Source organism: Nuphar pumila, chromosome 3 (genome assembly GCF_984573655.1).
Source record: "Nuphar pumila chromosome 3, dmNupPumi1.hap1.1, whole genome shotgun sequence".
Classification (NCBI taxonomy): Eukaryota; Viridiplantae; Streptophyta; class Magnoliopsida; order Nymphaeales; family Nymphaeaceae; genus Nuphar; species Nuphar pumila.
The window spans coordinates 145,332,244-145,393,191 of record NC_143251.1 but is presented as its reverse complement, the minus strand read 5'-3'; the positions used below and the strand labels follow the sequence as shown (position 1 = coordinate 145,393,191).

The 60,948-nt window shown below is 39.9% G+C and overlaps 1 protein-coding gene and 1 pseudogene across 1 annotated transcript; both read left to right on the top strand.

Moving 5' to 3' along the window:
• The first annotated feature begins 494 nt into the window (after positions 1-494).
• LOC149844279 (cellulose synthase-like protein D5) lies at positions 495-22,404 on the top strand (annotated as a pseudogene).
• Positions 22,405-36,694: 14,290 nt separating this feature from the next.
• LOC149844278 (putative galacturonosyltransferase-like 7) lies at positions 36,695-39,492 on the top strand. The gene has a single exon (XM_090002116.1). It carries the CDS (start codon positions 36,983-36,985, stop codon positions 38,216-38,218), a length of 1,236 nt encoding a protein of 411 aa, XP_089858242.1. The 5' UTR covers positions 36,695-36,982; the 3' UTR covers positions 38,219-39,492.
• Positions 39,493-60,948: the final 21,456 nt, after the last annotated feature.

Sequence of the window (60,948 nt, the reverse complement as noted above, 5' to 3'; positions counted from 1 at the left end):
TTTGTTGTGAATGTCCCAATCTGCTTGTACGTAGGGTTGCAAACGGATCGGGTATGATCAGATATTCGATTTGAGTCCAACATGTTTTTTGGGACGTGGATCCTTTAAGTAAAATCCTAATGTACATTATGATATGATTCAAGTATGTTCAATTATTCAGATCAGTATTTTCAGTTGGAGCTGGAATTGGTCCGACCGACCTGATTACCTTTTTTTTTTTTACATGTAAATAGCTTATTTTTGTTCAATATTTTTAATATCTAATAATACAACATGCATTTTCCCTGCCGGGGTTCAGATTTTGGATCTGGCAAGTTCCGACCCGAGCCCAACCCGTTTGCACCCCTACTTGTAAGTGCTTGCCGGGTGGTAAGAATTTGGGATATCCGTACAACACACAAAATATAAGAAAAGGAAGTTCAATTCATCAATGAGGAGTCGATAAGGTAAATGAAAATTTGAACACAACTAACTAATCTTCTAACCATGTAGGAATGGCAGTGGTCCGGGGTGGGGGACAAGGTCTCCACCCCCACTCCCTATCAAAATCCTACCCTCTATCCCCGCCTCCATCCCAACTTCGGTTTTGATTTTAACCTTCATCCCCGTTTCGTGTCTTCCATCCCCTGTTCAAACGGAACGAGTTGGGGCGGGTCCCGTTTCCCTTCGGTCCACTGCCATCTCTAAAGAAGAATTAGGGGCGGGGCGGGGGCAAGACAGGAATCAAGGACTGGGTGGAGTGGCAAAGGCAGGGATCGAGGATGAGGACAGAGCGGGGTGAGGGAAAGCGTAAGTCCATCCTTGCCTCCATCCTCGCACAGGTTTTGATTTTAACCTCCATCCCCGCCTCATGTCCTTGATCCCCAATCCAAACAAGGCAAGGCGGGGGGGGGGGTGTGGGGTGGCTGCCATCCATATAAAAATGTCCCCATCTATAGACAATTGGGCACCATAGTACTACTTCTTTGTGCATGTGTGAAGTGCTCACTTATGAATGTGGAAACATACATTGAAATCGTAGGTGGCTACAGTTGATTACCAAATGTCCCTTATATGTCCTACTCATTTTTTGATATGTATATTAGTTTATGGCATTTATTTTTCTTTGGCTTAATATTTGGTGCTGTTGAAGGCACTTGTTTTTTCATATTTTTTTATATTACAAGCAGGTTTTTTAAAGGCTTCAAAAATCAATGGCTTACAATGTACTAAAATTTCATGACTCAAAAAATCATACTTTTAGATCGAAATAACACCCTACAAAGTTTGATCCTTAGCGCGGACAAACCATCTTGGTGGATTGAGTCGATAAAGCTTGAACCTTTCAGCTCAACCTTGGATATCACCAGGTATTAAGCCTTTGATCAAGAGGCATTTTCATGAGTTTGACATAGTATCACCACTCTATTGAATGATTCTTGGCTTGCTTTTCTGTTCATATAATGCATACGGCTCTTGTGTCTAGTTGAGACGGTTCTGTGGCTCTGTACAAATGGTATTGATACATTCTTAATGAAAATGCCATATCCACTGCAGTCAGTTTGGGGCTTTGGTGCTTTTTTTTTTTACTCGCCGCGCTAGCTCAGTCTGCCATACTTACGGTCGTTGTCTTGTCAGCGTAAAACTCCGAAGGCTTACCCGTTGACCCCCAAGGAGTCACCAAGCTTCGGCTTAAGCATGGGGAGATGACCATGGGATTTGAACCTAGACTGCTAGTCAAACAGTCTAGGACTCTAGGCCCCATCCCACTACACCAAACCCCTTGGGTCTGGGCTTTGGTGCTTTTGAGAGAAGTGCATACCTTCAGGTTTAGAATTTGTACTTCCATGATGATAGTTCCATAAACTTACCAGATCCGACTAATTGAATTTTGGTTAACCGGAGATAGATTTTGGATTTTTGACGGAAAAAGGCATGGAATCCAATTAAATACATGTAATTGGATTCAAATATTTGCCATAATCGCCTATCCATTGGATGTGGCCAAAAATCCTAAACGAATCAAAATGTGATTATTAATCTGAACCCAGTTTTCTTTACCAAATCCGAATCAAATGTCAGATAACACCCGATCCGTTAACATCCCTACATGTGAAAATCATGCAAAATTGATATCGAAATTGGAAAGACTCAAAAGGTTAGCAAGAGATGATGTAAATGGGTTAGATCCAAGATAGAGGTTTTGCAATTTTTTGCTGTTTTGGATCCAATTCGGATCAGAATCTTCAATGTATTTAGTTGTTTAGGATCTTTCTTTTCTCTTTTTCACCGCCGCACCACTTGTCTGGCAGAAGCAGTTAGTGCACGTTACCTTGAGTTGGGGACGTTGCAAGTTCGAATCCCAGTAGGGGTCTGCCTAACCCCAGCTTCTCTGTCCAACAAAAAAAAAAGATGATATTTTTTTTTAGGAAAAGAAAAATTTATTAAATGACAATATCATAAGAGACTGACATGACCCCATTTCAAAGACGTTAGAATTCCTTCTGCAGTGAGAAACATCCAAAAGAATCCGGCCGTTGATCCCAACAGTAACGGTAGACGTTGATTTCAATATTTTAAAACTAACCGTTGCAAAATTTCAAAAGGAGAAAAGACCAGTCCCTACCCAACGGAAACACGAGTACCTAGAGAGAGCTATAAAAGCCACATAAAAAAAAAACAAATGACCGTTGGCGGAGACCCCTCCCAGAGCGTTGATCCCACAAGGCGACAGTCAAGATCATTCGACCGTTGGGATTTCGAAATTTCATCCAGCTATGCACCCCTCATACTTTTCACAAGGTGTTACCTTAAACCGCCCTGAATTCCCCCCCCCCCCCCCCGCCCCTCTTCAACTATACAATAGTCCCTTTTCTGAGTATTGTTCTGCTTTTCCTATCGTCCCTTCGTTCTTCACTGTAGGTGCCTTTTTTTTTTGCTTCATTTCAGTAGTTAGAGAGAGAGAGAGAGAAGAAGAAGAAGGATGGTTAAGATGCTTCCCCTTCTTCTCCTGTGACCATAACTGTCTCATCAACCGGAATAGGAGGCTTCAGATCCATGGGCATAACCAGCCCTGTTCAGAGATCGTCGATATCGAACAGCCCCAATTCTCACCTGATCAGCAGAGCAAAGAGATTATCGGGTGGGCGGAGATACTGTTCAGAGGTGAAAGACGAGACTGAGTTCGTGACTTTACACTGTTCAGATACCTCCGACTCCAGAACACCAGTTTGTGTCGGGTTTGCGGTGAAAGACGAGACTGAGTTCGTGACTTTACACTGTTCAGATACCTTCGACTCCAGAACACCAGTTTGTGTCGGGTTTGCTATCCAGCCTTCTCGGTGAACCCGATGGAAAAAATGCCGGAAAAAACACAGAGCAGTTTCATGTCAGGGAACATCGGTTGGATGTAAGAAGAGATGAAAATATAATTCAAAGAAGAAAACAATTTGGGGATCACTTCCTTTATCAAGTACCTTTTTGGACTAGTCCCATATTGATGAATCACAAAATGGTGGTGGAGTTTATATCTTATTTGGTGATTCAATCATTTGTTCCAAGAACCAGAGGGATGGTATGGTAACCACACACGTGCGCCCGTTCACCACACTGAGCCGAGTTGAGTTTGCGTTTGGGTAATTGGCCCTTTAGGGCCATATCCATTAATCCAAGTCCAATGTTTTTTTTGTCCCACATTAATTATTTTATTTAGATTAAATAAAAGAAAAAGAGAAAATGGATAACAAATCTTTTCGTTGATGGGTCACGTCGCTTTATAATAGGTAACAGATCTCTTTCACATTTTTAGTTTATAAAACGTGGTTAGAGGGCGGCTGGTGATTCTTACGATTTATCCTATAGTATTTTTCCCTCTCTTTCTGCTTTTTCTTACTTCTCTCAAGGGCGTTTTTCGGAAAAGAGAGTTCTGCAGCAGTTGTTCACAGAGGTTGTTTTCGAAGGGTGATCTACCATCGGAGTGCACCGATGTAAATCGCCGAGGCTATTGTATTTTGAGGAAAGGACGCTTGACCCTTTTTGCACCGTATGTGAAGGCGAATCTTCTTTAAGAAAAGTATTTTTATACGCCTTAGCCTATTACAAAATATTAACAGGTTGTCTTTGTTATTCTTATTCTGTTCTATGCGTTTGTTTGATCTGTTGTCATCGTCTGGATTTTGGTATAAAACAGTACTTGACATGATTGAACCCTGTTACGATTTGAATCTATTGTTAAACATGCATATCATGTTGTTTTGTAATCTGATTTACATCATGATAATGTTTCTGAATTAACAATTTTAGAGAAGATCCTAAGCATGTCAATTTTATCTAATTTTATACCGAAAGTAGACATGTCTGGTAATGCCTAAAAAGTTTGTCGGTCAGAATTTCATGCTAACAATACATGAAAATCTGATTCACGGCTATAAGCTTGATTTCTATTTTGGAGTTCGAAGGCCATACGATTTCTGATACTGATCCTAATCCCGCCACCGTTACAATGGCTATAGAGTAAAAAGAGAAGGATGATATATATCATGGTTGCATTCTGTTGGCTCTGTTCAATACTTTGTTCGACGTATACAGTTCTTCCTCTACCACTGCTAAAGACCTATGAGATCAACTTGACAAAAAATACAATACCGAAGACCAAGGTCTTGAGAAGTACTCTGTTGCCAAGTTTCTGAAGTATCAAATGGTTGAGGGCAAGTCGGTTATTAAACAAGCACAGGAGTTTCTGCTATTGCTTCATAGTTTGCTTGAGGCTGATATGAAACTTCCTGAGAAGTTTCAAGTCATGGCCATTGTGAAAAAAATTTCTAAGTCATGGGTAGACTTCGGCATGTCTCTCAAGCACCGTAGAAGAAAGCTTTTCCTGGATGATTTAATGGTAGTCATAGCCATTGATGAAGAGCATATGAGTAAAAAACAAATTGTGATGCCAACTGAATAGCCTAAAGTTAATGTAATGATCAGATCATTTAAAGGCAAGGGCTAAAAAGTTAAACCTACAATGAAAAACCAATTCAAACTCAAGGCCAAAATCCAGAAAAAGACAAAGAACAAACATTGCTAGAACTGTAGACAGGTTGGGCACTGGGCCAAGGAATATCCTTCCAAGAAGGCCAAGGCTCATGGGACCACAAATGGTATTTCTCGAGTCAATATGGTAACTGAGGTCGTTGGGACTAGTGTTGGGTATGTTTCTGTTAATTCTCAAATCTATCATGTTTATGAGCCAATTGAGTGGTTGGTTGACACTGAGGCTAATGTGCACATTTATGTTAATAAGTATCTCTTTGTCTCTTACCAGGCTGTTGCAAGTAGATCCGTGACTATAGGCAACTCCACGACTGCAAAGGTGTTGGGGATTGGATGCGTAGACTTGAAGTTTCCTTCAGGACGAGTTCTATCTCTACATAGAATGCACCATGTGCCTGTAGTTAAAAGGGATATTTTAAGTGGTTTATGTCTAGTTAGAGAGGGTTATGAGTTTAACTTTAAATGTAATAAAATTATTATTTTGCATTCTGAAACATTTATTGGCAAGGGGTATTTAGATGATGGTTTGTTTAAACTTCGTATTGAACATATTTGCAGTAATAAATTAAATAATGATATTTCTTTTGATTCATTGTCTAATGTTACAATATAGAATAATCTGATTTTTGGCATAATAGATTGGGTCATATGAATTTTAATTCTGTAAAATACATAATGAACTTGAAGATGATTCCTGCACATTCCATAGATAAAACTAAAAAATGTGAAATTTGTATACAAGCAAAACAATGTAGGAAATCATTCCATACCATTGTTAGAGATTATGAAATAATGGATTTGGTGCACACAGATATCTGTGAGTTTAATGGAATGTTAACTAGAAATCATAAAAAGTACTTTATCACTTTTATAGATGATGGCACTAAATACTGTTATGTGTATCTGCTAAAATCAAAACTTAAAAGATTGAGGGTTATGAGTTTAATGACTTTTGTTAAGTTTTTTATTTTTAAGAATGAAGCAGAACCACAAACTGGTAGAAAACTTAAAAGATTAAGGTCTGATAGAGGCGAAGAATATACGTCTAACAAACTTGATGAATATTGCCAATCTGTTGGCATAATTCATGAGTTTACTGCTTCATATTCTCCTCAGTCTAATGAGATTGTAGAAAGAAAGAATAGAACCTTAACTAACATGATAAATTCTCTACTTGAGAGTTCTAGATTACCTACCTATATGTGGGGGGATGCTTTGAATACGGCTTGTCATATTCTGAATAAAAATTTCCAGAAGCATAAGGATAGTAGCCCATTTAAACTCTTGAGAAATATGAAATCTAGCTTAAAATACCTCAAAGTGTGGGGGTGCCTTATAAAGGTACTTGTCCCAGTGCACAACAGGAAGAAGCTAGGTCCTAAAACCGTAGATGTTGTCTTTTTGGGTTATGTAGAGAACAACTATACCTATAAGTTTTTAGTAAGTAAGTTTGAAATATCTGACATACATGTAAACTCTATTGTTGAGCTTCAAGAAGCTACATTCTTTAAGAATGTATTTCTCATAAAAGTTGGTGTACTTCAAAATCTTTCTTCTTTAAATATACCTTCAACTTCTGGTTCCATTTTCGAACATATGAAAAGGATGACAGATGTGGGAGTTGAGCCATCTTGTTCTCACTCTAGACCAAATGAGTCCGAGGAAGTGGTTGAACCAAGAAGGAGCAAGAGACTATGGATTACCAAGGATTTGAAAAATGATTATATCACTTACCTTATCGAGGATGATCCTCCCACCTTCCGAGATGCAATGGTTTCACCTGAAGCAAGGCATTGGAAAGAAGTCACAAAGAGTGAAATGAACTCCATTGTCTCTAATGACACTTGAGAACTGGTTGACCTCCCTCATGGTAGCTCTATCATTGGGTACAAATGGATCTTTAAGAAGAAGTTAAAACCAGATGGATCTATTGATAAGTACAAGGTTAGAGTGGTTGCCAAGGGGTTCAAACAAAATGAAGGAATAAATTATTTTGACACCTATTCTTCAGTTACATAGATGACCATAATTAGGGTGCTTATTGCACTGACTTCTATTTATGATCTCTTGGTCCATCAAATAGACGTGAAGACAACCTTTTTGCATGATGATCTTGAAGAAGAGATCTATTTGGATCAACCTGAGGGTTTTATGACTCATGGTAATGAAAATAAAGTTTGTAGACTTGTTAAGTTATTATATGAAATAAAACAAGCCCCTAAACAATGACATGAGAAATTTGATAAAGTTATTTTATCATTTGACTTTGTTGTCAATGAATCTGATAAATATGTTTATTGCAAAGTTAAAGGTGATACATGTATCATTTTATGCCTGTATGTAGATGATATTCTTTTGTTTGGTTCCAATATAAAAATTGTGAATGAGACAAAGTCGTTTCTTAGTAGTAAATTTGAGATAAAGGATATGGGTATTGTAACTGTGATTTTAGGCTTAAAGCTGACTCGGTCAGCTGATGATATAGTTATTTCTCAATCTCATTATGTTGAAAAAGTACTTGAGAAGTTTGGCTATGACAAAGGAAGATCTATAGCAACTCCATATGACCCTTCTACTCCTCTTTATAAGAATACGACTGGTGTTCCTGTATCTCAATTAAGGTATTCCCAGATTATTGGAAGTTTGATGTATCTTGTAAATTGTATTAGACCAGATATTGCGTTCTCTATGACAAAATTAAGTAGATACACAAGTTATCCAAATCGCACTCATTGAAAGGCATTGAACATGGTACTTAGGTACCTGAAAGAAACTATTTTCTTGAGTTTGCATTACAAGAGATTTCCTGTCGTACTTGAGGGATATAGTGATGCAAGCTGGATAACTATGAACTCTAGGAGTTATGGCGTAATAGGGTATGTATTTATCTTGGGTGGCGGCGCAGTCGCCTGGAGGTTAGTAAAACATACCATCTTATCATAGTCTACTTTTAAAGTTGAGCTCTATGTTTTAGATATCACATAAATGGAAGCTGAATGGTTAAAGGGACTTCTAGAGAAACTTCCTTTAATGAGAAAACCAATTTCTGCTATATCTGTGCATTGTGACAATATTGCCATAATTGTAAAGATTAAAAGCACAAAATATAATAAAAAACAGAGAAGACACATCCAAGTCAAAATAAAATCTATAAGGGAACTGGTGTCTCAGTTAGTGGTTGTTGTGGACTATGTTGGATCCAAAGAGAACACAATTGATCCATTAACGAAAGAACTAGATAAGTCATTAGTCCTAAAATATAGAGAGGGGATGAGACTGAAACCCATCAGTAGTTCATCTACAGTGGCAACCCAACCTATCTAAGTAGAGATCCCACAAAGTAGGTTCAATGAGGTAATAACAAGCTGTAGGGTGAACTGGTTAGTACATTCTTAATGTGATACTATATATATGTCTTTTTCTCTGATTACTTTGAAAATGTGCTGTAGCTGCAAGTAAAGGAAGAGTGAAAACTCTGAATGGGTTCAAAGCCTTCTAGGCGAGATGTTAGCAGTGCATCTCTGGAGAAGCCCACCAATATGAGTGTGACTGTGTAGCCACAGTTTAAGAAATTGGGTTATTTCTAAAGTCACTCATGAAACAGGATTCAGACGCAAGGCCTTTAACACGTCGCCCCTAAAGATTACAACTAGAACCTTTATCATGTTGTTGCTAATGGATACTTCTACACCAAAGGTTTAAGTTCAAGACTTTAGTTCACTTCGTTCCTGTGGGGGTAAAGTTAGCCAACTAAGGTAGTGGTTCAAACCGAAAGGTACCATTACTGAAAGCATGATATGTCCTGCTTCAGATTACTCCATCTTGTATCTTTGTGTTCTCCTGTTTTCATTCTTTGAATTTGTGGGGGAATGTTGGATGTAAGAAGAGATAAGAATATAATTCAAAGAAGAAAACAATTTGGGGACCACTCCTTTTATGGAGTACCTTTTTGGACTTTGATGATGTGGAATAGTCCCATATTGATGAATCACAAAATGGTGGTGGGGTTTATATCTTACTTGGTGATTCAATCATTTGTTCTAAAAACCAGAGGGATGGTATGGTAACCACACACACACGCGCGCGCCGCTCACCGCACCGTGCCGTGCCGAGCTGGGTTGGGTTTAGGTAATTGGCCCTTTAAGGTCATATCCATTAATCTAAATTCAATGTTCTTTTTGTCCTGCATTAATTGTTTTATTTGGGTTAAATAAAGGAAAAAGAAAAAATGGATAACAAATCTTTTCGTTGACGGGTCACGTCACTTCGTAACAGGTAACATATCTCTTCCATATTTTTAGTATCCATTCAGGGATTATAAAATGTGGTTAGAGAGCTGCAGTTACGCAGACGCTGGTGACTCTTACGATTTATCCTACAGTATTTTCTCACTCTTTCTGCTTTTTCTTGCTTCTCTAAAGGGCGTTTCCCGAAAAGGGGAGTTCTGCAACAGTCGTTCACCGAGATTATTTTTGAAGGGTGATCTACCATCAGAGTGCACCGATCCAGATCGCCGAGGCTATTGTATCCTGGGGGAAGGACGCTGGACCCTTTTTTGCACCGTATGTGGGGGCGAATCTTCTCTAATGAGAGTATTTTTATATGCCTTAGCCTATTACAAAATATTAACATGTTGTCTTTGTTGTTCTTATTCTATTCTATGCATCTGTTTGATCTGTTGTCATTGTCTAGATTTTGGTATAAAACAGTACTTGACATGATTGAACCCTGTTACAGTTTGAATCTATTGTTAGACATGCATATTGTATTGTTTTATAATCTGATTTGCATCATGATAATGTCTCTGAATCTAACAACATCTTCGCTGGCGGATTCAATTGCATGACCAGAGCTCACATGATGGATACCATGAAAAGCCAGGGGGGTTGATGGCGACGGTCTGCGGAATGCCAGGATGTGAAGAGGGTAGTTTTCCCTGCCATTGAGGTTTCTCAAGATCCGCAGGGAGTGCTATTTGGGCCGTATCAAGAACGATGAGAAGTGCCCTGGATGCAAAGAAGAGTTTAGGGAAGTGGAAGAGGATGTGGAGTAGGAGACATTGTCTGAAGCAGGAGGATAAAGCTCTTCCCTTGCCTACAAAGATGGAATCAAAACTCAAAAGAAAGCTTTCTGTTGTAAAATCATTCAAAGCTCCTAATCATCCGACGGAATTCCACCATGCTAGATGGCTCTATGAACCAAGGGAACCTATAGATACGGAAATGCTGTATGGCCTAAAGAAGCATATGGTGGTGGCTCATTTCAGAAGCTTCCTGATTTTGGCTAAAAGAGCAGGCAACAGTTAACGAGAAAGATGGGTGTTTCTATTGCAGTTCTTAGTCCATACATGTACCCAATCATCGAGAAATTTGTGTGACTCTCAGTGAACGAAGCTTTGACCTACAGATGGATTGAAGAAACAATCATTAAAAAACAAAAGGAGAAAAATGGTTAACCATAAAGATTGGTGTTTCTACTGCAGTTCTTAGTCCATACAGGTACCCAATCATTGAAAAATTTGCCCAACTGTTAAAGAATGAACCTAAGACCGATGAATCTACGAAACAATTATGAAAAAACAAAAGGAGAAAAATAAAGATTTACATGGTTAAACAAGAATTGACTACGTCTACGACCACAATATGCCTTCTTTATTGAGAATGGAGGATGCACTCTACTAATTTTACAAAGTGACTACTATTGTAGTTGAATATAACAAGTCTAAGGTAAAATTACAGAACTACCTTAAAAAAATTTACAAAGCTAACGTCTATGCTCCCTCCAACTTACCGCAAAGTTGAATATGCGAAAATTAAGAATTTATATCTAGATAAGAAACAAAGTTCACACTCCTCCAGCAACAACATATCAATTTTTTTGTACTTTGTTGTATCACTGATATCACTTTTAAAACTAGCAATTTTAATTTTGATCGATCTGTGATGTTAACATGATTTCAATCACACAATTACCAATCTTAGCATTTTGAATTGATGCAGATTGTTAATCATGATCTGCCTAGTCGTGCTTGGGCTCTTTCTTGCTTGGAGAATTCAACATCCAAATCATAAAGCAATGGCTATGCGGGATGTCGATGATCCGTGAGCTTTGGTTTGCCATATCATGGCCCTTAGACCAACTCCCTAAGCTTTGTTCGGTAAACAGAGCAAAACTCACAGTTTTAAAGGAAAGGTTCGAATCTCAGAGCCTTGGAAGCCCAAAAGAAATATTAGATCTTTCTGGAATTGATGTCCTTGTATCTACAGTTGATCCTGAGACAGAGCCTCCTCTGGTTAATGCTAATACATGTGAAGATAACAGGTCCAGGTCCAGATCTAGACCCATAATTCAACGTCAATCCAAAACATTTTCCGAAGAAGCTTACTTTGGCAAGGAGTCTCATTTTAGTGAGAAGTCCCTTACAATGCCTAATGAGAGTCCTTAATCAACTTGTATATGATTTTATAAATAAACAAGGAACAACTCCTTCTCTCATCGTGTATGAGAGAGAGAGAGAGAGAGAGAGCCGAAAGTAATTCAACATTACCACTCATGAAGATCAACAAAATGTTGAACCCATGAACTGAACAAGAACAAAATCCAAAACAAATAAAGAAAGCACAAGAGAAAAGAACATTAGACAGATAAAATGGGCTCACGCCATAGCCGCGTGCCCAGATTGTGACAAAGGATAGGTAGCATCAGCAGGAGGGAGTGGAAGATCACTAAGATGCATACGCAAGATCGCATAAACATCTACCAAAATTTTATGCACCAGGTTTTGAATGTTAACTCGAATATGACGAAAATGAGCATCGTTACGCGCCATCCAAACAAACCACCAAGAGGTAAGCAACCACGTCCGCCAGATGAACCTCCACCTCTTGCTGCGCCTAATACAAACCGGCCCCAATATCAGATCTAGTGCAAATGACTCCTCCTTAACAAATACTTCCGGATGCCTCCAGGTTCTACTAAAGATTTCCATAAATATTGGGCAAGACCAGAACAAGTGAAACGTAGATTCTTCTGCAGCTTGACAAAGCACGCACCAACTCGGCAGTTGAATGCCCCACTTCTTTAAATTACTGTGGGTCTGGATCCTATCGTGCAAAATTAACCAAGCCAGGACTCGCGAACGGGGGGAAGGACCCTTCGCCCAATGCACATCCTCGGGCAACCAATCAGCCCCTGGCGGTAGCAACGATCTATAGACTTTCTTGGTGAGAAACTCTCCACTTGGAGCCAACGCCCACTGCAACCACTGACCAAAATTTTCGGAGACCTCAAAATGGTCTCTAAAGCAGGCTAAAGCCCTCAACCACGATTTACGCAAGTGCGAGAGCGCCAAACCTCGGGTTCCCAGACGAACCGGAATAAGAGTTGGATCCCCATATTTAGCAAGAAGAAAACTAGCACAAGGGTTATCCGGTTGGTGGGCCAACCAACATTGCTTGGCGACAAGAACAATGCTTCGCAGTCTGGGCACCGGGATGCCTAAACCACCCATACGCCGAGGTAGAACCACCGAACGCCAACCAATCAAGTGACGCTTACCTGTGAGTTTACACCCAGACCAAAGAAAGTCTGCCAGCAAGCGCGTCAGCTGCTTCTCTACTCCCACAGGCATCACAAACAGAGACATGAAAAATTCTGGAATAGTTGAAAGAACATGTCTGACTAAGGTTAGACGTCCAACGCTAGAGAGATAAGACGACTGCCACGAAAGCAATTTGCGCTTCACTTTTTGAAGCGTCGGAGCCCAAGCCGCTGAAGATAGAGGCTTCACTTGTAACGGCAAGCCAAGGTACATAATAGGCAAGTTAGAAGTAGTGCAATTAAAAATTCTCTTTCCAGCTGCAAGCATATTGGCATTAACATTGAACATGGTAATAGAGCATTTGGTCTCATTTAGAGAAAGCCCAGACATGGAGAGAAAGAACTGAATGATAAGCTTGAACCTGAGCATCTGTTGAATATTTGCACGACCAAAAATGATCATATCATCAGCATAAGTAAGAATATGACCCGGGAAGTCGGAAACCTGCAAAGGATCAATGAAACCCGATACAACAGCCCGCTTAAGCAAGACCACAAGACCCTCAGCAACTGCATTGAACAACAAAGGTGATAGGGGGCACCCTTGCCGCAAACCCCGCCCTAGCTTGAACCGGTCTCCTCTAATACCATTGATATTTAACATGGCCTGGGCATTTGAGACCAACTCTCTCACCCAACCAGAAAAACGACGACCAATACCGAAATTTGCTAACATTTGAAATAAGAATGGCCAATGCACAGAGTCAAAAGCTTTATGAAAGTCTAATTTAAGGACAAAGTAAGGTTGACCGCTATGCTGCAAGGAATAGACCACCTCGGACGCCATGATGAACGAGTGCTGGACCCTCTTATTATGGATAAAGGCGAACTGAGAGTCTGAAAAAATCTGGTTAGCCACCGATTTCAACCTATTCGCCAAAACTTTGGCAAACATCCGATAGAGAGCACTCATAACTGAGATAGGTCGGAATCGAGAAATATCATTGGCCTCATCATCTTTCGGAATGAGCGAAATAATAGCAACATGCAAATGATAAGGCAGTCTGGAGTTACGATGAAACTCATCGAACATACTCACCACGTCTGATTTAACACAGTCCCAAAAGATTCTAAAAAAGTCGACATGAAACCCGTCAATGCCAGGCGCTTTCCAACCCGACAGATCCTTAATGGCCGAAAAAATCTCATCTTCAGAGAACCTTCTTTGCATATATCTGGCTTGCTCAAGCTGAATTGAGCCAACTAGGAAATTACCAAAGACACCCTCCGCAGTTAACGAAGCAGAATATAAGTCCTTAAAGTATAGCGAGACTGCCGGATTAACGTACTGATTGAGATAAGAAACACCCTCAATGGAGATAGAAGGAACAACCTTCCTCCTATGACGATGGGAAGCATATGAGTGAAAAAATTTAGTGTTGCCATCACCAGCCGCAAGCCATTTCACCCTAGACCTTTGCTTCCAACGAATTTCCTCTTTGATCCTCCAGTTTTTCAAGAGCATGGTTAATTCTAAGGACCTGGCCTGAAGATTGAGAAGTTGCAAATCAGAAAGAGAGTCAGGAGAAGACATAGACTGATACAACTGAGAAATCTCTTGATCCCATGCGGCTATTTGCTGAAATTTCTCCACCTTACGACTATGAAGCCAAGCTTTGATATCCTTAGCTAGACGAGAAAGCTTATTTTGAACACGTAGCGCGGCCCAATGCACATCAACAGTTTTGTTCCAAGAATTAGTAACAACCGTGAGAAAATCTGGCTCCTGAAGCCACCATTCTTCAAACGCAAAGCTCCTAGTGGGTTGAAAGCTATCTCCCCAATGAGTGATGATCTGCCCATGATCCGAGATAGAGGGAGCAAACAACACACACTTAACGTCGGGAATGAGGTCCAAAAAATTAGGTGTGACAAAGACCCTATCAAGGACCCTACAGCACGGATGGGACCGCATATTCGACCAAGAGAAGCGCTCCCCGGTTAAAGGAATAGGGTAGAGAGAATGACGGTGAACAAAGTCTTGGAAACCTCGCATAGAGGGATTGGGAATTACGAGGTTATTAGAGTCATGGATAGATAACAAACAATTGAAATCCCCCATAAGAAGGTGACAATCCGCGCTGGAAACGACAACCCTATCCAAATCATCCCAAAAAGCGGGCCTCATGGCGGCGAGATTAGGACCATAAACAACAGAAACCACTACTCTTCTATCAACTGCCTGCAAATTGAAAGCAACAGACAAAGAGAAAAGACCCACATCCAACTGTGATAAATTTAAAGACTGCTTTCCCAAGATAAGGATACCGCCTGCATGATTTACCGCTGGCTTATAGAAATAGTCAGCTCCCTGCCAGATGCTAGAAACGACCACGAGCGAGATGACCTCCATTTTAGTTTCACATAAAGCAAGAAGGTCGGGCTTTTGCTCCCTAACCCAATTAGCCAGAAACAGGCGTTTAGTGGGACAATTTAAGCCCCTAACATTCCAACAAACAGTCTTCATGGAACAAAATCTGGAAAAACCCGTGGTTGGTGGCACCGAGATGACCTTCTTGGGGACCTAGCATCGGTAGCCGAAACAATTAATGAAGGCCTCCTTCTTCGCTGACCACCAGCACTGACAGACGACCTCAAGTGACCATCGAAAATGCCCAACTGCTCGCAATCTGCTCCACCAAAGTTGCAGAGAGAGTCCCCAATAATCGCAGAAATATCTGAAATCATAGAATCCATATCAACAGCTATCGCTTGCAGCTGTGAAGATGAGAGAGAGATATCCAGCAACTTAGCTGCATCGACAACTGTGACACCCAGGGGTTGTGGACTAGGATGCTGCTGACCCTGTGCTGGACTAATGAAGGAGACCGCGTCTGGCGGAATACCAAAAGATTTGATAGAAGAAAAAACCTCAGAGACATAATGCGATACAGGGAAAGGACGAGGAACCGAGGAGCCAAGCACCATGCATCTGATTGCCATGTTGGTTCTAACATTAAACGCAATAAGATTGATAACCAGATAGTCATAGCGTCTGGAGGGAAAAATAATAAGGGACGATAGCAAATTCGTCCTTTGTCCATCACGCGCAAGCCTGCCCAACCGCGCCTCCAAGCTGAAATGGCAATTGGTACAAAGAGAAGCAGATACCAGGCCTCGAGCTTGAGAAAAAGCTGACGACTGAACTCCATTAGAGAAAGCATTGCTATCATGGTCAAATATTTGTGGGCTCACCCTAGACAAAGCTCGTGATGACGAGGATGGCAAAAAATTTCTCTGCTTCCCACGAGCATACCTACCCAACCGCGCCATCAGTCCGCCACGAGAATTAGCGCTAAAAGAATCAGACGTCGAGCTCTGAGCATTATAAATAGTGAGCGGCAAATCTCCAAGAGATGAAGCATTGATGGCAGACCCAAATGCTTTGGGGCCCACCCCTGGCAGAACTTGCAAAGGTTGGGAGATGCCATCAAAAGCTGGCGAAGAGTCTAACATAGATGGAGCAATAGACGGAAAAGATAGCCCAAAGTGCTGCTGCTCGACTGGGACCCAGATAGACCCAATCTTGACAGCATTAAATGAAATCGCCGGGTTGTGGAGATTGCCAATCTGCACCCATGGCGAGAAGCATAATTTTTGGGAAGGCCGTTCAGGATTCCGATTTGCCGGATGACGCACCACCCCAGAAAAATCTTTAGAGACTAGATTCATCCCCGATGAATGAGAATGAGAGGGGTTAGATCGTCTTCGCTTCCAGACTGGGTGCCGACGAGAGAGAAAAGATAAGCCGCACTTATGACAATCACAACGTTTATGAAAATTCAAAGAAAAACAATTAGCACACCACCAATCCCCCGGCCTGGCACGACTCAACTGAGATCTATAACGAATAGCATGGAAGGAGCTTTGCCAAGTAGATGAGACCTGCTTCCATCCTCGATCAGCAACCCATTCTGGAAGCTCACGAATGAAGAAAGGAGAAACAAGCAAAGCCTTAACAGAGCACGCTTCGAGAGGCTCCCGTCTAATAGCTCGCAGGAAAAACCTAATGTCTGAAATACGAAGAGAGCCCACATCTAGGCATGATCGGAGGGACTCCGAAAGCTTAGAGAAGAACCAACGATTGAGTCTGAAAGGCAAGACGACATCCAATCCCCATCGGCGAAGCACAAAAGCTGCACCCCAATCGTTCACTGCTTCCTTGATGAAAAGAGTCTTTAAATGCTATATCCTAAGTCTTTCCAGCAGCCAGACATTTTGACCACTGCTTTCTTCTCTTGAAGAGAGCGTGGATGTGGTCATGGTGGTTAAAGTGGTAAAGGAAGAGAGGGGCTGGACGTTTTAATTCCTTCCAAAATTTTCAAAATCTTGGTTCTTGAGATAATCAAGGACAGACTAGACCATCTCAACATGAGGGAAGTCAGCGAGCTAGTCCAATTATCTATAAATTATGTGGACGTAAAAACCATAATACTTGCACATTCTACCATATTCCCAAAGTGTTCATAGCTATGACACTCAGTAACATGCAAGACTCTGCATGGTATCTAGATACAAGAGCCACCCATCATGTCACCTCTAAATATCAAGGTTTGACCAACATAAGTGAATATTAGGGATCAAATGGTGTTATGGTTGGAAACCAGACCCATCTACCTATCTCTACCATATGTAATCTTTCTTTGAATCTTGGAAATAAGAAATTTGTGTTAAAAGAAGTTCTTTATGTGCCTTCTATTAAATGAAACCTCTTGTTAGCATCCAAGTTTATAAGAGATAATCACTAATTATTTCAGTTTGATGGTAATGGTTTTTATGTGAAAGATCTACGGAGTATGGCTACTCTCTTAAAATGATTGAGTAGAGGACGACTCTATCCATGGCCTATCATCAGAAAATGCAGATAAATGAAGAGAGGACTTCTTAATATGTAGGCCCTTGTTAATGGTTCCCTTCAAATAAAGCAAGAACCACTTTACATGAGCCCAATGGTCCTGACTTGGTTCGTGCATTAGCTGAGAAGATCTGTTAACTGAGTATGCAATATCTGGTGAAGGTAACATACTACAATGCCCTAACGACACTTCTATATTGTATGACGTCTTCTAATAGTTGTTCCCATGTTTTGACAAGACCACGTTTGGAGCTGCAGGAGTTACAACTATTTTGCAATCGATTATACCTATCTTAACCAAGAGGTCTAGGATGTACTTTCTTTGAAAAAGTATAATACCTGAAGCCTTATGAATGACTTATACCCCAAGAAAATAATGCAGGGTACCATGATCCTTAATGAAAAACTTATGCCTAAAGTCTTAAATAAGATTTTTGATATTTTTATGTGAGTTTCCTGTAATAATGATATCATTAATGTAAATAAAGACAAAAATATGTAACCCTTGGTTGTGAGACATAAACAATGATGGATCGACCTTTGAACAAGTGAATCCCAATTTCTCTAGACAAGTACATAACCTTTCGAATCACATCCTGGGAGCTTGCTTTAAGCCATAGAGAACACGATTAAGTTTGTATATAAAGTTAGGGCAAGTCATGTCTTCAAATCCCAGATGTTGACTCATATATATTTCTTTTAGAACACCATAAAGAAAAATATTATTTACATCCAACTAATGGATCGATCAACTCAAACCAACTATAGAAAGAACCATTCTATCAGATATGTGTTGACAATAGGACTAAAAGTTTCAAGGTAATCTGTAATACCATATATTTTCTTAGTCATTTTTTGGTTTTTCAAAAATTTGGCTAAGTTTGGGAGAAAAATTGTTTGAACCTCAATTTTTAACCAATGCTTTTGAGTTCAGGCTTGGCCCAGGTTTCACCAACTAGGTCTAAACGAGCCACTTAAAATATGAGAAAAAGTTTAATTTTTGACTTTTAAATTCAAGCGAAATTAGCGTGGACGACCTCTGGGTTAGTTAGAGACACAAAACTAGGTGGATGGTGCTTTTCTAAAATTTCAAGAATAGTGGGACTATTGGGTTGGTTAGCTCTTTGATTCTAAATCCAGACACTCATTGAGATGTGATAGGTTATTTCTTTTTGTCATAAAAGAATTATCCTTCATAAAAAACATATCTTAAGATAGAAGTTTTCTTGGTTATGAGATCATATCATAAGTAACTTTTATAATTGGTACCGTAACCTAAGAAAATACAGGGTTTGAATCTTGGATGAAGCTTAGACTTGTTGTAGAGAATCAGAAAGGGTAGCATTACATCCAAAAAGTTCTTAAATGCTCATAACCATGATAGGTTTAAGAAAGAACTCATATGAGGACTTTTGGCTAAGGTTTGGTACAGGAAGATGAATAATGAGATAAATAGTTATGAAAGCATCTACCCAAAATTTATGATCCAAAGAGGTATAAAATAACAAAGCTAGACCTGATTTAATAACATGTCAGTGTTTCTTTTCTACCACACCATTTTGTTTGGGGTTGTGAGGACATGACAACCAACGCTTGATCCCACATTGATTTAGACATTTTGTAAAATTATCACTGACAAACTCTCTACCATCATTATGGAAGATCTTGATTTGGCTACCAATTTCCTTTTCAAACATGTTTTTGAAGTTTACAAAGCAAGAGAAAGCATCAAATTTCTTGACTAAATGAAGCAACCATGAAAACTTTAAAAAATCGTCTACAAGATGCAAATTGATAGCTAAATTAATATCTTCCATATATGGGAACCAACCTGCTGTCATGGAGCACTACCAAACAACGAACTATTGATAGGTCTAGCAAAGAGGCTGAATGTAAAGTCATTGCAGGTATCATGTTTGAGTTTGCCTAATTTAAACATTTCTTAGCAGAGTTAAATGTCCTCTCTCGTTTAGTCCTCACCTTGTGGTGCGACAACCTTGGTGCCATATGCCTTGCACCAAACCCATTTTTTCATGCACAAACCAAGGACATTGAAAATGACTATCACTTCGTGCGAGAAAAGGTTTACAAAGCCGAAATTAATGTTCAGTTAATCTCTTCTCAAGAGCAAGTCGCTGATATTTTGATCAAGCTACTTTCAAGACCTAAATTCAGTTACTTCAAGAAGAAGCTCAACCTGATAGAGGTAGGCTTGAGGGCATGTGAAGATAACAGGTCAAGATTTAGTCCCACAATCCACCATCAATCCAGAAGGAACCCACGACCTTTCAGAAGGAATCCAAAAGACTGACGTTTTCTGAAGAAGCTCACATTGGCAAGGAGTCTAATTTTTCTCATACAAATAAGATACTTCTTGTAACTCCTAAAAAAGCATCATTCATAAATAGGACTCCCAACGTTGTATGGACTCTAAAAAGATCAAGAACTGTAGACTCCTTAATCAACTTGTATATGATTCTATAAATAAATATGGAGCAACTCCTTCTCTCATCATGTATTAGAGAGAGAGAGCTTTCATCATGGACATAGGTCAGTCACGACCAAACCACGTTAAACATGTGTGTGCCTGTGTTTGCGTGTTTGTATTACTGTGTTTCCAACATTTTTAAATGATACTATCGATTGTCGCCATTGATTATCTAGTGGAAGAGATTATGTATTATCTTTTGGATGATGGTGGGTCTCTTTTAACATTTTAAGCTCTTAGTGAAACTGCAAGCTTTACACACATATGGGTTTCATTTTGCAGAAAACGCAATATCAATTCCAGAAACCCGAAATCTTATTTTGGGCAGAAGCATGATTTCCTAAAAAACAAAGTCAAGCTTTATTTTGTAAAGGAGAGAAGGGTGAAGAGAGAATATGATGAGTTCAAGGTGTGGATGAATTCCTTACCAGAATAAATTAGAAGAAGATCATATGCTTACAATGCGCACAAAGAACTTCGAGCCAAGAAAAAATAGTTTTAGATGGGAGGGAATCCTTCAGAGCCCATCAAAGTTCCATAGGCAACATGGATGTCTGATGGTGCACATTGGCCAGGAACTTGGCCATCTGCAGAAGTTGATCACTCTAGGGGAGATCAGAGGCATAATTTAGGTGAGCTATTTCAGTTCATGATTGATTTGAATTTAGTTTTTGATTGTTTTTAATCCAAATAGTGTGGCTAAAATGTGTGCATCTATTTGTGAATGCAGGTAATGCTAGCTCCTCCCAATTTAGAACCCATAATGGGTGCAGAGGCAGATGATGCTAATCCGGTGGACTTGATCGAAGTAGATATCAGATTGCCCATGTTGGTTTATGTTTCTCGAGAGAAAAGAACCAGTAACGAGCACAACAAAAAGGCAGGTGCCATGAATGCTCTGGTCCGGACGAGCACTATCATGTCTAATGGCCCCTTCATTCTTAATCTGGACTGTGATCACTATATATACAACTCCTTGTCTTTTCGAGAAGGAATGTGCTTCATGCTGGACAGGGGAAGAGACATAATTTGCTACGTCCAGTTTCCTCAGAGATTCGAGGGGATCGATCCAAATGATCAATACGTGAACCACGATGTTCTTCGACGTGAGCATGAGAGCTCTTGATGGCCTTCAGGGTGGCACTGGGTGTGTTTTCAAAAGAATAGCTCTTTATGGATTCAGCCCTCCTAGAGCTACAGAGCACAAAAGGTGTTTTGGGAGGTCTAAGATTAAGCTCTTCTTCAGAAAGTCGAACACCCGGACGAATGATATGGAACAGATGATTTCTGGTGGTAATGATGATGAGGGCTATAAAGATCTTGAGTCTCAGCTTCTTCTCATTAAGTTTGGTAATTCCACAACTCTTGTTGCTTCTATTCCTCTTGCTGAATATCAGGGGAGATTACTTCAAGGGCAGCATGGAGTGAAGCTGGGATGGCCTGCTACTGCACTTGCTAAACCAAGAGAGCCTCTTGATGCTGCCACTATTGCTGAAGCCATCAGTGCGATATCTTGCTTCTACGAGGACAAAACAGAGTGGGGGCAGAGGGTTGGCTGAATATATGGATCTGTCACAGAGGATGTGGTGACAGGATACTGGATGCATAATAGGGGGTGGAGATATGTTTACTGTGTCACAAAAAGGGATGCGTTCAGGGGAATTGCACTACGGACAGACTTCACCAAGTTCTTCATTGGGCGATTGGGTCGGTCTAGATATTCTATTGAAACAATGCTCTGTTTGCGAGTAGCAGAATATAGTTCTTGCAGTGGGTAGCTTACTTCAATGTTGATATCTATCCATTCACCTCCATTTTCCTTCTTGTCTACTGCATCATACCTGCAATATCCTTCTTTACTGGACAATTCGTAGTGCAGACACTCAGTGCAACCTTTCTTGTCTATCTTCTCCTCATAATTGTAACACTCTGCCTCACGGCAATGCTTGAGATAGAGTCTGGTTGATTGGTGGAGAAATGAGCAGTTCTGATTGATTGGTGGAACCAGTGCTCATCCTGCTGCAGTCTTGCAAGATTTGCTTAAAGTGATTGCTTGTGTGGACATATCATTCACACTCACATCCAAGTCCATGGTCGATGATGCCGTTCGCAGAGCTGTATGTGGTGAAATGGAGCTTCTTGATGGTTCCTCCCATCACCATCATGATGGTGAACATGATTGTCATTGCTGTGGGTGTGGCACGAACAATGTACAGTGAGTATACCTGGAGTGGAGTATGCTTCTTGGTGGTGCGTTCTTCAGTTCACAGGTGTTGTGCCACATCTACCCATTTGCAAAAGGGCTAATGGGAAGGAGGGGAAGAACTCCAACCATAGTGTTTATCTGGTCTAGCTTGATATCCAACATCATTTACTTGCCGTGGGTTATATTAGCACTTCCTACACAAGAAGCCAATATATGAAGTTCCAGTTCACTTGATGCTTAGAGATCTTTTATCATCTAATTTCTATTTCTCATAGAGGAAACATCTCTCTCGTGTAGGGAGTGCTGATGTATGTGAAGTTCCAGTTCACTTGATGCTCAGAGATCTTATGCCATCTTATTTCTATTTCTCATAGAGGAAGCATCTCTCTATTATGTGTGTGTGTGTGTTTTTTTTAAAACAAGAAACATTCTTCTTTTGGTTCAGATGTTTCTATGAAATTCAATTTCTTGTAATATTTTGGTGCATTGTGTGGGTTGTTGATTTTTTGTTGTTATTAAAACATATGTTTAAATATGTTTTAAATGAAGATATCCAAATACAAAAAATGTCATAGATGTTATATTGTGTGTTTCTTTTTTTAACAAGAAACATGCTTTTGGTTCAGTTGTTTATATGAAATTCAATTTGTTGTAAAATTTTGGTGCATTGTGTGGGCTGTTGATTTTTGATATTTGGACGTGCAGCGTGCTCAAATGTAAAACCTGTACACGCGTGTTTATTTTCAAAATATGTGAAAGGTTTGAACTCTAGTGCCTAGCCAATTAAGCATAGGTAAAAAGTTTGAACTCTAGTGACTAGCCAATTAAGCATATGGTCTTAATTTGAATATGAGTTGGCCTGAAATTTTGGTTCATGTTGACAGTAGACAAAGTAGGGAATAGGCCAAAGACTTGAGTATGCGCTGAACCCACTACTGTGAGACCTTCTGTAACTTGGAATAAGCAAATTGACTGAAAAGTTAATGAAGGCCAAGCAATACTAATTAAAGTGAATGTTAGTTATATCTTTTAAGAGCAATGCTATGGTGCTCCTTGAGCACATACTCCCACCTACTAGAAATCATAGTTGTAGGTTGCATCTTCTCAATCAGACCTTATAGATTTACTTAACATAGTTTATTTAATAAGAATCATATTTTGGATCATGTTTTTTGGACATCAAAATAGATTTTTCTAAGTCATTTAATTTTGACACATTGTGAGCGGTTGATTTTTGAAGATCATAGAAAAACCTACATGTACGCCATAATCACATGTTCCAAAACTTGTTTTTCACTAAACAATGGTTGTAGATCATATTAATAGGGTCTGATCAATGAAAAAAACACTCAAATTTTGAAAATTTGAAGCTTCTATTAGGTGGGAGTAGGTGCTTCCTATCATTACTAATCTTTTAAATATTTAGATTTTAATATATTGTTGCTCTAGTACGACGTTGGACCAAATGGTATAATGCAAGCAAGAGTGGTAGATTCATGGAGATACAAAACAACATATAAGTTTTCATGCTTATAAATCTAGTTTTTGAGAAAATATCAGTGAGTAAAAATCTCAAGATATAGGTTCATATGGTAGCTGACCAGACTTAAGTTTGTCCTTGTGTTCTGCAAGAGTATATTGCTCATCTATGACACACACCTTTTAGGGCACATTTAAAAGCTAGAAAGATGTGGAAAAGTGATACAAAATGGGAAAAATCCTTACAAATTTTTTGACCCTTTCAAATCAGACAGACTTTTTCGCTGAAAGATTTTCTAAAATGCACACTTTTTTATAAGGAACATTCCTCCATGGGGGTGGAAAAATGTTTCCTACCAAGAGAAAATTTATTTTTATACTCCCCACCACCTATCTCACTACATCTCACCACCACCACCACCACCACCACCACCACCTACCATCTCACCGTAACCACCACCATCCATCTCACCACCACCCTCCTCCTCCTCACTCATTTTTTTTTACATTTTCCCTCTCTTTTTTTTTTCATGCTACACAAACAAGCAAAATACTTTCTTTTGAAAAATTTCTCATATGCAAAACTTTCTTTTCCAATGAAAGTTTTTCTCTCTTCCAAACGTGCCCTTAAGATTGATAGTTTCCAAGTATATTTCTAAAGTAGCAACTGCACTATGGTCGAAGCTGAGTGTACTCCCTGGCGGGCAGAAGAGAACTCAAGGATTTTACCAACCAAAGAGTAGCCTATATGTTGCGACATAGTTTGCGATGGATGTAATTTCGTCGCTAATTCGCCATGGACTTGGCGACAGAATTGTTCCGTCATAAATCCCGCAACTAAATCAAATTTTAGGGACGGCTCATTTTCTCTCGCTAATCCATCACAAAATTATAATGAATTATTTCCGTTGTAATTTTTTGTCGCTAATTGACATTTTTCTTGCAGTGAATGTGCAGCCGGTGACTAAAGGTTTTAGTCTTGGATTATAAAAAAGAGAGATGATAGTAGTATATTACCATGTGTCAATCATACTTATTGACTACCTAAACATAAATGAGATCTATTAGCGTAGCAGAATGACAGAAAATCAGAATGGTGATTTTCATGGATCGCCTATATATGACATAATTATTAGAAGAAAAAGTGTTTGAAAAATACACGTCGAGTAATGGTTTAAACTTTAAAATCATATTCATCATGCATCATGAAAAGATACTCTAAACTAATGATTGATTTTGCTAAAATTAGTGCTTGGTAATTCCTCTCAGCCATTTAGAGGGCATGTCATAGGTGACACACTAACATGACACTCACATGTACAAATTATAATTTAAATACTATTTTAGTACTTCTAATAATAATTCAATAAAAATACATTTATATATTTTAAAATACCAACAAATTGTTTAAAAAATAAAAATCCATATTTTTCTAAAAAATTTCAAACACGGATGTTGAATTCGAGTTGTGCATTGGATCGGACCAGTATCTTTGTGATGCAGATTCGGATCATGAACTGCACGGGAAGAGTTGAACACGGTAGTACCATGATCCACAGATGTTAGCATCACATGAGCAGGTATGGAGATTGGACAGAACGGGCTATTAATAGAATAGATTCGGGTCTAACATGGCAAGAATATTTCACCCAAGTAATGCATGAAGATCTAGTTCATTCAAGAGTAATGCTACGAGAGCACCTACTCCCACCTAATGGAAACCATGTCTAAGTTATATATTCTCAGTCAGACTTCATAGATGCATTCAACATAGTTTTTTTTATAGGAATCATGCTTTGGATCATGTTTTTGCATACAAAAGTAAGATTTTTTAAATCTTGAAATTTTGGTACATTGTGAGTTATCTATTTTTTAGGATCTTGAAAAACCTGCATATAGGTCACATTCACATAATTTAAACCTTGTTTTCTACTAAAAAGGCATGTGGATCATATCTATATGGTCTGATCAACAAAAAACTAAAAAAAAATCAACATTTAAACTTTCTTTAGGTGAGAGTATGTGCTCCCCGAGCACCCTATTATTACTATTCATTCAATATGCTTTTTTTAGATGGACAACCTAGGATGAAGCAGACACCTTATGGTGGGTACATCAAGTAATGTTGTATACTATCGCCATTTTATCTTAATATATGAAATTGTAGAAATGTACCGCATTGAAGACTAGGAATTTAAAAAAGGGTTAATATTTGGTGCTATTATATGGAACTAATATAACTGGAAATCATAGGTTTAAGCTTTATCAACTCACATAAATGTGTTCAGGAAGGTTTGGTTGGTAAGGATAGAACCTTGGATCATGTTACTTCGATAAAAAAAATTGAGTCAAGAGATTTTAGTGCATTGTTAACCATTAATTTTCGAAGCCCTTAAAAAACCTACTTAGGAGTCACAATTATATGATTCAAACTCATTTTTCACTAAACAAACATTGTAGATCACATCCATAAGATTTATTTAAAAAAAAATTAAAAACTTATGATTTTCAGCTCAATACTTCCATATAATTTGGTGCCTTCAATAGTACCAAATATTAACCCTTTAAAAATATACCAGATTTAATTAGTTATGCTGTACTATAGAAACTTGGTAAGTGTCGAAAAATGCATGATCTTGTTAAAAAATAAAATTATTATTTTTTTTTTAATTTTGATCGAACTTGATTGCACACTACTGCAAAACATCTCTCTCCCACTTGTATGATTGGATAAAAAAACATCTACTGCACTAGAAAGTCATGCATGATGATCATGATGATGGTGCAAGTGGTTTCGTAAGAAAATTGAGTTTTAAAAATTTGGCCATCATTGTTCATTCTAAATCCAAGTCTGTTGTTGATCACGCAAGTGGAAGAAATTAAAAAAGTATGCAGTACTTAATGTTGCACACATATCAAATTGCAGGTAAACAGTGTCCAGTGGAATTAGAAGAAACCACAGCGAGACAATGTCTACATCAGTTGCTGATGATAATGAGCCAAATCATTCCACCAAATTCCTGCAATCAGAACATTGTGTGTCCAGAAAGAGGAACAAAGCATGATGGTCTAGAATGCTTTTATGACCTTACATTGGTTCGTGGCATTAGCAAAGAACCCCTAACATATATGACTTTTGATGCACATATATTAAGTATAAACTGTCCATGGTTGATCAAGCCAATTGGCAAAAGATATGATTGAAATATAAGAGAAGAAGACTTAAGTAGCCTTAACTAGGTTATGTCAGGCCATTGACTTTAGATTTAAGATATCTACTGTGGCAACACATCATGTGATGTAGCATATGATGCTTTCTCTCTTCGTTCTCGGGTTTTGGCTTGATTAATTTTGCATGATAGGATTCAGACCCACAATCATTTAAAAAAGTGGGGCCTTCAACTTCCGAGCTTCCGAGTTAGTGCATGCTTTGTCAAGCTGCGAAAGAATCTACGTTTCACTTTTTTTGGTTTTTCCCAATATTTGTGAAACTCTTTAACAAGACCTAGAGGCATTCGAAAGTGTTTGTTAAGGAGGAGTCTTTTGCGCTTGATTTAATCTTGGGCTCGGTTTGTATTAGGCATAGCATGAGATGGAGGTTGATCTAACGAATGTGGTTGCTTACCTCTTGGTGGTTTGTTTGGATGACACACAACGATGCTCATTTCTGTCAAATTCTGGTTAACATTCATAATCTGGTGCATAAAATCTTGATGAATGTTTATGCGATCCTCCGTATGCATACTGTTGTATTTCTTTCGGCTCTCTCTCTTTATCTCTTTATTTTTTTTGGCCTCAATAACACCTCATTTAAACGGTCAAATTAGAGAGGTGGAGCTCATGTAGTAGACTATTGATTGTGGCCCTATTTAGAAGACTGTTGATCTCGAAAAGCCTCATTGGGTTCTCAATTTTTTAGATTTCTAACCAGTAATATCACATGAAATTGAAAATTCAGAGATACATTTTTCATATATATTCTTTCTTTGGTTAAGACAAAGGAAATCCTCCCCCATCACTTTTTTGTTTGGTAAAACCCTCGAATTCTCCATCAAGGAGACAAGGGACCCCTCTCATGGGTTTTGAACTCTGGTTGTCCCATGTTAATTGGGATACAAACTGACTGAATTCAGTATAGAAGTTTTATGATTTTTGGCTGTTACAACCTGATCTGGAATTGACTTTTCTATGTATTTAGCTGATCCAGATCGGATCCGTTTGCATCCTACATGTTAGATGACAAATCATGGTCACCCCTACCTTACCCTAAAATGGAAGCCAGACCCATCATGGACTGTTTTTTTTCATATATTTGAAAACAAAATCTTGAGGGGTTTTGTTAAGTCATTGATCACAATCATCAATCAGTATCCTTGTCCTAATAATGCGTCATATGGCGCATATGATTGTGCTACTCATAATTTAACTCAGTTGGGAACCACTGGTACGAAAGCCTTTTCCTTTGTAGCAGCTCTATGACTTCTTCTTTCCCAAAGGGTGGAGACTATAATTTTTGAAGGCAAACTCTGATTTTTTCTAGTGATCTATTCTCTGATTTGAATGTTATTTGTTCTTCAATCTTGTTGAAAATATAAAATATCTCCCCCTAAAGATACATGCTAAAAATCCCCTTCTAAGATACATGATAAACATAATTTGTGGACTACGTCGGAGTTTTATGCTGTCGGCACGATGGCGATATGTATTGTAGGCTGAGCCAGTGTGACTAGGTCTTCATGCCGGGTGCGGTTTCTTTGGGTTATAAATGTAAAATAAAAAAACTAACATCCTATAGCTGCTTATGTATAATTGATTGTGGATGTATGAACAAAGGGAATTATTAACAGGTAGACAACGTAAGTATGGCCATTACTTCAAAAGATGGTAGTTCCTGAACTCGAACGTTCATTTCTTTAGGAAAAAATTACAGCAGTGTTACAAGGGGAACATCTTGTGATATTTTAAAAAATCTGGTTTTTCTCAGAAAAATGTGATGGAAATACTTGAGTGTACAAAATATAAAAAGTATATAAAACTATAGTAAACATATAAACAATACTAAAAAATTTGCAAAAAACTACTTTTAACACGTTAACATCACAATATAATTGTGTTAGAAAATGATATTTTCAAAATAGATGATGTTTCTGATACTGTCGTGTTTCTAAAGGTATCAGCCACTGAAGATATTGCATTAAAATAACTACATTTTCAAAATGTTTCAGTGATATTTGTTACTATGATATGCAACAGTAACAAATAATATTAGGGCAAATGAAGAAATACCCAGTAACATTTAGTATTAGGGCAAATGAAAGAAAAAACTATCTTGATCAACAAATTCTAAGTAGAATACTAAGCATCAAATTCTGGATGTTTGGTGACATTGGGTACTACACCCTTGCACTTATAACGTTTGCTGCATGTTAAGACTTAACATTTTAGATTCCTTTTAGCAGAGGGAGTTCAAAATTCCATGAAAACTAGAGATTATCTAAGACGCTAAGCGAACTTTTGGAAGTGAGAAAGATGTAGGAAAAGTGATGCAAAATAGAAAAATCTGTAGGAATTTTCTGACTTTTCAAACAAGAGACATTGTCACTGAGTTTTTTCTCAAAAGTACATTTTTGATAAGAAATATTCCTCCATGGGGTTGGAGGAATGTTTCCTACGAAAGAGAAAATTTATTTTTACACTCCCCACCACCCATCTCACCACAACCACCACCCACCATCTCACCATCACTATACCACCATCTATCTCACCACCACCCATCACCCATCACCATCACCATCACCACCACTCTCCTCTCTTTCATATTTTCACATTTTTCCACTCTGTTTTTCTCATGCTACACAAATAAGAAAAAAAACTTTCTTTTGGAGAACTTCACATATAAAAAACTCTCGTAAGCAAGACTTTCTTTTCCTATGAGAGTTTTTCTCTCTTTCAAACATGTAACAAAGAAACACTCGAGTACGAGATGCAAATTCATAAAACTAAACAAAGTTGGTCTTTTAATAAAATATCTAATAAATTTCAGCAAATGCTTAACTTTGTTTTGGTTTATTTTATTACTTAAGCTTGAGTTTCATTTGGAAGTATAATATCCTGGCCTTGAAAATCTGCAATTTCCCCAATGTGTTGGTAGGGGTCCCCGCCTAATCGCAGCTTGATTGTGATGAAGGAAAAGAAAAAAGAGAATTTTTTTTTACCTTAAATATAAAACGGATAACGGCCAGTTTTGCTTAGACGAAGTCATGGAGCACGATTTTTCAGGTGACAACTTATATGGTGGCTGATTTTTTCCGGCGACAACTTAAAAGAATGGTTTGACTAAAGTACCTAAAATTTTCAGGCAACAAAAGAGCAAAAACCATCAAGAAACAAAAATCAATTTGCCAGATTTTTCATATTCCTAATTCATGACCAATCTTAGATTCTGTTTAAAAACTAGTGCCATCTGAAGGTCTTTATCAATATAAAATGATAATCCAGGTATTACTAAAAGCTACTGTAATTGCCCATAGGGCCTCTCCCTTCCTGGTATTAGGAGCAATCATGGTTTGTCACCTCACATGAGACAACAACAGGTTGAAGCCGAGTCTGAGTATAGTGGCTAGTGAGGAGGGAGCACCTCAAGGCTTTTATCAACCGAAGCCTACCAATTAATGTAAGGTCGGTTGTGGGTTTTTTTTCTTGACTTAGTTAGGGATGCACAACTAACTGAGCTGGCTCGGGCTCTGTAGACTCGATAAGGCTTGACCCACCCCACCCCACCCTAAAACCTTAGGGTTTTAATGATACCCTAATTTATCCCCCTTCACTCTCACCTCTCCGTTCTCCTCTTGTTTCTACATTTTTTTTTAAATTTATTTTTTGGATTTTGTTTTTTCTGGGATCATGAAGAGCTGGGGCGATCAGAGAGTTGGGATCTTGAGGGGGATTTTTTTACCGGAATCCTTCCCTCCGAAACCTCAGTCAACTGGCAACCATCGCCGGACTAAGTTGGTGTTCGAGAACGTCCCCATAATCCATTCCAATGTGCAGATGGACTCGTTGTCTATACCGTCGCCAGCAAGCGAAGATGCAAGAGGATCTCCCTTCCTCCAAAGCCGCCTACAAACCCTGACCATCTGCTCAAGAGAAAGCTGAACCTGGAGGAGGTGGCGCAACACAATGCTGCAGTTTCATCAGATTCCGGCATTAAGGTTCGACTTCGTTCCTCTAATGTCGTTGAGATGAAATCATTGAAGAAACCTAACCCTAGGAATCTATAATCAAGATTTCTGCTGTCATCTCTCGTCTGCTCCCCTCTCTCTCTACCTGATGAGCCTGGATCGCCGAGCTTAGGCCAGTTGAGTTCGTTGTGCTCAGAACGAGCTTAATGAACCGAGTCGCAGACCAGCTTGGTGCATTGTACTAAGAACAAGCTTAACGAGCTGAGCCTGAACACCAATGGTTCAGGCTTGGGCTGAGTTCGAGTCGAGCATGTACATGGAATTGTGTGGGTGAGTCTAGCTTGTACATGCCAAGCTGGGCTTGAGCTTAGCTCGTGTGCATCCCTAGCCCTAGCTAGTCACATATAAAAAAACACCCGCGGGAGTTGATAGGTACGTCACTTTGATAGCATGAACATGGCACTGCTATTCATGACATTGGAGAGAAACCAAACACGTATAACTAGGGCTGGCTGCACATTTACCAATAGCTTGAGCACGTCGCTCAGCTCATCCTAAATGAAATATGCCGGACATGAGCTGGCTCGTATAAAAACATTTCATATTATTTATATATATTACCATTGATGGAGATGTAAATCATAGGATAAAGGTTGGGTGGATGAAATGGAAAAGTGCAACTGGTAGAATGCCATTGCGGTTGAAGGGAAAGTTTTATAGGATGACTATTAGGCCCGCTTTACTATATGGTACGGAATGTTGGGCTGCCAAGAGACATCATATTCAAAAAATGAGTGTAGCTGAGATGCGTATGCTTCGATGGATGTGTGAAAATACATTAAAAGATAAGATTCAAAATGAGGAGATACATAAGAAGGTAGGCGTTGCATCCATTGAAAATAAGATGAGAGAAAATCGTTTACGGTGGTTTGGACATATTCGGCAAATGCCTAATGATGCTCCAGTTAGAAGGATGGACAAATAAAAAAATATATTAGTCAAAAGAGGTCGAGGTAGGCCTAAGAAGACTTGGATGAAGATGATAGGAAAGGATATGAATGCTCTGAACCTCACCGAGGACATGACATTGGATAGAAATGATTAGAGAAGAAGGATTCATGTGGAGGACCCAGAATGATTTTCTTTTTTGGTTCATATCGCCGACCCCAATTGTTTTGGAATGAAGGCCTAGTTGTTGTTGTTGTTGTATATATATTACACTTTAAATCTATATTTTATATATTATACTTAATAATTCATATTTTATGTATATATAATTTATTTATCCTTCTCTTTTTATATATATTTTATGTATTATTCTTTTTATATATTACACTTAAAATATATATTATACATAAAAAGCATATGTTTCTTTTTATCTAAACGAGCTCTCCATAAGCGGAGCCAAGCCAAGCCACCTGTGTTCAGGCTCGACTCGTTTAAGCTAAATAAGTTGCTCTTGGCTCGACTATCCAATTATATAAACCGATCACAAATGAGTTTGTGACAAGCCGAACCGAGCAGACGGTTTGTTTACCAGCCCTCGGTATAACTTAGTTTTTGGTCTTCAGCCAAGACTGCGTAAAACCTCTTCATGCTTATGGTAAACTGTGACACCAAATAACCACCAAGAATGTCAGTGCTAGCAGTAATATTCAAAGTCATGAAGTTGGTCTCATCCGACTGCTTTTAAACTCCAATAAAAGCATGGGATACTAGAAATATCGAGATGTTATAGCAAAAAAAAAAAAGTAACTTGAGGCAGCATTCGTTTTTACAAGAAATGTTTTAAATATTTCTGATAAAAATGAATGACATTTCTTATAAAAATGAATGCACCCTCTTAGTTGCTACTGTATTTCTGATAAAAAAAACATTTTTATAAGAAATGCCTATTCACTTTTTTTTGTCAATATCTACCTGCTTAATTTGCATTTCCAGAATTTATCTAACCAGTTTGGCTTCTCAATAAAACCTTGCAAAACCTAAAAACTTTGAAAATATGCCAACAATTCATTGCCAGTAAAATGCCACTTTAACTTTTTCCAGCAACCTTGCTCATGTCATGGAAAGAGAGAGCCGAAAGAAAATCAACATTACCACTCATGAAGATGAACCCATAAACCGAACAAGATAGAAAACAGAAATATAAATATAAAAAAATAAGAAGCTAAAGAAAAAGAAACTACAGACAGATAGCAAGACAACCAAGCCAAGCTCAACTAGGATCCGCTGAACTAGAAGGCACCCCCGATGAGTGAAGGTTGATCAAAGGGAAGGGAAGGTCTCTAAGATGCATACGTAGAATCACATATACATCAATACGGACAAGATTATTAAGACCAGAATTTGACAGAAAATAGCATCAAAAGAGAGAGAGAACAAGTTGAGAGCAAGACTCGGCTTCTTAACAATAATAACGTTAAGAGGTTGCCACCGACGGTGCAGCAAACCACGTCATTTTCATGGAATGCACGTTTCCATGCGATACTAAACCCTAGCTTTGTTATTATTCGTCCTAAAAAAATAGGCTTTATTATTAAAAAAAAGCTTGGTACCTTCATCTTTATTTCACCCCCACAGGGTTTCGCTTTTCAGTTTTCACCTCCTTAACGTACAAGGCAAGAAAAGCTTCACAAAATCTCTCCCAAAGGTTCCCCTTCCTATTAAAGATGAGAATAAAGCAGAGAGAGAGAGAGAGAGAGAGAGTATTGTGCTGACTTTTTTTGTTAGGTAACGGTAGAATCTTTCAAAAATTATAGTTATAAACTGCTAGATGTGTTTTATCATTGTTTATTCAATGCATTCAATAAAAAACATGTTTCTGATTAAGCTTCTTTACGTGCTGATAGGAACAGATAGTCACTTCCTCTTGGGACGTTGCAGTTTCGTATAGTTGTATAACTGGTAGGGGTCTGCCTAACCCAGCTTGCCTTTCAAAAACAAAAGTGTGTATTTTCAAGAGGTAAACAAAATCAATGGTTGATATTGTACAAAAATTAGATGACAAAGTATTCACATTTTTATATCAAATCAATTTAAAACAAAGTTTTTTCTTTGAAAAAAAGCTTGAACACATCTAACTATTCAGATCTAGCATAAAACAGGTAAAAATATGATTTTTGGAAGATCCTGAGGTGATTTAACTAATGAAAATAGTAAATAGAAACCTGGCAGACACTATCCCAAGGTTAGCCTTTTGCTTTTGCTAGGCTAAGTGAAAACACCATAGCAGTAAACCCCTCTGTCTACCAGCTAGTTTCAGCCATTATTCAAGGGATGCCCTCGGCGGGTTTCAAACTGGTGACGTCTTGTCAACTTGGTTACGTACACAAGTCACCCCAACTAGATGTATGTAAATAAAGAGTATACCGTAGCACAAACTTAAAGGTGGTTCAATACCACAACCTTTGGTATGGATGTAAACAAGATTAATGCTCACAATATCACGAGTCTTACACGTTCAAAAGTACTTCGAATCATATGGATAATTTATTCGTTTAGTGGAGATTATGTTTTAGTGGAGAAAAGTGGTAGTTGCTAACCACTTTTCTAGCTAATTACTATGCTAACCGGGTTTTGAAAGTTTTTTTTGCTATGAATTACTTAAATATGACCATACATATGTGCTTGTCAATCTCCTAGGAAAGGATACTTGGATCATGTTTTTCATAAATATTTTTTTATGAAAACATGATTTTTTAAGTTTTGAATATTTAAAAAATTCTTAGATTGTCAATTATTTAAACCTTATAAAAATCTACATGCTTATCAAAATCAGATGATCCAAGAGTCGGTTCTTATAAAATCAAACATGTAGAACACATCGAAAGCCTGGTTAGCATGGCTGTTAGCAGCTACCGCCTTCTCTCTCTCTCTCTCTCTCTCTCTCTATATATATATATATATATATATATAAGTGGTAGCTGCCTACCACTTTTTAAGCTTACCACCAGCCTACCATCAGTCAATAGGTGTTTTCAGGTTATTTTTCTCAAATCTGACCTTCCGGATGTGTTTGGCATTGTCGATTTGGTAGAAAACAACACTTGGATAAAATTTTTTGATAAAAAATGACTTTTTAAGCATTAATTATTTTTAAAATTATATACCATTGATTTTAAAATCTGAATCACTAGAATATGAGAACTAATGTGTGAACCACGATTTTCATAGATTTTTTGTTCTTTTCTCTTGAATCTAACCGCACAAATGTAATGTATAAAGGACCCGCTCTTGAATCATTCAATTTTGATGCATAAAAGAAATTTTTTTAAGGCTTTAAAATCAATGGATCATAATCTTCATAAATATTCAAGCATTCAAAAATCACATTTTTTCATAAAAAAATACACTATCCAATGGTTGATTATTGCAAATTCACCATGCCAAGCACATCCACATGGTTGGATTTGCAAAAAAAAAAAGTTTTAAAATGCCCATATTTCTAGTTCTCATATTTCAGTTCTCATATTCTAGTCGCTCTTTAAATCTTATAAAAACCTACCTGCGTGTTGGATTCGGATGATCCAAGAGTCGATTCCTATAAAATGAAGCATATAGATCACATCTGCATAGCCAGATTTTAGAAAAAATAAAAAAAACTCTTTCAAAGCTTGATAAGCTTTTCAGTCAGAATCTCAACAATAATGTCTTTGTTATCTTTTCCAGTCGAATTCAGCTAATGATTTTTTTTTTCTTTTTCTTTTCCTACAATTCATCCCATTCTTTGGTCAGGTCTAATGCAGCCCATAATACTGGATATCCAATCGGTTAGAATTAGGGCTTGATCCAATCCAGCTGACAGCATGCCTAACCTACCTCTTCGGACAGTCTAAAAGGTGTTTGGTGCTTTTTTTTTATAAACATACATGTCCAGAAATTCAGGATTAAGCTGGGAAAAGAATGGGATATCCCAGTTGATCCGGATTTTATGGATAAGTGTATCACCAACCTTGAAATTTAAATTCCTCTCACCACCAATTACTACCAATCAAAGTTATATTTTGAGAAATAAAAACATTGCATTCATGTCTCGTGCTGTTGTTATACATTGCGCTGTTATAACCCGGAAAAAAAATCCGTTATAGTGGCGTTATTTTACTTTGAAGGTGTGTGTACGGCATCTGCCTGATAGAAGAGAAAACGTTCGGCCACGGGGATGTCCTTATCGTTCATCTGTAAGATGCACGGTTCTGTTAGGTCGTGAGAACGTTGACGGACACGTCAACACGCCCTAGATTCGTACGCCGTCCGTCCTGGTGATCAACGGCTGACGGAAAGGGATGCGAAAACAGGACGTGCAGCTCATTCTGCCAAACGGTGATTTATGGAAACGCCAGACTGCTATCCAAAACGAGCTAAATGCAAAAATATAACGAAAATAAATAAAATAAATAAAGAACCGGTTTTTCACATTCACTTTTAACAGAGGTCTCTATTTTTATCTTAATTACATTAAAGCCATTGATGTAAAAAATAGTGATAGACACAGGGAAGGGTAGTGTCAATATTTAATGGAACGGAAAGGGCATTAAGTTCATCTCGGACGGCTCAGAAACACGTATCAGTCTCTGTCCGTCCCCCTCTTTAATGGGCGCCAGCCTGGCCCCTGGTAGGAGCTGCTCTACGCGTACGAAAGTACGTATGTCTATAATTATACGTATACAGTTCAGAAAGATTCCTCACGAGATTTTTCGGCACTCGCCAGGAGAGTCCACCTCACCGTATCCGGCCAAGCGTATAGATCTCTGGTCCTCCATCTCCGACACGTGTACGTCCCATCAAGACCCCCGACCCCTCGCGTCGCGTACGTGTGCGTACATCAGAAGCGAAATAAATAAATAAATAAATAAATCGAATAAAATAAAGGAGAAAAATCCCTGGAGAGTTTAACGTGGATTTCCATGGCGGAAAAGGCTAAATTTTTTCCTCCCTCTATCTTTGTTCCCAACCAAACGGTACAGTGAAGAGGAAGAGGAAGAAGGGTGGGATAAAACGACGGCCGTTGATTGGACTCTCATTCTGCATCACCACCGTCGATGGGCGTCGTTCTGAACCTGCCAATGCCGGAGTTGGTGATTCGTTCCTGGGGAGCGGAGGGGGAGAGGTTCTGCGTCTGATTTCGGGAGAGGCGAAATCTCGGCCGTTAGATGAAAATCTGGGGGGTGTACAGAGACCAGAGGCTGGCGGACATCAAGGGAACGCTGATCATCCTCCACCTCCTCATCAGCCTAAGGTACATCGGCGGCGGGGCGAAGGCTCACCGGAAAACTCGCCGGAAAATGTTGTGGTTCGTGAAGCTCTCCGGATTCGCCTCGGCGGCCATGGTGATGATCATCGTCTCGCCCTCGCTGCAATCATTCCCCCCCGCGGAGGCGTTTCGCGAGGGCTACCTCCGGCTCCCGTCGCAGATCCCTCCCGCCGGAGCGACGCCGAGCCGGTTTTCCTTCCGAACGGTGCCGGCGTTCCGCAATGTCGGAGAATGCGAGGGTCCGGACGGCGACGGGAAGAACGTCTGCGACCCGTCCCTCGTCCACATCGCCATCACGCTTGACTCCGAGTACCTCCGCGGGTCTATGGCCGCCTTGCACTCCGTTCTGCAGCACTCCATCTGCCCGGAAAACGTCTTCTTCCACTTCCTCGTCGCCGAGCCGGCCTCCGATCTCGAGCTCCTTGTCAACTCTACCTTCCCCTTCCTGAAATTCAAGCTCTACTACTTCGATCCCGATCTCGTCCGGGGGCTCATCTCGACGTCCGTCCGGTCGGCGCTCGAGCAGCCGCTCAACTACGCCCGGAACTATCTCGGCGATCTCCTGGAGCCCTGCGTCCGGCGGGTAATCTACCTCGACTCGGACATCATCGTCGTCGACGACATCGCGAAGCTGTGGGGGATCGGGCTCGGATCGAAGACCGTCGGCGCGCCAGAATACTGCCACGCTAACTTCACCAAGTACTTCACCCCCGGATTCTGGGGTGACGCCCGGCTTTCCGGCACGTTCCGGGGTAGGAACCCGTGCTACTTCAACACGGGGGTGATGGTCATCGACCTGCAGCGGTGGAGGCGGTTCCGATACACCCGGCGGATCGAGCGGTGGATGGAGATCCAGAAGGTCCGGCGGATCTACGAGCTCGGCTCGCTCCCGCCCTTCCTCCTCGTCTTCGCCGGAAAGGTCGAGCCGATCGACCACCGGTGGAACCAGCACGGCCTCGGCGGAGACAACGTCCGGGGGAGCTGCCGGGACCTCCACCCGGGTCCGGTGAGCCTCCTCCATTGGAGCGGAAGTGGCAAGCCGTGGCTCCGGCTCGACTCGAACCGCCCGTGCCCTCTCGACTCGCTCTGGGCTCCCTACGACCTCTTCGGCTCATCGTCCTCCTCCTCATCATAGGACGAATTACGAAAACCTTCCTCTTGCCGTCGGCGATGACGTCAGTTCCCGGCGACGGATCGCCGGAAAAAGGAAGCTGTTCGTGGTCTGTTCTCTGTTCCTCATTTTCCATTTTCTTTTGTTAATCGCTGTTATTGATTTTCGTTGCGTTTTTTTTTCTTTTTCCTTATTTTTGTTTGGTTTTCATTTTTCTCTTGTATTTTAATATTGTCAAATTTGTCATGACGATTTACAGTTAAATTCGTTTCTGCAAATAATCAAAAAGAAAAATTCATATTCTTCTTCTCCTTCTTTCTTCCCTTTCCCTCGTGTATTCATTAAGCTAGCCAAATTTTTTTTTTTTTTTTTCTTTTTTAATTTTCTACTCTGTTTATTATCTCTGTGAGATGATGAGTGTGATTTTGTAAGTCAAAGCGCCCTACACGGTGGGCCCCGCGTTCACAACTCCCCAACTTCCAGATCATCCGATGTGGGAGTTTCTTTTATTTTCCCCTCTTTTATTTTCTATTTTCTCTCTCTAGACATATTAAAATATAGCAAATTGTTGGATTCTGGATTTTCTTGTTGGAATTTCCAGATTGGTGCCTCGTGAGATGGCATTAGTTTGGGGGTGAGGACGACCATTCACCAGCCAGGTGGCAGTACAGCTTGGCACAAATAATTCAAGGTGGGAGTTTACAGATTTGGCTGCTTTTCCTAGGGAAGAAGGCTTCTTTGTAAACGTAAGGGGGAAGGGAATATGACAATGATTTGTGGGAAAGCAAGCGATGGGTCTCAAATGCCAATTCACAAGAGATGATGATATGGTAGCATGTGGAAAGAAAGGAAAACCAATCATTGTTGTGATTTTTCCTCGAGTTTTTCTTGGGGTGGTGTCTTTTTTTTTTTAGGGTTTAAGTGGTTACTGATCTGAGGTTTGGAGTGTGTAATTTGTGCTTATCATTAGGCTTTGTATTAATAGCAAGTTTTTCTTTTTTTACTTTTAGAGAAGTCTAGGTCAGCCCGGCGGGTTGGTTGGTGTTGGAGGGTCGGCCTAGCAGGGCTAGGCCCAAGTTCGGGTTCGTTGGGCTGGGACTAGTCCAGATGGGGGAAGGCTCATCAAGCTTCATCATCTCGGTTGTTTGATGAGTTATGAGAGCCAACTAGAGTTGTCACTCTCCTACGAGTCCACATCATTTGGTTAAAATCTCGTGACCCTATTGCTCTCTCTCTCTCTCGTACTGAGACATCTACTAAATGAATCCCTTCCTATAAAAAGCAACATCTACTCCAAACCGGTAGCCTCAATGGGGGTTGGCATAGTGTGGTGGGGGTCTTGACTGTTAGACGGGCAGTCAAGGATCGATTCTCATGGGGGTTGGCATAGTGTGGTGGGGGTCTTGACTGTTAGACGGGCAGTCAAGGATCGATTCTCATGGGGGTCGCTCCTCTGAGGAAGCCAACACGTAGCATAGGCTCCGGGGGGGCGGTGACAGTCTTTTGCATTATAGCTAAAGTGTAAGACGACTCTTTGGGGACGAGGGGTGTGCTGTGATTTTCACCCACTTGAAGAAGTGATCATAGATTGGCAGGCATTGCCTGACGGGGCTGAATCTCTTGCTTTGGGGTGTTCTCCATTCTTCATGGGAAAGAAATTCTACAAACCGTCCTTTAGTTCATGTTTGGTTTAGTAGAAACTGACGCTTGGATCTTGTTTGGTTGACATGTAAACCCATTTTATGGGGGTTGAAAACTAGCAAAAACAGCCTACAAGGTATCAAATTTTAAACTTTCAAAAATCTTATTTTTACCTAAAATGTAGATTTTAAAAAAATGCAATTTTTTTTTTAACATGAGAAAGATATTTTTGTGATGAGAGAGAATCGTTTACGACAAAGGCTTAATGATGCTCCAGTTAGAAGGATGGAGAAATGGGAAAATATATTAGTTAAAAGAGGTCGGGATAGGCCTAGAAAGACTTGGATGGAGATGATAGGAAAGGATATGAATGCTTTGAACCTCACCTGAGAACATGACATTGGATAGAAATGATTGGAGGAGAAGGATTCATGTGGAAGACCCGGAATGATTTTCTTTTTTGGTTCATATCTCCGACCCCAATTGTTTTGGGATGAAGGCGTAGTTGTTGTTGTTGATAAAGATATTTTTGATATCAAGTGCATTTTCATGGAGGGGAAAGTTTTTCATTTCTAGGAAGTAATTTTTCATAGCCCCAAGAGGTGTTGGCACATTGGGGTGAGGCCTTCTGTTAGACGGGCAGTCAAGGTTTGATTCTCATAGCTGTCACCCCTCTGCCCAAGCCAATGCTTAGCATAAACCCCGGGGCAGGGGTCTTGGGTGCGACCACGTCTTGGTGTTGGGGTGTGGCTATAAATTAAAAAATAAAAAGAAACTTCTCATAAAGTTTTAGAAGCGCCAAAGTTGGCTTAATTATGATTTTGACATTAATTAAAAGCTGGTCCCTCAACCACTCACCAACATGGGCCGTGCACCCTAAGTAGTCCTATGGTATATGGGACTTGTGGAGGACACCGCCTATACTGGATGCCTCAGCAGTTGTGGGCCATTGTTGAATTGTTTGTATGTGTTTGATCTGAAAGTTGTCCTCCTTGATTAATTGCTGGGTCCGGGGAGGACCACAATTCCCAGCTTAGGTCATGTCTTGTATTCCTCTAACTTTTGCCATGAAACCGTGGTTTTGGAATTAGTCCCTTTGGTGAAAAAGAAAAATATCTAGTTTCCCCTCAAACTGCACTTGGTAACTTGCAATGCAAAATTTATCTCCCCTGTAAGGCCAAGAGAAAAAATGAGGCTCACATTGGCAAGCTTTTTCTGTTGGTAAAAACTGTGGGTTCCCCCTGTCTAATAGAAAGCTCACCCAACCTCCACCTTGTGACAAGAGATGCTTCCAGTAGGTTTCGAACGTGGTCATCACCCTTAATCAGAAACAACTACTCAACTATTTAAATCATACATGATTTATGAATGAAAACTATGATTAAAATGTTATACAACTATTTAAAAATACTGACAAAGGCAACTATTTGAATCACACATGATTTTATGAAAACTATGATTAAAATGTTATAAAGTATTTAAAAATACTGACAAACATGTAGATGACACTCAGTTTTTGCAGCATTCCATGTTTTGGCCAAGACCAAAAAAATATGAAAAACATGGCAAATTCATGACTCGCAATGTTACAAATATTGTTAATTGATATTTTTCTTGATGATTTTACTTTTTGTCACCTGAATTTTTTTCTGCCGATACGATACGACACTTATCAGTCGAACATTGGCCAGGAGGTGCATGGTGACTAGGACTTTTGGTGGCTCAAGACATGTGGGCACGTTCTTTCTTTGCATTATTGCTACTAGCACATCTAATTTGACTCAACAAATGAGACTTCTTTTATAGCCCCCCAACTAAGAATATTAGAACTTGGCCTCATGTCATGTGTGACCTCAAGTTTGTGTCTCTAAAGATTTGGTCATGTTTGGTATCATAAAATAAATGTTCACAAGTTTATGATGACAATATTTCTAGTAATTCATGATCTTGATCATGAAATGTTGGTATCATATACTGTTTTGGACGACAAGGAACTGGCCTAAAAACAGAGGTTGCTTAATGCCCCCCTCCTTCCTAGGTAGTAATTAAAGTGTTTTTGAATGACCTAGACTGCAAAGAGCACCAATCATGCAAGCCATTAGTATGATCCTACCTGCAATTGATCCTGCGTAAGATGGGTTGGAGTCATATATGAAAAAAGATCAGGCCTACCAACCGGAGCTCCGGTTATTTGGTAGGAGCTGCTAGTGCACGTCGCCATGTGCCGTGAGTTTAAAACTCAATGGTATGTTGTGTAACTAGTGAGGATCTGCCTAACCCACCCCAGCTTGCCTATAAAAAAAGATCAAGTGAAATGTGATTGCACACTTTTAGTGTGCCGCTGCATCTGATCACCCTCTATCTTGAAGATCGGGCAGTTGTGGATCCAAAGAAATGATATACTTGGGCAACCGGGAATATGAAAGTTCATGAACTTGATCATGTTTCGGGTGATACCCCAATTGCCCTTTTTAAGTCTTAAAGTGATGCCCAAGGAAATAGGTCATTACCAAAGTTGTGAATGTTCATGCATTACATCATGTGCTTGCATGCTTTACATGCTGCCTTGTGTGGTGCAAAGCATGTTCTCAATTAGGGTACCTTGCATGTGCAATGTCTCGCAGCTATCGAATGTGGATTGTATAAAACGATAAGTAACATTAGCAATGTCACCCACCAACCACAACCACAATCACTAACATCTGCTCTTTCTGCTCATGTTAAAAATAGGAGGCGAGGGTTAGTGGTTGTGGTTGATGGATGCATGATAATCTTTGAATTTTAACTCGTCAAAAATAAACTATTACACGAGGCATGTGCTTGTATATCTTAAATGAGCTCAAAACATTCAGCCCAGCTAGATCAGTACAGGGGTCCCCCAAGATTATTTTTTAATATTTATTTAATATTTTTAACACGTGTCATGTTTTGATTGATAGTTAATATTTTTTAACCGATTAAAAATTGATTCACTTGAGTATGGGTATCGGCTGATTCACCTGAATATTTGGAAAACAGATACAAGGCCTAGGCCTATACCAACAACATTGATGATGACCACAAAGCAGACTGACATGCAGAAGCAATGCGACTGTAGTAACTTCAGGTCCATAGCAAAATCATGTCTTATGCACATGAGCATGTGCATGCAAGCAAACACACATACACTACGCATGCTGCTTGGTGTTCCTCTACTTGGTTAGGTTGGTCATAAATTTGATCCAGTTGGTTCCTTCAATGCAAGTTTGTCAAGGTGATGCAATCCAAGGTTGTCAAACCATCATAATCGTTTGGCCAACGATTCAGGTGCATCCGTCGATATTGATTCTCAAATGAATCCGCCAACTTTTAACCAGCTGACGACAAATGCTGTACAGATATTAGAAAACTAATTTTCTAACACTTTTTAATTTATTTGAAAAAACCGAATTGGACCAGTTGGGAATCAATTTTTTACCAATATGATGCGAATTGGCCATTTCGCAATGATACTAACAACATTGATGCAATCAGTTGAAGTGTGCTCAACTAAGCGTGCATCTAACACACATGCAATGCAACCAATGAGGGCTAATATGATAAAACTATTGGATTAAACTGGCTTAGTCCCGACGTGTCACTTTTTTAATCTTTCCCTAAGACTTAAATATCCTATGTGATAGACTCTCGTGTGCAGAGATACACTTATAGGAAAGATCATCTTAAAGTGAGTTAGATATGTTTTGGGACAAGATCCCTTACCTTTAATGATTTTACAATAATATGCCTTGTATTAAGATGAAACTCTATCATTTTCATATGACTATTGGAGTCAATGTAAATTGAACTCTTAATACTGTTCTGGGTTTTGTAGAACGAGGTCGTGCAAGTGTTTAGAGGTATACCAGGCTTTCAAGACTATCTGGGTATCGTCAAATGAGGTCAAGCTAATTTGGGATCAGATATTTGTATGCTTGGCTGCTAGAGGTCCTTTCTTATCTAAAAAATGTAAACTTTAAATGACTTTGTGATACTTTGTCCCTATGTATATAGGTTAAGACTCTTTTAACATGCTCCCACATGATTTTTATAAAAATGCATCATTAGGAATGGTTAGAGAAAACAAAGAAAGAGAGTTTGATAAAGACTTCCTTATTCTTGTCAACATGAATAACATGCTCTTGCAACGAAGATGATAGATTAGACTCTGAGAAAAAAAATATTTTTAGATTTTTTTGTCTTTTCTTATTTTTTTAGGATTTTTGCAATATTTAATTTTTTGGGGGATTTTGAGAACTTTTTATTTTTTAAGATATTTGGTTTTTCAAAAGACATTTTTCTTTTAAAAGCTAATCTACAGAATCAAGGTTTTGATGTATTACCTGAAGCCATGGGATGATGACACACGTAAGATGTCCTTATCCCTCCATACAATTGTGATTCTGCCATGACTAACAGTACATTGAAGACCTGTGATCGAGGCTGCTCAAACTTGAAGAATGTTCGGTCTTTGGTCCACTTGGGATTACCTCTATATCCATTCTTATTCACCTTCTTTGGAGAGACTTTTTAGTTGTCTGCATTCTGCCTCTAACTATCATTTTCTTGGCCTTTTGCCCCGTGGCCGGCACTGTGTGGACCTAACCTTTAGATGGGTATGACTTCTTATATATGCTGTTGTCTTTGTTGTTCTTCAAGAACCCATCATATACTCATCTTTTGATGCTTCCCTCTAAGGTGATAGCCTTCTTAATGAGTTCAATATAGATTTCAACCTAAGCCATGCTAATCAGGTTCCTTAAAGGTTGGTAGAAGTTGTTCATGACTATAATCAGAGTATCATAAACTCTTGGAGAACTAGTTAATTAATCTCCTATCGTTGTTTCGATATTTGGCTACACTTCTCATAAATAGGGTTTCATTTTTCATTCAATTTAAAAAACTTGAGGGTGTATCATCATTATCAACACATCCCTCAGGCAAGAAGTCCTCTAGGGAGCACACTTTCTGATCCGTATCTATGTATTTCATTTTATTACTAAGGTTTCAGACCATGTCCTCTAGAGACTTTATTTTCTTTTCTGTTTTTGAGGATATGGTGTGGACTGAGTAAGTCAACTAGGGTCTATAAATTTTTCTCTCCAAGTCAAACACCTGAGACTCATTGTACTGACTGTAATCATTTTTAAAATCTGGCTCTTGGGCTCTTCTAGCTTCTCTGTCAACCCGTGCCTTTTCATATTATGATTTTTAGGATTTTTTAGCTCTTCTTTCAGCTCGTGCCGGCTCTGGTTCAAGCCTCTCTTAAATCTCTTTTATTTTTTCCTCCTTTATCTCTATGTTATGTCTGGCTTGTGCTAATACATCATTTTATTTTGACTGAGCTTTAAAATGTGAGGTCTTAAGGGTTTGTCTCTTGGTTGACTCACCTGTGCTAAAGTTGTCTGTCTCATAACCCACATGAAGACTTTTACAAGACTGGTGAGGGTGTGTCTGATTGGACTAAACTTTGAAATATGAGTTCTTTGATATTTGTTTATTGGTAGACTCATTCATGGTAGAATTACTAATCACGTAATCTCCATGAGAGACTTTACGAGATCAATAAGGGTACCAACGTGAGCTGAACTCAGGAAACATTAGGGTCATTCTCCTTCTTACGGTTATCCATAAGCTCATAAGTGTGGATCCTTTATTCATGATCTTTATTGAATATGATGTTTGACATCACATACGTGGAATTCTCCAGATGTGATTCATCTGTGATTGATTGAATTTGGAGTTTTTAGATTTTAGATCGAGTATTTATTATACCAAAAGCAATTGGGTCACATAGGCCCAAGCAGGTAAGGAGATTTTCAAAAACTGATGGGTACCTTAATTTTTAGGCTCTTTTTTGTCTGTCAACCTTCGCTCAAGTACAATGATTTTTTGATTGACTTCGAGACAAAGTGCAAGCAAGGCTTAAGTAGGCTTGTTCTTTAGACCAGCACTTAGGCATGAGATTTTCAGATTTTTTTATTATCCAAACTATAGGGGCTATCCTTATTTATAAGAATTTTGCATGAGATATTGATTCTATTTTTTTTTTAGCTTTAGGAAGATAAGAATAGGCTTTTGTGTGATTTTTATCCAAATGACATATATAGATGAAGTTTCTAGAGGTTTTTTACGGATTGGATAATAGAATTTCAGATTTTCACGCTTAAATTGGGTCGTACTTTATATTTGTTATGATATGATAACTTGTTTTGGCCATAACTTTTTGTTCAAATACTAGATTGAAACACTCTTTGATGCGTTGAAAAGCTAGCATCTTCAACTTTAATTCATCTTTTAACTAAAAAATTAAATTTAATCATTTTGATAGCAAAAAGTGCATTCAAAGTGGTCTCTATATGAAAAATAGGATTTTCATTGAACAAATTATATTATTTTTGTCATAACTTTTTAGTCCGATGTCGTATTGACCTGATTTTTAGCTTGTTAAAAAGCTAGTTTAATTGATATTTTAAACAAAAGTCTAAAAGATGATATTTTGGAGTCCAAAATTTTAAGCTAGATGAACTTTATAATGATCTCATCAAGATTGAGGTGTTTTCGTATTCATATATGAATAATTGATATATATATATATATATCTTGATTTTTAACTTTATTGTGGGGCATACTTAGCGTGTGACCAGATCCCAACCTCTGCTGGATCTGAAGGAGGTTTGATTAAGAATTTGGGTCAGACCCATAAGGTGCAAAACCGGCCACACGAAACAAATCTGCTGACTCAGTCTGATTGAGGCCTGTACTTACAACATTGATGCAAAGTATTAAAAGAAAAAAATGTTATTTTACATGATACAGACTGGATCTGGTTTATGTAATCATCCTAAGGCGCTACTACGGTTGTTTCAATGATAATTAGGGGTGGCAATTTCTGACACGACCCGCCAACCCGCCTCTTAGGCGGGTTCGGGTTGGGCTTAAGCCAACCCGTTTAATAAACGGGTCGACCCGTGTAACCCGTTTATTAAACAGGTCGGGTTCGGGTTGGGTGTATGCCAACCCGCCAACCCGGCTGACCCGTTTAATAAACGGGTTAGGCGGGTGGGTCAACCCGCCAACCCGTCTGCCCGACCCGTCAACCCGCAAACCCGTCTGCCCGACCCGTCAACCCGCCAACCCGACCCATCAACCCGACCCGCCAACTTGCCTACCCGCCAACCTGACCCGTGAACCTGAAAACCCGTTTACCCGACCCAACCCATTTATTAAATGGGTTGGCGGGTCGTGTCGGGTTACCCGTTTATTAAACAGGTCGGGTTCGTGTTTGCCACAGCCGACCCGTTTAATAAACGGGTCGGGTTCGGGTTGAGGTATGCTGACACGCCAACCCGCCAACCCGACCCGATTGCCACCCCTAATGATAATTATGGTCAGACCTGTCGGATCCAAGTTTGGATCCACCGAATCCAATGAAAGTCTGACCCGTTGACACACACCTACCATGTGGGTCCTTACCGATTGATTAGGGTGACGATTGCACCTGAAGGCGATAAGTGTCTTTTTGGCTTCTGTCTGCACGCCTGTCTAAATGATGTTTGAGTTAAGACAGGACACCAACCCAGAAGGCATCAAACTCATTAATCAACAATAAAAATCTAGTGTATGGCTGTCGAGGGGTCGGGTACCTGTCCCATTCACATTTCTCAGATCCGACCACCGAATTTATAGGCATGTTCCAGTTCGGATCAGCTATCAGATATCCCATACCCGTCCAGATTTAAATTGCAGATCATCCCATACCCGGTATTATCTAACAACAGACCGGGTCAAGGTTTGGTGTTGGGTCTTTACTTGGTTTTGTTTATTACTTTAGAGCATAGTTATAAAAAATGACTTAGAGACAAATATAAAAAGGATATAAAACCCACATGCAAATTTGTTATAAAAAAAACTTATAATTTACTAATATGAAAATGTAGAAATTGAAGAGAAAGCAAGTGAAAAGTGACAAGAAGAGAAAGAAAAACTTTAAGAAAGCCAAAGAAAATCAATTTGAGAAACAAAGAAGAAGCAAACTTCTAGTAAAAAAAAAATCAAGTTTCTCATATTTTGAAAATGGGTTTCTCAAAGTTTCTTTTCATTTTAAAAAAAGCTAAGAGTTTTCGGATTCCAAATTAAGCTTCTGGCAATTATGTTTTAGACCAACAATACAAGCAAATAAGCCATTTATAGCTGAAAAGCTTTCAGCAGTTAGACAAGCTAGACTGTGGGTGGAGTTAGAATCTCAGCATATATGCTTTCCTTAAAAGAAAAAATGCATGCATCTTAGCATTCATGAGTGAACGGGTCCGACATCCACCCCCCAACGTCAAAACAGAAATATGCTTTAATCGGGTCCGGTACCCAAGGGCTAATGCACACTCGGACTCGACTCTGGTCGTGTCGGGTTACCCGTTTATTAAACGGGCCGGGTTCGTGTTTGCCACAACCGACCCGTTTAATAAACGGGTCGGGTTTGGGTTGAGGTATGCTGACCCGCCAACCCGACACCATTTCCACCCCTACTTAGGACATGTAATGCACGGATCTTGGTCTGGGGCTCTCCCTTGGGCCAGAGATTCATGTATAAACCCGCCAACCCGCTTCTTACGCGGGTTCGGGTTTGGCTTAAACGGGTTTGTGTCGCAAATGGGTCGACCCACCTAACCCATTTATTAAACGGGTCGGGTTCGTGTTAGGGGTATGCCAACCCGCCAACCTGGCTGACCCGTTTAATAAATGGGTTAGGCGGGCGGGTTAACCCGTTTACCCGAACCCGACCACCCGCAACCCGTATATATTTAATTATCTAACCCTATAACCCTAAAGTGTAAAGACTTCCCTTCCTTCCTACCCAACCGCAACCGACAGAAACCTCTCGTCTGAGTCCTCTCCACCTCGTTGCCATCACGATTCACCGCATAGGCGCACGCCGCACACCACCACCCTCTTCTCTCCACCTCTACACGTCGTCGAACGTTGGTCGCCACCCTCCAATTGGTCACCCCTGACCCCGAGTATCCTCCTCTCTCTCCTTCTCTCCCTCGTTCTCTCTTTCACAAAACCCTGAACCAACCTCTGTTGGCCACCCTCTTTTGTCGACATAGGCACCTGACCTCCATCGCCAGACGCCATCCAGGCCTTAGACGCCATCCACCGACATCCCTCCATGGTTCTCCCCCTTCCTTCTCTCTTTTCTTTCCCTACGGTCGACACCAACCTTTCCCTCTTTTGCTTCCTTGTTTCAGGTATACTAGGGAACTAACAGAACCCACCAACCGGTTGGCGTTTCGCCGGTCATCGACGTAGGCAATCGTCGATGCCCTGTTCCCCTTCCATCCGCCTTAATCCCGATCCCTCTTCTCTATTTTGATTCAGGTTTCACTAAACCCTAAACCCGACCCGACATGTTTATTAAACGGGTTAGGCGGGTCGTGTCGGGTTACCCGTTTAATAAATGGGTCGGGTTCGTGTTTGCCATAGCCGACCCGTTTAATAAATGAGTCGGGTTCGTGTTGAGGTATGCTGACCCGCCAACCCGTCGACACGACCCTCCAACCCGACCCGATTGCCACCCCTAATGGCAACGAGGTGGAGAGGACTCAGACGAGAGGTCTTCGACGGCTGCGGCGGGGTAGGAAGGAAGTGAAGTCTTTACACTTTAGGTTTAGGGTTAGGGTTAGATAATTAAATATATATGGGTTCCGGGTGGTCGGGTTCGGGTAAACGGGTTGACCCGCCCGCCTAACCCGTTTATTAAACGGGTCAGTCGGGTTGGCATACCCCTAACACGAACCGACCCGTTTAATAAACGGGTTAGGCAGGTCGACCCGTTTATGACACGAACCTGTTTAAGCCAAACCCGAACCCGCCTAAGAAGCGGGTTGGCGGGTCGTGTCAGAAATTTCCACCCCTACTTGTCTAGTAGGAGCAGCTAGTGCACGTCACCTTCTGTTGGGACAAATATCGTGACATTTATAAAATTCTAGTTGATATATCGCGAGAAATTGCTTGAAAGTTTAAAATGGCAATTTCTTGCTAGATTTTCAAACATTGACAAATATCATGATATTTATATTTTTAAAAGATATTTTTAAATGTGTTTTATTTATATTTTATTATAAAAACTATATTTTTATAATTTATAATTTATTTTTTATTCCCAAGATTTTTCCAAAAAAATACCAGATTTATGAAATTTTTTAAAATCTCCTGAGTTTTTTGCATGTTGAGATTTTGCCGGTTTTAACTTTTGTCACTATGGTTGGGATGTTGCAGGTTCAAAACACAATGATATAGTTAATAACTGGTAGGGGTCTGCTTAACCCCAGCTTGCCTTTCAAAAAAAAAAAAAGCGATATTTTTTTGAAATATCAACTATATTGAAAATATTGTATTTTTGTGACAATATTAGGCTCTGTAAATATTGGCCTAAAATGACAACCAAGGTGGCCATGTCACCTCTCATGCATAGGGTACAAGGGCCTTCTCTCTCATTAACGCATAGATTACCCGTTTCATGGGCATTTCCTTACCATATATATATATTTTCACAACAGTTTTAGAAACAAAATTAATTTTTTTCAAACTCTAAAGATACCAAATCATGTGAACTAAATATACAATCAACACTGCAGTGAAAACTACTATACCAAGAGGACTATTTAACCCAACATCTACCCACAGAAAATCCATCCAAAATCATCTTCTTGGTACTTCTCTCTCTCTCTACAACCTCACTGCTCACACCTCGGGTAAAAGTAATCTATCAGTAAAAGTGCTTCTTAATATTTTATTTGTACATTTACATATTCTATATGTTTTATATTTTTATATGACAGTTCAGAACCTTCCATCAAACCAAGGCTGACCAAGTTTCCAGTTAATGCGGTTGTTTCTTATGTAGGGTATGAAACTACAACTGATACTATAAGAAAACAGGTCCATATTTATTGCCGGTTATATATTAAAAGTCGACGATAATTATCGGTGTATTTATATTGAAAAATCATATATATATATATGTTCAAATAGTTAAAACGGACGATAAATATTTATCGCCTACATTATTTTAAGCCAACGATAAATATAGTTGGTTATATATTAAAGTTGCTCAGCTTTTGGCTGAGCAAGGGATATCCTTTGCTCATTCAGGTTATTTTGTATATAACAGATCATCAGTATATTCGTTCCCCACTGCACATCCAAACCATCCACATTTTTGCTAGTATCTGCAGAGGTAGATCAAATCATATTCTATATTAGCGATGATCAGTTATGATCATTTTCCCATCATACACCTCACTTGGGAATAGGGCCCATGCGCATCTAGATCGAGTGAGATCCACGGTGACAATTGAATATAACAGAATATGACTTGATCAGACCGTGTCTCTGCGAAGGCAAACTCAGAAAATTAAATTTGTTTGATACATTAACCAAGGTCATCATAATCTCCAAGAGTGTCACTGCTAAATGGCAATGCTGTCAAAATTGGTTCACTAAGGGCATGTTTGATGGCTTGTCCAGGTTTGAACAAAAAGGATGGAACAGAACATTGATTAGATCTGTTCGTTCTGTAACAATTGTTCCAAGTTCAACGTTTGTTTGGATTGTACTCAGATGCTATGTTTCAAATGTCCGTTGATGATGATGTGTGGACAACTTGGTAAGTCATGGATAATGGGTCAAATTACTTTGTTTTGGATAGTATGACCTGATTCATTCACCATTTTTCATGTTTTAGCAAGTTTATTATGGTTTTTTTCTCGAATATGAATCCAATTATGAAATTATATTTAAAAATCATGATTTTTTGCCCTGAATATGGATTTAAAATTGGATTTTTGTCATGTGGATCTCGAATGAGATTTTTGCTCTGAATATGGATCTCAAATTGGATTTTTACCCTGAATATGGATCTCCAATGAGATTTTTGCTCTGAATATGGATCTCAAATTGGATTTTTACCCTGAATATGGATCTCCAATGAGATTTTTGCTCTGAATATAGATCTCAAATTGATTTTTTGCCTTGAATTTGGATCTCAAATTGAATTTTTGCCCCGAATATGGATCTCGAACTTGATATTTGCCCCGAACATAGATCTCTAATTGGATTTTGCCCCCAATATGAATTTTTGACCCAAATATGAATATCAATTTGGTTTTTTCCCCCAAATATGATTTTTCAAAAACCATTCTACATTGTGCTCATTTATCAAAAAAAGGGTGAAGAAGATTTTTACAAGGTCAACATTTTTGGATTACCTCAAAATCTTAAAAAAGGTAAAGAAGATTGAAAGAATATTTCAATTCATAACATTTGTGGACACACCCCCAAAGTTTTTGTTAGTTGTTTTATCATTTGTCTGAATGGGTTGAGTAAAATTAGCTTAAAACTATTCTAAGGGATATATCTTTTATGCACATGCATTTGTCTTTATATTTTATAGTTCAATGCATGATCTAAAAATAGAAATAGTGTGCCATCTTTTTTGTCATCATGTTCACGGAGAATTAGACATGCTGCAGTTTAGATAAACTTGGTGTTGGCAATTTAGATCATTTATTGAAAGAGCAGTATTAATGAAGATGTATGACTTGGTGAAAATATTTAATTGGTACCTTGAGACAGGATATGTCCACATAATACAAATCATCCTTATAAGTATAATTATTGCTCACGCTGCACTCTTACAAGATTGTCTCAGCACTGACCTTATGGATATCTGCAGGGCATTCGTCCTATGCCCCTTTGGAATTACACTTCTCAGCAAATCAAGGTTCCACTGTTGGCGATACCCCTGTGAAAACAAATAGACAGGGAGCGTACCTTGATTCGCCATTGATCGTGTAGGTGATTCAGCGTTCTCCTCAGCCGGTCGACGCCCACAATGAGCCCAGGCCTTATGTCGACGGTGAGCAGGACCCTTTCCGCAGCGTCCGAATGCGGAGCAGAATTTGGGCAGGGAAACAGCTACAAGTCACTCATCATCCCAATAGCCCCTAACCCCTTATTTGTAATGGGAGATTAGGCAGTTACGTGAATGTGGTCTCTCCACATTCACGTAACTCCCACCCACTATCTCCATTACTTGGCCAGTTACATGACCCACTAATGGCTGTGTCAAACCGGGTCAGACTGCGGGTTGGACCCGTAAAACCCAAAAATGTCCAACATTCTCCCACTTGACCCATTGACACCAAAAGTGTACTAAATCGAGGTGTATACCGTTATCTCGATTTAATTCTTCATGTGGGTTCACATGCCACCCTTTATCACAAGGATAAATCGTATGAGTCAAGGATATGAACACCCCTTTATGAAATGTCATATTTTCTTGTACTACACTACAATTCACCTTCAGTGCTTAGGCATGTAAAGTAATTACCTTTATGAATAGGTTGGTCTCTCACCTATTCTATTGGTCCTTTAATATTGTTATTCTGCTATTCTCTCTAACCCATATGAGAGATTCTTTATGCAAAATCAACAATAACACAAAACTTTAGAGAATCAAAACATAAACACAAATGTGATTACATAATGTATTGTCATACATCAGAAGGAATCAAAAAGACCCATCCCCTTTACATGTTGGGAATACAATCCCGGTGCTAGCCCTTTAGTAAGGGGATCCGCAGTCATTTCCTTCATCCCAATTGTATCAATACATACCAGATGATTCTCAGTCCTTTCTTTAACAACAAAATATTTTAACTCCATGTGCCGACACGATGTTGAGATCTTGTTGTTATTTGAAAAAGACACGGCTGCTTCATTATCACAAAAGATCTTTAGTGGTCTCTCAATAGAGTCCACTATACCAAGACCCATAATGAAGTTTCTTATCCAAATGGCCTGTGACGAAGTCTCGTATAGAGCAATAAATTCTGCCTCCATGGTATGAGCAGCAGTGGTAGACTGCTTTATGCTTCTCCATGAGACAACACCACCCGCTAGAAGGAAAATGTATCCAGTAGTGGATTTTCTACTGTCAATACACCCTCCTAAGTCCGCATCAGAGTATCCAACGACCTCTAGGTGGTCAGCTTTCCTGTAGATCAACATATAGTCTTTCGTTCCTTGTAAATAGCGCATGACCTTCTTCGCTGCCTTCCAGTGCGCAATGCCTGGATTTGACTGATATCTACCAAGCATTCCCACAGCAAATGCTATATCAGGTCGAGTGCAGGTCTGCGCGTACTGTAAACTCCCAACTGCTGAAGCATATAGGACAACATCCATCTGAGCCTTCATAATATCATCCTGAGGACAATCCTTCAAGCTCAATTTATCCCCTTTCACTATAGGTGCCGAACTAGGAGAACAATTCTCCATCCCATATCTTTTAAGAACCTTAAGGATATAGGATTTCTGAGATAAGCCAAGGACACCTTTAGTTCTATTACGACGGATCTCAATTCCAAGGACATAAGTAGCCTCACCCATGTCTTTCATATCGAAATGAGAGGAAAGAAAATCTTTTGTTTCATGTAAAAGACTCAAATCATCAGTTGCAAGAAGAATATCGTCAACATATAAAACCAAAATTATGAACTTACTCCCACTAGTCTTAATGTAAATACACTAATCAACAATGTTTTCAGTGAATCCAAAGTTCATTATAACCTGATTGAACTTCTTATACCACTGGCGGGAGGCTTGTTTAAGTCCATAAATTGACTTATTCAATTTGCAAACTAAGTTATTTGAGTCATCTATACTGAAACCAGGAGGTTGTTGCATGTATACCTCCTCATCCAGATCCCCATTTAGGAAGGCGGTTTTCACATCCATCTGATGCAGCTCTAAATCAAAATGAGCTACAAGGGCCATGATTATTCTTAATGAATCTTTAGTTGAGACAGGAGAAAAAGTCTCATTATAATCAATGCCCTCTATCTGTGTGAAACCTTTTGCAACAAGCCTAGCCTTGTACCTCTCCACATGACCTTTAGAGTCTGTTTTGGTTTTGTAAACCCATTTACAACCAACAGGTCTAACTCCATCAGGTCGAGGTACAAGATCCCACACTTGGTTCTTTGCCATAGAGTCAAGCTCTTCTTTCATGGCATTAATCCAATGTGTTGATCTTTCACTTTCAATGGCTTCTGCAAATGTGAAGGGATCTTCATCAATGTCTATGAAATCATTTGACTCTTGTAAATACACCACATAGTCCGGATGGATAGCAGATTTCCTAATTCTGGTGGACCTCCATACAGGTGCTACAGGTGGATCAAAATGAACCTCTGTATCCTGTTGTTGTTGTATATCCTCATCAACAACCGGATCTAGTTGGGATTGATGTTCATTGACTGTACTTTCTCTTACATTACTCGAAGGAACAATGATAGAGAAAGTCGGGTCATTATCCTTAGCAGGTGAGAAACCTGAATCCTGCATTTCCTCAAAATTAATATTTTGAGATGCATCTATCCCAACAGAACCATTTTCAAGAAATCTTGCTTTATCTGTTTCCACTATCTGTGGTGTATGAGATGGACAATAAAACCTAAAGCCTTTTGATCTTTCTGGATAACCAATGAAGAAACCACTAGTTGTCCTAGGATCAAAAGCTTTTATATGTGGGTTATACAATTTAGCTTCTGCTGGACATCCCCATATGTGCATATATGACAAAGAAGGTTTTCTACCTGTCCATAACTCATAAGGAGTCTTTTGAACAGCTTTCGTAGGAACCTTATTCAAAATATGCACTGCAGTCCTAAGAGCTTCACCCCACAAGGTTAAAGGAAGGTTTGAGTGATTCAACATCGCTCGAACCATTTCTTTAAGCGTACGGTTTCTTCTCTCAGCTACACCATTCTGATAAGCACTACCAGGCATGGTATACTGAGGTACAATGCCTTCCTCTTTTAGAAACCGTGGTAATGGACCTTCCTTTTGTCCCATCTCAGTGAAACGACCATAATATTCGCCACCTCTATCTGACCTGACAACCTTAATAACTTCACCGGTTTGTTTCTCTACTTCTTTCTTGAAGTCCTTAAAAACCTGAAAGACTTCTGATTTTTCAGATAATAAGTAGAGATACATATACCGTGAGTAATCGTCTATAAAGGTGACAAAATACTTTTCACCCGTATGACACGGTGAAAAAGGGCCGCAGACATCCGTATGCAATATTTCTAACTTTCCATTGCTGCGTTTGGCATCTTTCTTATATGTGTTAGACTGCTTAGCCTTTATGCAGTCAACACATGGCTCTATATTCGTAAAATCAAGGGATCCAAGGATTCCCTCTTTTACGAGTCTTTGGACTCTCTCTTTCGAGATATGTCCTAACCTCCGATGTCAAAGCAAATAGGATTGATCATCCTTTAGACCACGTTTATTGCCAATCATTGTGTTCTCAATGGAGTGAGATTCCTGAATTTGGAGTTTGGTTCTTAATCGATACAAACCATCACACATATATGCAGAACCTATATTCATTGAATTTTTCATAATAATAAGTTCAGATTTTTCAAATTTAAATATAAAATCAAACTTATCAAGTTTTGAAATTGAAATTAGGCTCCGACTATAAGATGAAACATAAACTGTATCGACCAAATCCAACATGAATCCCGACTCCAACACAATTCTGCAGGTCCCAACGCTCTTGACATGTGAACGCATCTTATTTCCTGAGAAGATGCTTCTTTCATGCTCTGTTAGTTCCCTTTTGTTCAGAAATGCCTGCATTTTCGAGCCACTTCTTGAACTTCAAACAGTCCACCTTCTTATGCCCTTTCTTTTTGCAGAAGAAACACTTTATAGAAGGGCCACCAAACTGGGATTTGGCTTTCGCCTGAGAGTTTGAACTCTCCCCAGTGGCTCTCTTCTGATTCTTCTTTTTGAAAGAGCTTTTCTTTGGCCTCGACCTCTGTTTATCCTTATGAGAGGCCATATGTGCACTTGGCACCCTCTCACCCTTCAACCTCTCCTCTTCCTCAACACACTTACTCAAGAGGTCATTAAAAGACCACTCATCATTATGTGTGTTGTAGAAGATTTTAAAGGGTCCATACTCAGTAGGTAACGAGGTTAAGATCAAATGGACTAAAAATGAGTCAGAGATGGCGAACTTCATGTCATTCAGTTGAGTCACAATATTCCTCATTTCCAAAATGTGCTGTCGGATGTGACTGTCACCAGCATATTTCATAGACACTAATTTGGACATAAGGGTACTGGCCCTTGCCTTATTAGAAGTGACGAATTGAGCCTCAATGGCTCCCAGAAATTTCTTCACAGTCCTACAATGAGGAATTGCACCTCGAATGTTCTTAGCCACCCGAGATTGCAAAAGCAACAGGCTAAGTCTGTTCGAGCGCTCCCACTTCTCAGAGGCAGCTTTCTGATCAGCTGTACTCTGCTCTGTAAGAGTGGGAGGTTCGTCAATTCTAAGGGCCAGATCTAAATCCATATAGCCCAAAGTGAACAACACAATTTCTTTCCAATCAGAAAAATTCGATCCGTCTAAGATAGGGATACTACTAGAACCGTCGATATGGAAGGAACCTGATAAAATGAACGAAAAATGGAAAGATGTTACTATTATTGCTCAAACGAGACTCGTGTTGAAAAGGTAAAAGTGAGACCCTTTATTTTTACCTTTTCTGAGACAAGCATAGTTGAGTCATTATCGTTTCACTTTGGTGAAAACGATAATACTCATGATTGCTCCGTCTCTTCAATTCCCAAGGAATTGACTTCAGTTGGTGAAACTAGTAGATCATGAATCCAGAGGCAATTCAGTACTGTACCTTTGGGTACGAACATGCTTCATGGGCTGAAATTCATATCTACTATCACACCCTGTGTAAATTTGGAACACAACGACCTACCTTTGGGTAGAATCGATGTTTCATAAATTCACACACAATCATAATTACGAATCTTAATACGGTTCAAAGAATCCTCAATTAACACGACTCAGATCACTTTGGTGATTGATGAATCGGTTAATCAAAATCTTTTACCGAAAAATTTATTCGTATTATGGAGCACACCCATGCACACATTTTAATGCATGTATATTCATGACCTAATATCAGTTTATACTACAACAAAAATACATAAACTAATTGTCATAAATTTAGTCATAATTCATGCTTAAAATCATCATGCATAACTTAACCAACGCTAAATACATGAATTAACATGCATAAGTCATGCATTATTCAAAATAAATACTTTACAAAGCATGAAAAATAACAAAAGCATGCTCATATGGGTAAAACCCAGGGTCCTCATGTAGGAACCGGTCTTAAAACACTCTGAACCGGTCTGAAACCGCCCCGAACCGGTCATCTAAGGGTCCGAACCGGTTCTGAACCTTATAAACCGATACATAATATGAACAAAAGTTCATAAAACCCTATAACTGTATGCCAAAATCCCTATATTTCTTTATATTTATGAAAACAGGGTCTCAGCAACCCGGAACCGGTGAAAAACTGGAAAGAATCGGTCAAAAATGGCTCCGAACCGGTTCCGGAAGGGGTCGGATCAGGTTCCTGATCCGATTCAGTCTCAATAGTGTTTGGATCCTGTTTTTTATGGATCCAACCTAGTTTCAAATGGGATCCGGGTCTGACCCAACCCATACTTAATACGGGTCGGACCCGGCCCGAACCAAAACCCAGGTTAGACCCGGTCCGAAAAAGGCCCGGGTCGGACCCGATCCAAAACAGATACCGGGTTAGACCCGGTCTAAAATGGATACCGGGTTCGACCCGGTTCAGACCGGATACCGGGTTCGACCCGGTCCATCATGGACCCGGGTTCGACCCGGTTCAGACCGGATACCGGGTTCGACCCGGTCCATCATGGACCCGGGTTCGACCCGGTTCAGACCGGATACCGGGTTCGACCCGGTCCATCATGGACCCGGGTACGACCCGGTTCAGACCGGATACCGGGTTCGACCCGATCCAACATGGACCCAGGTATGACCCGGTCCTATATGGACCCGGGTATGACCCGGTTCTTAATGGGTCCGGATCGGACCCGATCTAAAATGGGTCCGGATTGGACCCGATCCTTTTCGGATCAGACCCAGACCCGGTACCTTTATGGGTCTGGGTCAGATCCAAAAGAAAAAAGCAGACCCCGATCCACCCAAAAGGGTTTGGATCGGGTCTGTCATCGGGTTTCCTCTCCGGACCCGATCCGGTCCAAATTTAAAACCTAAACAGAAACCCGATGGTTTCTGTTTCAGTTTTTAGGGAAACCGAAAAGGGGGTTATCGGTTTCCCCCTTTTTCGGTTTCACGGCGACCCACGTCGCCGTCACGGCGACTGGCGCAGCTGCCGGCGACCTGCGTCACTCCACAGTGACGCCGGTCCGGCGTCATCCACCCCGACAAAAGACGTCGCCCCACGGCGACGATTTGCGGCGGTGCCGACCGATGGCTGAAGGGCACGGCCGGAAATACAGTGCCGACAAGATCGCCGGCGAACGGCGGAAGATTTAGCCGGCATATCGCCCTACGGCGATGGTCCAATCCGGCGACAGCCCCGGCGAAAACCCACCCCCTCCCCGGCGACAGGTAAGGGTTTAAATAAAATTTTTTTTTTTTATTGTCGCCGGTTTACAGGTAACTCCGGCGATGAGGTAGGAAAACCAGGGCGCCGGCAAGACTGCAGTGGCAGTTCTGCTGTTTTCCGGCAAAAGCCCCTGACGCCGGCCATCCGGCGTTCAACCCCGGCAATATCTCCGGCAAATGAAACCCGGCGATGGCAAACCCTCTCTGCAGCCCAACGACCACAGGTATAAAACGATTTTTTTTTTGTTTGCCTGAACCGGGAATATTAAGTCGCCTTTTTCCGGTGACATTTGCCGGTGATGACTGTCGCCTCACAGCGACAGTCTTTGGCTAATCGGTGGTTGTCACTCCACGGCGACTCCACCGACGCCAAAACGCCGTTTCAGCCTACACGGCCACGCGCAGCGGGAATGCGTGGTACTGTGGGCCCATAACCCATTGTTGGCGATACCCCTGTGAAAACAAATAGACAGGGAGCGTACCTTGATTCGCCATTGATCGTGTAGGTGATTCAGCGTTCTCCTCAGCCGGTCGACGCCCACAATGAGCCCAGGCCTTATGTCGACGGTGAGCAGGACCCTTTCCGCAACGTCCGAATGCGGAGCAGAATTTGGGCAGGGAAACAGCTACAAGTCACTCATCATCCCAGTAGCCCCTAACCCCTTATTTGTAATGGGAGATTAGGCAGTTACGTGAATGTGGTCTCTCCACATTCACGTAACTCCCACCCACTATCTCCATTACTTGGCCAGTTACATGACCCACTAATGGCTGTGTCAAACCGGGTCAGACTGCGGGTTAGACCCGTAAAACCCAAAAATGTCCAACATCCACCTGATGCTCTCTCTTCTTGAAATACTTTTGAATGATGGGGTCCATCCCTGAAGTGATTTGGATTCTTGATGAGAACGATGGACCTTTTTACGCTTGCTTTGCATTCTCAAAGACTTGCTACATGCTCCAAAGAAGTCGTTATTGATTAACAAATTGCACGCTGATGCCCTCGAGTTAACTTATTCATCCTCATCATCACACTCCAACTTGTTTACTAACTTGTCACTGCCACAATCAGATATCTCCTCTGAAGTTGCCTTGTTGGCCATTCTCGGAGATCGTCCAGTGCTCAACTCTTCATCAGAGCTCAATAAAGCATCTATGTCTTCAGATTTCTCTCTCCAATTGTTGCTGGAACAGGAAGATTGACTGCCTGATTCATGCTCAGGCATGTCGTCCAGCAACTTCCAATTGCATTTATCAAATGATTGACAAAGTGCAATTTCACTGCTTTTAAAAGTATGCAGGCCTACTTCCTTACCATTTGATGATGAATCCACAAGGTTTGGAAAAGTAGGCAACATGCTGTAAAACCTTGAGGCTCAAGATGACACCAGCTGACCACTTCCATGACAGGTGACTCACACAGGTCACTTAAATCGTCTACGCTTCCTAAAGTGGCATAGGCTCCATGTGGCTGCAACAAAAGAAATACACAATCAAGGTCTGCTAAAAGGAGTAAGGAATAAATTCAATT

What these genes read in the sequence shown, in the direction of transcription:
- LOC149844278 (XM_090002116.1), top strand. Translation starts at nt 36,983, where the DNA reads ATGAAAATCTGGGGGGTGTACAGAGACCAGAGGCTGGCGGACATCAAG.